The sequence below is a fragment of the Globicephala melas genome, chromosome X (assembly GCF_963455315.2).
Source record: "Globicephala melas chromosome X, mGloMel1.2, whole genome shotgun sequence".
Classification (NCBI taxonomy): Eukaryota; Metazoa; Chordata; class Mammalia; order Artiodactyla; family Delphinidae; genus Globicephala; species Globicephala melas.
The window spans coordinates 72,734,052-72,806,140 of NC_083335.1; the positions used below are offsets into that span (position 1 = coordinate 72,734,052).

Consider the following 72,089-nt stretch of genomic DNA (forward strand, 5'->3'; position numbering starts at 1 on the left):
GGTGCTGCTGCCAATGAGGTGGTCTGGTCATAGTGCTTAAAGAGGAGGAGAGAGATTTTACCAGACTACTAAGAAGGTCTCCCTTTGCCAGGGACTCATAATGCCCTGAGAGAGACATCAGTGGACAGTGGACTAAAAAAAAAATTGGTCTCTGCCTGTATTAGTTTTTTAGGGTTGCCATTATAAACAATTCAGACTGGGTGGCTTAAAAAACAAACAAAAAATATTTCCTTATAGTTCTGGAGGTTAGAACTTTAAGGTGTCAGCAGTTTTGGCTTCTCCTGAGGCCTCTCTTTTGTCTTGGAGGTGGCCACCTTCTCACTGTGTCCTCACATGGTCTTTCCTCCATGTGTACACATTCTTGGTGTCTCATTTTGTGTCCAAATTTCCTCTTCTTATAAGGATACCAGGCGGATTGGATTAGGGCCCATCCCAATGGCCACATTTTAACTTAATTACCTCATTAAAAGCCCTATATCCAAATACAATCACATTCTGAGGTAGTGGGGGTTCAACATATGAATTTTATAGGACACAACTCAGCTCATAATACTGTTCCTCAGAGTTTGGACTGAATCTAGTCCTCCTTTTAGTTTTAAATACATAAAGAATAGCTGCATAAAGAGACACATAAATAAGGTAGTTTTGAGAAGAAGGATGTGTGGTGAGAGGGGTCAAGATATTGATTACCATCTAGTATCTATACCTGTTCCGCCAGGTTCCAATTCCTTCACCCCTAGGACTAGAATTTCAGAGTTTCTTGGCAACCCCTTATTGTCTTCTTGCTACCAGAATCTTATTTTTCTTGCTGAACTGTCTCTTTTCTCCTGTTTGGCTAATATTTGATTCTTTGAGAAAGTTTGGTTTTCTGGAAACAAGTATACAAAATAAAATTTTGATCTATATTTATAGATCTTTGATCCAAAAATGGACATTCTATCTTTAGGCAGTGATAATCATAAATATGGTAGACATAGATTTCAGATTTCCCAGCATAACTTCAGGTCTAAAAGTTTGGTCTTATTGCTCCCATAATTACATACACATTTGTTAGACTGTTTGTTCGCATCTGGGTTCAGAAAATATACTTCAGGAAGTTACTAAATAAATTTTAGTATTCCCTTCAATAACTTTCCATTATTTGGGGGACAAATTCTAAACTCAGCATGACATTCTATGTTCTCAGTGATTTGGACCTGCACATCTATCCAGTTTCATCTCCTGCCACTCCTCAACATAAATTTTGTGATCAAACCACACAGAATTTTAGTCACCCAAAATTATCTGCTTCATCTACATTTCTGCACATGTGTTTTAGGATACTCTTCTAGAATGCCTATGATGCTCTTCTTCCCACCCCTACCCGTAAACTGCCTGCTATCATCTTATTTATCCTTCAAGTCTGATTTAAAAGTTTCTTCTCTGTGAAACTGCTCCTGCCCTCCCCAGGAAGTTAATCACTCCTGTTTTGCCACTGTAGTTTATACATACTATATTACATATTATATATACTATAATATAGCTTATACATATTGTATTACATATTACACTTGAATATATCATAGTGATTAGCACTTTGTACTAATTGAACAATTCTGTTTATTTGGCTATCTTCCCCACTAAACAGGGACCTGACTCAGAGTAAGTACTCATGTGTTTGTAAATTAATGAATAAAAAAATATGAAGAGGACATTGCCAAAGATGTGTGTCTTCCCCTTCTTACCCTCCAACATGATCAACATAATTCCTGTGATTAATGATATGGGAGTGAGGTAGAGATAAGAATAGCTAAACCTAGGCTTCTAACCTGTTTACCAATTATGGGATCTGATCTGATCTAAGCTGAATTACCAATGCTGGGCCCTAAGAAGACCAATCCAAGTTGTCAAATTAACCTAAACTCCAAAAGGTATAAGTAGTTCAGGGGAAGGCAGGATGGCCTGATAGACATGTTCCCAGACAGGCCAAGTGTCATGTTGAGGGTTTCAGAAAACCTGGCTTCTCCCACCTCCATCACCTGAGGTCCCCATCCCAGGGTCCCTGAGACTCTGAGAGACCAGAATATTGCCACAGAAGTGGGGAAATACCAGCTTGGAAATTACCACACATAGGCTTTGGGGAGGTAGTATGGGGGTAGGATGGAGGAAGAATGGTACAGAGGGACTGATGCAAAAGCCAACTGTCATTCTTGAGCAACTGAGGAGGTATGGGCTAGAAGTCCAGACTGTTGTTGCTGGGACTTCCCTTTCACAATGACTCTGCAGTGAGTAACCGCTGGGGAGGCGGTTACAGAGGCCACCTCAGGCCAAGCGTGGGCTAGGGGTGGTGGCAGATAAGCCACCCACTCATGAGTTCCCACACCATCCTACTTTCCTTCTTCACATCTGTTATTACATCAGATCTGACAACAGCCTTGTAGTGTAGGCAGGGCAAAGATTATGACCTTTGTTTTATATTTGAGGATGTTGAGGCCCAGAGCAGTGGTCCGTAAGGCAGCCTCTTTCCCTACTAAACTGCTCAACTACACTCAACTAATGGTCCCTCCATGCCCAGAGCTTGAGCTCTGCTCTTGGTGGAGCCTCATGTCCATCCAACTTAATAGCTGTTTGGCCTTTCCATGACTTCAACTTCTCCATTTCAGCCTAAGCATAACACTGACCCCAGTAATGTCAACTTCTCTCATCCTGACTTATGTTGGGTCAGAGGCAGCAGTCATTTACTCACTAAATATTATTTAATGTCTCCTACCATGTGCCAGGTACTGAGCACTAGCTAATATATCAATGAATAAAACACAGTTTCTGTTTTTCTCACAGAGCTCACAGTCACAAAATGCAGTGTCCAGAACCAGGGAGGTGACCAACAATAAACATGTAAATTGACTCAAAATTAAATTATTCCAAATGGTAGGAAGCAATATACTGTGAAAAAAATCAGTACGGTTTTTACTATGTGAGAGAAAAGGGATAGGAGAGCTACTCTTGGGTTGGAAGGGGGGCCATCCCATGAAAAGGATATTTTAACACCTGAAGGATGAGAAGGATTCAGCCATGGGTTGAAAGGAATTTCAAAGGTCAGGAGGTAAAAAAGAGCCAGAGATGTACATAGTCCACCTGACTAGGGTTAATAGCCATCTGGAGGCAGTGTAGTATGCAGGAACAGCACTGGATGCAACTTGAGGAATCCCTTTGCTTTTAGAGCCATTCCTGCTAAAAGTTCTTTAAATGGCACAGAAAGGAGCTGGCATTTAGTAAGTGTCTACTATGTGCCAGGCATAAATTAATCCCTTTCCCGCATGGATTTTTAAATTTTGTTCAGCCTCAGTATTCTCATCTGTATAACAAGGAAGTGGGGATATTTGTTCCCTAAGAGCTCTTATAGCTTGGAGACATTAACTAGTCCATGACCCCATCTTCCTGTTAGAAAGTTGAAGCCTGCAGAGATGAAGCGCTTTTGCCTCAGGTTGTCTGATGGATAAGAACATCACTCTTCAGCTCTAGGCCTGATCAACTAAGGTAGGACTGAGATAGTCTCATCTGAACTAAAAACTAAATGGGCACACCGGACTCTTGGCACTGCTCAGGAAGAAGTGTACGGGGGGGACTCCATCTTGGATGCAGAGGGAGGAAGTCATCTGTGAGCCCATTGACAGTATGGTTTTGCCTTTGGATGTCAGCAAAGCTTTTCTTAGCAGCAGATATTTCCAGGAAGAGCAGAAACTGCAACACAGTGTTTTGGGTAGATAAGCTTTATCCTGGTCGGGGCAGAGGCCTTGGAAGAGGGTTAGATATAAAGTCCAAAATCTTTGTGCTTTCATGGGAGGAGATCTGATGAAAGCTTCAAATCCATTTTCATTTGTTTTCTATAGCCCTCTTTTCTTCTACTTCTCCTCTGCCTCCTTCTCCTCCTCCCCTCCCCCTTCCCCCTCCACCTCTTCGCCCTCTTCCTCTTCCCCCTCCCTCTCCTCCTTCTCCCTCTTCTCCTCCCCTCCCCCTCCCCCTCTTCTCTCTGCAACTCAAAGTGCTACAGCCAGTTATAACCTCAGGCTCAGGTTTACCTTAGCACTTAGTCCTAATATCTATCCCATCTCCCAGCTTGAGGGAGAGAATAGAAGAAGATAAAGGAGAGAAGGAGAGGAAAATGGGAGAAGAAAGAAGGAAGAGAAGATGAGAGAGGAAGAAGTAGAAATAAAAAGGAAAGTAGAGGAGAGGAGTGCAGGGGAAAGAAGGAGAGGATAACTTCTCTTTGAACAGTATTCTCACCAATACTGCCTCACCATGAAAGCAATTTCAGCGAGGCCTAAGGCTTTTCCTATGAAATAGTATTTCACCTTGATAATAATGCAACACTTTGGTTACCAAACTTCTCAAATCAATAACCTCAACAGAAATAAAATGCATCTGCAAATCCCCTGAATCTTCCAGAGTCCCTTGAGCTCACTCCAATTTCTATCAGGGGAGAGAGCAGAGCTCTTTGTACATAGGAGTAGGGGCAAAGTGAGACCCTCTTCCTCCTTTCCCTCTACCCAAAGCAAAGGTTCCTCTGAGATTTTGCTCAGTAAAATCAGCATGTACTAGATTAGCCATCTGGAGAAGTCCTTAAGGGGATAGAAGCTCTCACTAATCAAAGTAGGAAAGAACAGAGCCTCACAGAAATCAAAAATCTAATTAAGGTGGAATTTCAAGAGGTCTGATAGGATATTAAAGAAGTTCTAGAAGGCTCATCAACAAGATTAGCTCATCTGCAGAAATAACACAGAAGGGTGGGTGGGGATTCTGTATGAACACTGGAAAAAAACAGGACCTAGAGCTGAAAGTGCTCATTGTATCCATGGTAGTGTCTCAGGGACAGAGAAAATAAATAGGTTACCCTGACCCTCCTTTTCACTCCATTTTAGTTGAGGCAGTTTGGGGAAAGGAAGAATTCATTAAGTTCATCTAATGTCCTTTGTCCGGTCTGTGTTTTCATCAAGCAATTTTGTGATTAATTTGGCTTCCAGAATGAATTTTTCTGAGCAAGAGAGAAATTGTTGTTCAGCTAACAACTCCTCAGCTGTTTGGGAATTATATTTGTTCTGGAATTAAAAATACAAAAAACAAACAAAAAACCCTTTGTTATTACATCCATTTCCTGTGATTTTGCCTTGTATGAGTCAGTTCATTGACTACGGTCAGGTCAACTCCAGGTATCTTCTCAGAAATGGAGTTTGGAGGTCATGTAAAACTGAACCCTGTACCCCAAGATGAGAGATCTCTGAGAAGTGTATGGTCAGGCCACTCAAGATGGCTGTTCTCTTGCTTTCTGTACATCCCTGAGTCGACCAGTGCCTGCTTTACCTACACCCTACTAACATGACTGACTTTCCTACATACTTGCCCCAGGCCCCAGCTAGTGACTGTTCTTATCAAAGGGGCTGTGTGGGGCGTTCCCCTCTGCTAGTTTCCCTGGTAACTGGTGAGTTAACCTGACGTCAATTCCCACTATAACTGGCAACCTCCCCTTTACCCCTAGGAGCGAGGCCTGCTGCCACGTCCTGCCCACCTTCCACCCCACACGGTGTGGTGCTGCTCCAGCACCTTGCTTCAGACATGTAAGATCCCCCATCCATTAAACCACTGATGTCTCTGTCGCTGACTCTGCACACTTTATTCAGTCTTGAAGCTGGGCAAGCACAGGGGCTTGTAAGCCCGTGGATTGCAGCCCAAGAAGTAAGCCCAAATCCTTAGAAGGCACTTCTATCTCATTCTGTAATGTCAAGTAGCCAATTTATTTATTTTGCAGATGGGGACAGTGAAGTGCAAGAGGGTAAGAAACTTGCCCAAGTGTGTCAATGGCAAAGCCAGGATCTAGGCCTAGGTCATAACCTTGTTCTACCTAGGCTCTTGTCCTATACCATTCTATGTCTGCATTTTGTAAACTCTCTCTTAGCCTCTAAATAAGGATCAGGAGTTCTGTGAACTCTCAGAAAAGTAGTCATTAAATCAATTGAACCTAGTTACTTTTCTAGTAACTTCCCAAGGGACAGAAGTCTATTTATAACTTTGCTCCTTTTGACTTTAGATGACAGATTTCCTCCCTCTACTGCCCCCACCCCCCATGCCTGGGTTTTCCCTTTTCTCTCATTTAATTTCCTTCTCTTCCTTACTTAAGGTGACAGGAATATAACCCTGATTGAAACTGTGTTCATTCCTTTTCAAATTTTCTATCAGTATGTCCATGGGAAGAAAGTAGAAGTTTAGAAGAAAACCCAATTGCTGTGCCATCCTATTTTCACCTCCAGCCAGAATCTGATTCTAGGTCTTTCACTAAGAGCCTACTCTGGGCTAGGTATGGAGCCTAAGAAAAGAGATAACCCTGTCATCTGAAGAGATTTGGACTGGAGCAAGACTGGAGTTGGAGACTGAACATGTATGGAAAGGATCTTTCAATAAGCATTTTAATCAGATTTAGCAAGAGTTTACAGAAAGTCTGCTTCATGCTGGAACTTACTCTAAAGGCTCTGGGAATCCTAAAACAAGTTAAGTTAAGGTCCCTGCCTGATAGATCTCTCCTTCTAGCCATGTAAACAGATAACATAAATGCAATGTTTTCAGGCCATAATTGGGGTATATACATAGTACAAGAGACTTCGTCTAGGGGAGCCAAGAGTGGTCCCAGAGATGATAATTGAGCTGAGCCTGAAGAACAAACACAAGGTCACCTGTCAGGATAGATGTGACGGGGCCAGGAAACCTTCCAGGTCCACAGAGAGGCATATAGAAAGGTCAGAGGTATACTACTAGCGTATAAGGGGTGTCGTAGTTGGAGCATAGGATGTGTGGATAAGGGTGAAGACATAGGTTGTAGACAGGTTGTGAAGGGTCCTGACTAATTGGCTGAGGAATTTTCAACTTTTAGCTTCAGGCAATGGGGAACCACTGATCCTTTTTAAGCAGTGAAGTAACACCATTAGAACAGTGTTGCTGAAAGACCGTCCTGGCAATAAATACCAAACCTTAAGGAGAAAGAAATCATCAACTGAAAATAAGCATTTTATATATATATATAAATTATATATATTCATTTTCATCTTAATCATTAAGAATAAGATTATCCTCTCCCTTAATACAGGTGCTCTGGGGGCTGACCTAATTACCACTCATTCATTCAGCTATCATTTCTTAAATGCTAACTTACTTTGTGCCCCAAACTGAGGATACAGAAATTAACCAAGAGACCCTTGCCCTTGAGGGAACTCCAGGCTATAATGAGAGGAAGGCAGGGGCATAAAATATCATGATACAAGGAAGTGTTATAATCAGAGTATTAATAAAAATATATAATGGTGGTCAAAGATGACTGATCTCTCTATCTTGGATTCCCTTCATGGAGATATGGATTCCCTTCAGGATGATGAGAAAGTTTGAGGTATAGGGTCAGGGACATGAGGACTTAGACATTCAGGGAGATATGCTCAATATTCAATTGAATCTACTAATGTAGATGTGAGGGAGATAGAGGGTGAGCAAGCTGCAGACACATGCACATACACACAGAGAAAGATACAGAACTCAGGGAAACACTAAAGTAATAAGGAGTAGGAAAAGAAAGAGGAATTCATGAAGAAAACAAAGGAAAGTAGTCAGGAAGATAAGCAAATCAGAGGAATATAGGCAAGCAAATTCAACTATTCTCACCGAACACTACTCTGGATCAGGTGCTGTGTTAGGGACTAGGGAAACAAATGAAGAAAACAGTCCCTGCCATAAGCTATGATCTTCTGGCAGAAAGTTGATCTTTACATCTCATCTGAACCATGCTTGTGTGACACTGATGACAAAATTCATTCTGAAGAGAGAGGATAACTTCTAAACCACAGGACTTTGAGAAAGAAGGAATGGCTGACAGAGTCATCTGTTGCAGAGACATTGAGGGAGATGAGAGCTAGTAAAGAGGCTTTTGGCTTTGTTGAGAAGGCGTTCATGGTAATTTGGTGACACCAGATAGCAGGGTCAGTGCAGAAAGGGGGATAGAAAACAAATAGGAAGCTAAGTTATGGTGAATTAGGAGGATAAACAACGAGTCAACATTTAGAAACTATTTTTGCAAGAACTTTGAGTGAACTGAAGAATGATGGAGTGGGCATTGGAAAGAGATTTTTTTTAAGTTGGTTGTGATCAACATATGAAGGACCAAACAGGATGACATCTGAGAAGAGGCCATTGAGTTGGATGAAGTTTCTGTGAGCAGAGCCAGTGGAGTAATGGAAGCAGGTGAAGTGAGAGTGGCCTTAATCTGAGTTCTGAAATGCCTTTGTTTGGATTAGGAGTCAAAGAGGGAGGTTCAAAAGGAGCACAAGAGGCTGGAGGCTTACAACTCAGGGGCGAATGTTTGGAGGAGAAGTAGGATAAGGGGAGAGGAAGTTGACTTAAACCACAACAGGCATGGTTCAGATGAGATGAGAGGATCAACTTCCTGCCAGAGGAAAATAGCTCATGGCAAGAGAAGTGAGAGAAACTCTATATTTGCAATCTCCCCAAATTTACAAACAATTCGCCCCCTGCTTTGCAATAAAAATTGGTACTGTCCACCCTGGAGGTAGTGGAAGTTACTAAAATGACTCTTCCAAGTGGCATGTGGTATAGAAGAAAGTGGGAAAGTTGGTTTGAACTTCAAACACTCAGCTGCTAACTGAGTGGCTTGAAATGAATCATTTGAGCACTCTGAACTTCATTTTTATCATTTGTGGAAAGGGAAGAACAACTGCTACCTCCTAGAATAGTTGTGAAGGTTACATGAGAGGATGTGCATAAAGCATCCAGCACAGTGCCTGGGACATAGTAGCCATTAGCCAACTGTTGGCACCCTTCCCCTACTTGCTGTATCCCTAGTCCTATCAACACAGTGTGCTGGAGTCTCCAGATGCCAACCCCCTTTCTTCTCCCTGTTTACACTTAATAGATAATGAGAATATGGGAAAACCTGTGGATGCTGGGAATCCATGCCACAATGTCCAAGAGCTGACCATCTCCTGGAAAAGGTCAAGTTGTCCAGAGGGGCCCACAAAGTAACCCTCATCCTACCTCCTTTATCAAGCATTGAGACAAGACAAGCTGCTTTCCAGGATATCTGATAGCATCAGTGAGTCAGAGAAGTGGGCCTAATATGTAGTTAGGGACACTCTCAGGCTCCAAAACAGGTCTTTGTTTGTCAGAGACAGATGGTATTTGCTTCACACTACTAAAGGAGCAGCAGATCCCCCTATGAGTCTCAGGTTCAGGTTCAGGTTCAGCCTCAAAGGGTCCTGGAGTAAAAGCCACCCACGAAGTTCCAAACAGGTCCAGAGAAATCCCCAGCCACATGAAAAACGTCATCCCTCACATTCATATTATCATTTTATAGTTTAGAAAACTTTTCTCACACATGTTAGGTTAGGATTTATATGTATATGTTTGTGTTTAACATAATATAAATATAGTTTATAATAAAATTATAAATTGTATAATAAATATTATATATAATAATAAAGAATATATAAACATGATATAATTAATATTAATTATATATATAATTAATATTTTATATATATATATATATATATATATATATATATAAAAGAACCAAGGCCCAGAAAACTTTACTTAGTCTGGATCATCATTCAGATGTCAGTTTTAGGCCGTTTGGAAGAAAGACTTACCTAAACTCTTATATAAGATTAGATTTACTATTATTTTCTCTCATAACACCCTATATTTATCTTACATAACCTTGTATTTTTACTGTGAGGTTGTTTGGTGAGTGCTTTTTTCTCATTAGACCATGAGTTCTGGGAGGGTAGGGTTCTAGTCAGTTGCATTATCTTTGGTATCTCTATCACCCAGACCATTTGAAAAATTCTTAAATGGGAGAAGGGGATTCTTAAAGACCATATAGTCCACCACATTTATAAAGAAGAGCAAAGAAGGAAATTTCCCAAGTTCATACTACAAGCCATGGCATAGCTGGGCCTGGAACTCAGTCTTCTGCCACTGTGTCTAGGGCTTTCTTTAATGAATCTCCAATCTCGATTAATTCTGGGTCCTAGGTCATTAGGCACCAGGGTCAAGGGATGGTCAAAGCTTTCAATATTTACATGTCACCTCATTTTCAGGCCTGTACATCAGGAATAATTATTTTTCATTAACAAATATTTATTGAACACCTACTAAAAGCAAGGCATTAGGAATATAGTTGTGAATAAGATAAAATCACTGCCCTCATGGAGCTTGGTAGAAGACACAGACAATAAACAAAAATATAAAATGCTAGAAGCAAAGTCAAAAGACGAATGATAAACTAGTGAAAATATTTGCAATTCTTATTACATACAAAGGGGGGAATCTCTCTAATATATAAAGAAGTCCCAAACACAAGAAAAATAAATTAACAACTTTATAGAAAACTGGATATAACAAACATGGTTCTTGACCTCATGGAACTTGTAATCTAGCGGGAGAACCTCCTTTTCTCCAAGGCTAGGGAGTGGCTGGACTGCATGGTTTTAGGACACCAAAGGAGATGGTGAGTCCTTGAGTAGCCCCTCTCATGTCTTCTTAGGTACACAGCTAATAAAAGTCCAAATATCAACTCTGTCACTTACTAAATATGTAACTTTGAGGGGAATTGCCTTTTTTTTGAGCTTCAGTGTCTTTATTTTGTGAACTGGGAATAATTCTAATTCTACAGGTTTGTTGAGAGGACTGTGATATAATAGATGTGAGAGTATGTGGTACGTAATAAACACTCAACAAAACTTTTTTTCCTTCCATTTCCCCCCTCTCATTCTGCCTAGAACTGAGAATAGAGGAGCAGTGCCTCTTCTTCTGTGAATATTTAGTTTTTTTTTTTTTTTTTTTTTGCTTCTTACCATGTAATGTCTGGCCTTGAGAGTTCTCAGTTATACCACTTTCCTGAAATCCCATGAGGTACCTATTTATTAGCTCAGTTTTGAGATGGGTAAATGGATAGTCAGAAATATTAGTAATTTACCCAAGGCCCCACAGCTGGAAAGTGGCAAACTGAAATTCAAGTCCAGGTCTTTGAACTTCAAGCTCAATGTTCTTGTCACTATAGCACAAGGCCTTGGGTGACAATCTGCAATGCCTGCCACCAATCAAGCGCCCACTTTTAACATCTTTGATATTTTTATTTCCCACTTAATCAAACTGTAACACTCTTTATGAGTAAGAGACATTAGACCCTCTACAGCATAGCATCTGCTTTGGGATTAGAAAAGTTCAGGTTATACATTGGAGATTCTGAACTACCTATTGCCATACACATTGTGATGGTTGACACTCTTTAGATGAGACAGTGGAAGCTAACATATGCAAATAAGGGACAGGAGCATTAAGGAAAGCTGTCTGTGGTGACTAACCCTAGAGAGAAGTATGTAAAAATTGACTACCTCCTAAATCAGTGCTAAACTAAGTTCTGGCACCCTAGTTCTAGAAGATGTTTAGCTGTGATGTAAGCACAAAGGCTTGGCCTAAATTCTCTTTTTGTCCCCACAAATGCACCATTCTTGCCCTTTGTTTAGTCAGAGGAAACTCTAAGAAGATGAAAATGGTCTGTGTGTCAAGTCAGTGAAACCAGGGGCACCCATCCCAGTCTGAATTAGAGACTATATATTTTAAAGAAATGCTGTTTTGTTCCTTCCAAATATATGCAATGGACTATCACAAGTTTTTCCTCCTTCCTTCCTTCCCTGTCCACAATTGTTGCCTAGGGGTTTTTACCTTTAGGTGGGCCATTGTGGAAAATAGATGAGTGGTTGGCTAGTTATTTCTTCTGTTATTTCTGTCATAGATGGAAGTTTCTGAAGGACTCTGATTGGGAGTAAGGTATAAGAAGTGAGGAGCACAATCAGTTTACTTTTCTAAGTCTTTAAACTCTCTGGAACTCCTATCTTATCTTATCTACCTTTTTTTTTTTTTTGGATCACACCGCATGGCTTGCAGGATCTTTGTTCCCTGACCAGGGATGGAACCTGCGCCCTCAGCAGTGAAAGCGCGGAGTCCTAAGCACTGGACCACCAGGGAATTCCCATTAATTAGTTTATTTTTTTCTTTCCAAGAAGCTAAGCAAGGGTCAGCTCAGCTCAACCCCTCTAATAGTCATAAACTGGAAATTAATTGAGTTTTTTCTGAATAAGACTGCCCTTGTAGACTGAGATGATAACTGACTTGAATTTGCTACTTCTTAACCAGAGCCATATTATATATTTTTGTAGATTGCTTCAAAATTCCTACCTTTCATAAATTGTTGCATAGCATTTGGGCAAGTGACATGACCTCCTTGAACCTCAGCTCCTCTTATGTCATATGGGGATAATTTTAGTATCTCCCTTATAAGGTTGTTATGAGGATATTACTAAACTAATACATGCAAAGGGCTTGAGACAGTGCCTGGCACTTACTAAATTCTCTTGGTAGGTCCAAGGTCTTTGCCTGGTTTCTCCCAGAACACATTTTGTGAGTTGGATAGGCTTTGGGGTGACTATTGTTCTAGTGCATCTATAGATATTCAAAAATATACTTAAGCTTATATTTACCCTGTTACATCAGTTGTCCCTCCATTCACACAAGCTCACCATGTTCTTTCCTACCTCTGCACTTTTACTTGTGTTCTTCTTTTTGTCTGGAATGCTCTTCTCTGACTATTGATCTTACTATCTTTCAAGGCTCTTTTTAAATGCTGCCTCTTCTGTGAAGTCTCTAGTCCACCCAGTTGGAATTAACTTTTTGTTCCATGGCCTAAACTCCAGAATTCCTTGTCTTGAAGATGGAAGAGTATTGCACCACTTGTACATTCTCTTGTTTCTCATGTCACATTGGATAAGTTTCAAACCCTCAACATAGTATACAAGGGCTTCCTCAGTTTGGCCTCCTGTTACGTCTCCCACTTTGCTTTGAGCTATTCTTTCCTTTGCTTGCTCTATTCCAGACCACATCAGCCTCCTTATCTTCTTGGAATATGCCACATATTTTCCCATCTCAGAGCTTTTACACATGCTGTTTCTTCTGCTTGGAATGGGTTTTCAACAATTATTCACTTGGCTCACCTGGTCATTTGTTCTTATTCTTCAGTCGCACTTCAAAGGTCACTTCCTTTGAGAGGTTTTCTTGACCTATCCAAGCCTTGTGGATTAGGTTCCCTGTGTTCTCCTAGCTTTCTGTGATTCCTCCTTTCTTTTCATATTTACCTGTAATTATTTGTTCAATAGCTATTTTCCACCACACTGCAAGTGCCAAGAAGGCAGGCATCTTATGTGTCTTGCTCTCCTCTGTATCCCAAGTGCCTCGCACCATGCTTGATACTTAGAAAACTCTCAATATATATTTGTTGAGTGAATGAATCTAGTCCAGCCTCATTGTAGATATGGCCCATAGAGGGAGAGGGTTTTACTCAAGGTCACACAGATAATCAGTGGCAGAGAATAGACTGTAGTCTGGGTCTCCTGACTTCAGGTGCACTGCTCTTTTCCATACATTCACCTCCACTATAGTATTTGTTCTTTGTACATGCTTATGTATTAATTTGGATCCTGGACTAGGCTGTAAATTCCTTGAGGGCAGGGACTACATTTTATACTTTTGTTGTCCCACATGGTAACTACTAGCTATGTGTGGCGATTGAACACTGGAAACATAGGTAGTCCATATTGTGGTGTACTGTAAATTTAAAACACACACCACATTTTAAAGAGTGTAAAATACCTCATTAAAACATTTTTACATTGTTTACTGGTTAAGATAACATCTTGGATGCATTGGGTTAAATAAAATATACTATCAAATTACTTTCACCTATTTATATTTCAAATTTTTAATGTCGCTATTAGAAAATTTGTGGCTCACATTGTATTTCTGTTAGATGTATAATACTGCTCTGCTGTGTATTTATTTTTCCCCTTGGTGCCAACCATAGAGCTTTGCAGCCAGTAAGTGCTCAACACACCCTTGTTGAATAAAGTTGACCTATAGTTGGTAGGTTAATTGCTGCCACATTTCTTGTCATTGTCACTGGGTTTGTGGGGAACCTCACAGTGAAACATCTATCCCCAAGCCCATGAGTACATGAAGTTCTTCAGTCTTGGCCTGGAGGTGCCCTGTACATTGCATCAGTCTTTGTATTTCCTTTCAGAGGAAGCCCCAGTGCAATCATACACATAGCAATCACCAGGGATGAGGTGGAGTGTGTGGACACTGGCTTCTTGCACAGGAAGTGGCCTCAGCTTTGCAGTTGTCCCTGGGGTATTTTCTTGACAGGCTTCCTATAGGAAGTGGGAGTAGGTGAGCACGAAGTTGAACTCAATGTTGAGAGGGGCTTCTCAGTTCCTTCATGAAGGTGAGGTAAGCTAAGGAATGTGAGGATCTTGGGCTCTTTCATTTGCTTATGCACTGATGCATTCACTTATTCACCTCACAGTTCTGGGGCAACTATTTCATCCTTGGACCTGTGAAGAAAGGTAGGGATCAGACACAGCCCTATTTTTGGCAGTTCTTGGTCTTTTTGGAGAGACAGACACATAAATGCAGTGTGGAGAGGTTTTTGAGACTAGAGGCAGGCAAAGCCAGGAGCCATTAATTTTGTCAGGAAAGGGGTGGTCAGAGAAAGCTTTCTAGAGACAGTGAGCATCATTATTTTATTTCCCCATCTTTTAGAATCTAGCTAAAATCCTACTTTTCTATGAACCTTTCTAATCACCACCACTTCCTCACTCTCTGCCCTGGAAGAATCATGTCTTTCTTACCCACTCTTCTGATTTCACTTTGTACCTTCATCAAATCACTTGTCTCACACTGTAGAGATATATATTTCCTTGGGTGCATGCCTGAATCCCTCTCCCCTCTAGCCTGACAATCCCTCAGTATGATGTAGTGACTGATGCTCAGACAGGCTGTGCATGATTTTTCAAGGGTGTATAGTTAATGTTACAGAGGTTGGTCTATAACCCAGGGTCTATAACACAGGATCCAAGACACAGGGACTCAGACTCAAAATTCAGTGTTTATTTTCATTCCAGCACTGAGTGAATAAATGCATGTATCTACAGTGTGGGACTCCCGCACTGTCTGCCTGCTCCCCCTATCCAACTCTCTTCTCCCTCATCCCGCCTCGTAAGCATGGTCAAGCCAAAGAGCATCCAAAATGGAAGAACTCTATGTCTTTTGGTTGGACAACAGACCTAAAGGAAAAGTCCCGTTTGTGCTGTTGCTGCAAATTGGCCCTTCCAAGCATGCTTTGTGTTTGTGAGGAGCTCTGAGGAGCTCTGAGGAGCTCTGAGGAGGAGCTCTGAGAGGAGCTCTGAGGAGCCCCATGCCATTTTCTCTAATTCAGACCTTTTGCATAGTAGGTATGATTTGTAGATCCTCCTGGCTCCTAATGCTTTTTTAATTCGGGTATAGTTGTTTTACAGTGTTGTGTTAGTTTCTACTGTACAGCGAAGTGAAGTAGAGTTCCCTGTGCTATAAAGCAGGTTCTTATTAGTTATCTATTTTATACATATTAGTGTATATATGTCAATCCCACCCTAATGTTTTTTTTTTTCATGGATCTACTATGAAGCTCAAGTTGGCCATCATTAATTACTACTTTAATTGAAGGCATTGTTTCCAGAGGGCCCCTGTTAAAAAGCTAGGAGAGTACCTTAACTGATAAGAGGAAAAAAACATGAGTGGGTAGCTGAACTTAATCTCTAGGATATGAGTAGGGAGGAAGGGTCCCTCCCTAGAAAAGTGCCCACAGGACAACCCTGACTCCACCACAAGCTTTAGTCAGAAACCAAAATAAAAAGGAATTGAATCTTTCTAGAAGCCAGATCTGGGGAAACTGGTTTCAAGGACTAAGCCAATAAATTATTCTGGTAGAAGGAAGTTTTCTGCAGAGTAGTGTGAGTGTAAGTGAATTCCTATCCCAGGTAGTCCCCTAGAGCCTCTAGGCTCTGCATACACAGGAAAGACCATAGTGAGAGAGGGGCAGGTATGGAAGGGGTTATAAAGGAACCAGGGAATGTTTGAGTTGGAGAGGCCACCAAGATCATCTAGTTCAGCCTCTGTTGGTTAAATGGGAAACTAAGACTAAGGGAGGGAACAGAGCTGACAGATCTGGGAGTAGGACACCAAACTCCTGGCTTCCAGGATGTGGTCTTTTCTCTTGAACCCGAATTTATATGACTGTATGTAGCTTAGATAGATTATTCACGGAGGCTTGAGTACTGTCAAGGGTCCTATTTCTTCTATGTAGACTAAGGACTGAGACTTGGGCACTGCAATCATTGAAGGTGATCCTGTAAGTATACCCTGAAAGCATTGCAAGAACTGCCTCTCCCGTCTGCCATATCATCAGGATTTATGATGTAGAGCACTGCATAATGGGAATCCAAAGTCTTCCTGGCTGTGAATGGGGACTGCCCAAGGATTGCAAGCATAAGGCTCTAGGAAGTCATTCACTTTCTTCTCATAACTGTCATGTCCCTCATGAAGCCTAAAGGTCACAGTTGAACTTAAGTGTCTGGCACTATCTTTTCCTTCTCAAGGTCAACCACTTTCTTCATAACCAACATAGGAGAGTAGAAAAAGCCTAACATTTTAAGTCAGAAAGACCTGAGTACAAATTCTGCCTTCTCCATTATTTCCTAGTTTTGTGTCCTTAGACAAGCCACTTTACTTCCATGTGTCTCAGTTTCCTCACCTATAAATAGGAATAATGATAATACCATATTAGATGGTTGTTGATTAAATGAGATAACACATGTAAAACACATAATAAATACTTTCATAGATGTGAATTTTCTTTTTTCTGTCTGTGAGCTCCCTGGATGCCAGAATGTGACCTGTGGGCAGAGCTGTGCTAGCAGGCCCAGCTTCATAGGCATGTGACCTGTAAATTTTCACAGGTCCTCATACTTAGAAAGACCCCAAACTTAGCTTAATGTTCTGCTGTTGCCATCTGGAATTTTTAATTTCTTTTTTACAAAGGGCCCTTCCTTTTCATTTTTCACTGGGCCTTGCTAATTATGTTTGTGTGCCAGGGGAGATAAAATGGGTGTTTCAGGACTAGGAGGCATTCTGACAGGGTGAGAGAACACATGATTTGGAGTTGACAGAAATGGATTCAAATTCTAGATATACCACTAATTTTCTTTTTGATATCAGGCATTTCCTTTTATCCCTCAGGGGGTCAGTTTCTCAATTTTGACAATGGGGATTTTTATTTGATAATGTCTCAGCTTTGACATTCCAGGACTCCTTCAGTAAATCTGGGGAAACCTCCCTGTCCATAGGTCGAGCCTAGGGCAGCCAGGGCTTTCTGCTCAGACTCTCTGCAGCTTGGGGAGTTAGTATCTGTTGGAGTTCAGCTGGCAGTGGGTGAGGACATGGCAGTGAGGACTGTTGCTTCAGTAGGAGACCCTTTCACAACGGCACTCTTTTGTCATTTTGCACCCAGATTTCCGTTGGCTAACCTCAGCCTTATCTTCCTCATTTCTGTTTCCTCTTGAAGACACCAAGGGCCCTTCAAAACATAGGACCTTCCTGCTCACAGCATAAAGCCCAGTTCCCTCTGGTCTCTGCAGTTTGACTCATCACCAGGGAACCTATGCCTCCTACAAGATGAAGGCACCACTCCAGTAACAGGTATAGTATCAACTTGTCCTCTCTGCTTGGATTCCCAAACTGGGGCAGTGTCCATGGCTACCAAATATGGCTTGGATCTGCTCATCCCATTCTCCTTGGACCCTTCTCAGGAATTCTGGATCAAGGGTGGGGGAGAAGAAGTGTCCCATTGGTACCCTTCTCTCCTGGAGCCTATAATGATGAGAAAGGAGGATGACATTTCCTCTCCAAACAGGCTGTTTAGGGGACAGCAAAATGGAAGTGGAATGTTCTCTGGAACCAGGATCAGGATATTTAAATAATGGTCCTGGTTTTGCCATTTACTCATTGTGTATCTTTGAACAAGTCCTTTCTCCATTCTAGGACTCATATTTTTGACCACTTCTGAAAAGAAGAGGAGGGGAAGGATTAGATGGACAGTGTCTAGAGACTCTTTTAGTTTTTATATCCCTTATTTTGATAGTTTTTAGCCCTCTGTTGAGAAAGGACTTGAGAGTGATGCTGAGTAAATATCTCTGGGTAGGGTTGAGCAGGGGGTTGAACTATGCCTGAAAAAAAGTCCATACTGCTCCCAGTATGAGGGGGCCCAACTGGGTCAGTTGCAGAGCAGGTCTTACTGCTTGGTGTGTTAGCCCTCCCAGGGTAGACAGGGAGCAAATGATATTTTATGTAGTATAACAGACCAAGAGAAAACTTTCAGAGACCCTCAGTATCACTCCACGTAGATATCCATCTTTTCTTCCTATGGGTCTGGCCAACCTTCCTCAGCTGAACCTGCTTTCCTTATATACACTCTGTTGGAGAGGCATGGACTAAAACATCCAATGTGGAAATAAAACCAATATAGTTTCAGCTCAGCCACTGCCTCTTTCCATTAATACTGGGGCAAAATGGTCTATAAGGCTCTTAAACTTCATGTACTAAGAAAGAATCTTTAACCTCCTCATACCTGTCTTCCTTTTTGATGAAGTCAGAAAGGGCATTCAGGAGGCTGTGGACATCTTCGGTTTATCCAGGTCTTCACACAGAAGCTGGTAGCCAGTAAGGGTAATGATAGAAGAAAGGCATCAGTCCAGTTCTCTCTCTCCCACTACCCTGAACTCAAACTCTATTAATCAGCTTCCTTGATTGGCTTCCACTCACAGCTCCAGGGACTGAGCCAAGGTGCCTGTGAGCTCCTATATGAGAGGCTCTGGAAAGCTCACCAAACACTTTCCTGACAACTTTGCCAGGTAAGTCTTCTTGTCCCCATTTCCAGAGAAGACAACTGAAGCTCAAAGGGCAACTGAAGCCTAAAGGAAAACTTTCCCAAAGCCATGATTGGCTAATTAGTGCCCCAAGCAGCATTAGAATCCAAGTTTGTCTGATTCTTTCCACTATGCCATATCTGGTGACCAAGATTGTTGCTTTGGCTGAAAAAGCCACACTTCTGGGTGGCTTGGAATGGCTTGGGTAAGTAGAGAGGGAAATGAGGGGATGGAAAATATCATTTAGAGCTTTAGGTTTGAAGTCACTCTCAGATATCAAATTGGAGGAGCATGTCATCTGCTTACCAACATACATTTACCTGAAAGGGTTAAGTGTTTTTTTTTTCAATGCACTATGATTTTTTGCTGAAAGACAAGTCCCTCTGCCTTGTCTTAGCTGGGATAAGGCTTTCTGGCCTCATAGGGTAGTTTTATGTTCCTCGGAATGTTTGCCTCTTTTCATGCCAGTATATAATATAAGCCAGCTACTTTCTCCCAGATCAACTACCACATCTGGAAAAGGGAGGAATTTAACACGGACTATCTGGAATTTTTAACAACAGTATCTGGGTATTGCCAAGTGAATTCTCTCGGAAGTTCCAGGCCTGATCATGCTCCTGGCAGCTTCTTTATTTCTCTGATGGCTGTGGGTTGAATGATCCCAGTACCTCACTGCCAAGTCCACTGCCTATATTTTGCCTTCCGTTTTGATGTGTCTCCCTTTTCCCAGAGAGATATACAGAGCATGGAGGTAAAAGGACCAGTGAAGAAAACTGGAGGGCATAATAGGGTGACATAGGGCACAGCCCCAAACTGTGTACAACTTGTATGATCTTTAGCAACTCTCATCCTCAGTGTGAGCCTTCATTTCCTCATTTATAACATGAGTAGGTGAAACTAGATGAAGGTCCTTTTATAGCTGCTATTCTTGAGTCCTGATTTGTTAAGTGCATCATGTTAGGTAAGTCTGAGACCATAAGAAATTCCTGTTTCATTGTCCTGACCCTGTTAAGTCAGTGGTCAATGGCCCTTGCTTTCCTTGTGGTAGTTCAACCACCTTTTGTTTTTCCTTTGGAGCATTTGTTATGTATCAAATACTGACCTAAGAGCTTTACATACATTATTTCATGTCATTCTCACAATAACTTATTAGGTAAGTACTATACTTACGCCCATTTTGTGGATGTGGAAAACTAGAGCTCAAAGAGATGAAATGATTTATCTAAGATTTCTCAGCTACTCAGTGGAAGAGCCAGAATTCATGCCCATGCTTAAACTCAAAGCCTATGTCCATAGTCATAACACTGTGAGAACATAAACTGAGAGAGTTGGGAAGGTGGGACATGGACATTGACTCTGGGACCTGGTCCTTTCCTGAGGTCAGGGAGGCAGGACAATGACCAAATTGTACATTCTCTGCTGCATAGAGAATCTCATTGGAGCTCCGGATCCCTAGAAATGCCATAGCTATAGGACTCAGGCCTGAGGACTTCCCCAGCTGAGCACTGGGGTTTCACCTGCAGTATCAAGTGGGCTTTTCTTACATACCCTAAGGATGCCTCTTCTGGTTAGAAGCCTTATTGCCTATTTTGTTCACTTCCTTATTCCGGTGCTTCAGCTAGTCCCTATAGCCTCTGCAGTTTCCCTGGTGCTCAGGGTGTGACTCCTTTCTCTTTCTTTCCCTCCAGGGCCATATCTCCCAGGAAGATCTTGCCTCCCCACTGAAGCCCCTGGCCCAGCCTCCTGCAGTGCCACGCTCCGTGTATTTGACAAGCTGAGTTAGACACTCCATGTAGTAGAGTGTCAGTTTGTCAAATACCCCAAGTGCGGCATATGCCTAGCAGCTCCAGGCCAGGACAGTTGAAATACATCTGATAGACTGACAGCTGGATGCAAGAACACACACCAAATACCAACTAAGCTCTCAGAAGTTATTTTCGGTGACTTTGAGGGAATTAAAGCATTGTACCTGAGGGTGTTGGGGGGCGGGGAAATGAAGCAGCTCTGCTTATACACAGTGGGAGCCCTAGGTGGATACAATAGTCTTGAAAAGGCATATGGGCCCCAGGGATGGCAGTACTCCTTTATTCATTACTTTCTTCCTTCACATTCCCCTCCCAGAGTCCCCTAAAAAGGACATCTGAATTCTCACACAAGCATCATCACAGGGCTTAGACACCCAGTTTCTGGACACTTAACCTTGGCTTCTAAACACACTTTGACCTTACCTATCTCTCTCCTTTTCTTCATGCTTTTTCTCCTCCTGGACACACCTGCTTCATTTCTCTCTTCTTATCCAATTCTTTCCCATACTTCTTGGCCAAGCCAATGTCCAGTCTCTCCAAGGACTTTTGAAAGTCAACCTATACTCTTTCCTTCTTCATTCTCAAAGCACTCCTTGCCTGGATGCTTGTATGTATCCTTTTATCTCCTACTGCCAAATGGTACACCTTGAATTGTTAGTGGACTTTTGCAGGGGATATTTTTGAATTCCCCACTAGATTGTGAGCTCCTAGAGAACAATACTCTTTCCTTAATTGCTGTCTCCCCATTCCATCCCTACTCCAGCCCCAGAACAGTACTCAGGTAACAGAAAATACTTAATAACTGTTTATTGGTTGATAGACTTTCCACTAGTCTATTAGTTTTGGGCCTTTGGGCCAAATGCTACCCAGGAATTTTGTAAGAAAACAATTAAACTTTGGTCGCTGCAGTGCTATAGGGTGTGTGAGGCAATTGCCAACATGGAGGGTTTTTCTTCCTGAGAAATAGGGTCAAGAGTCAGAGAAGGAAGGCAAAAATGTAGACTCAGAGGGCAAGTAAGTTTTGGAATTACTTGGTAACAAAAAGTTATACAGATGCTTTATTGCAGGATTTTTCAGAGACTTTAATATTGTAATGTTCCATTGGAAATCTCCAAGAGAGGGCCATAGAATGAAGCAGTTCCCATGCTTATCTGATCATGGAAATGTTTTTCTGTGGGCCATTTCCTGGATCGAGTGTTCCATGGAACAAAATTTGAGAAATTGCCTTAGAGGAACTTCATATCTTTCCTCTCTTCTGGAGATCTTGTCTTTTTACTCTTCTACTTTTCTCCACCCAGCTACCTGCCTAAGACAGGTCCTGTTTCATTATACCATTTTTGTTTAGCCTATCCTGCATATTTGGGCTAGCCTTATACTTAGGACTTTCTCACTGGCTTGTCTTGCATGAAAAAGATTATCAGGTTTTAGGCAGAGATGATCTCTAGAAGTTTCCTGCTGCAATAAATATGTGCTCCTAGGTCTGTAATTTTATCTTGTTATCTTGTGGCATTTAATAAACTTGCAGTATCAGTGTCAACCTGCATCATAGAAAGAGTTTAGAAGTTTACTTTCATTTTTTCCTACTCTGGAACAATTTATGTAGCAACAACAAAAGGCTTATGGGTCCCAGGGATGGATGTACTCCTTGATTCATTACTTTCGTTCCTTCCTGTAAAGCGAAGGACTCTTTGTTCACTTTTATGTATGATTTTGACTTCTGTAATCAATTCATAGGGGAGCAGCTGCTGGTTAAACCTGAGCTGACCTTGGAATTGCATTGTAACCAAAAGTGGCACATGTCAGCTTCCATAAAGGGTGAAGAAGTTGATTTGACATGCATTACCTGAGGGAAAGGAAACAGTGTTGAACTGACCCAGAACAGTTCCTCTCTGAGGACACTGATTTAAAGGTGTATTGTGTGTGCACATATACAGACAGATAAACACACACACACGCACACACACACTCACACTCCTAGTGCTTATTCCTGTTTGAGGAGAGAGACTTCCCTGCTCTGACCTCTACCCCACAGTGTAAGAAGGGGCCAAGAGATAAAGACGATCTATGAAGAGTACAACTACTCCAAAGATTTTAGGATTCTAAGAGGTGGAAATCCTTGAGGGTGATGCATTCATACTTTGGAGAAAGGGGGATCTCTTTATCTCTGCACCCACAGTCCGCTTTTTTAGGTTTCCAATTGACCTGGGAAGAGTCACCCAGGTGGAGCTGGCAGGATGATTAAAAAGGGAATAGAAGGCAGTTGAGTACTGTTTTACCAAATGTTCATTGTGTTCCAGTGAGCTCACTGCTGAAATGAGGTAAGGGTAGCATAGGTGGGAAGAAGGAAAAAACAAAAAAGCAAAGGTGCTATCCATACTCCCAGGGCCCCAACCATCTCAACTAGTCTCACTTTAATCACTCTTGGTAGGTCCTTGAGAGAGGACCAATATGACCAAAGTTGCTGTTATGTTTAGATATTTATTGAGCATCAGAAGAATACCAGAGCACTAGACTCACAGTACAGGAGCAGAACTGAACCCTGGCCTCTTACATGACAATCTCAATTAAAAGCTATCTGGCACTAGAGAAAAGGAAGTGATCCTAAACCTAACTGGTTCCCTGAGCTGCCAGAGCTGAGCCTCCCTCTGGTCATTCAGTGGTAAGAGGCCAAAGTTGACTGGTGTCTGGATGCATGATGACCAAGTCCTAGTGCTATAGGCACTTCCCTCTGGTGTTTGGAGTGAAGCAATGGAAACTCCAGGCAGGGAAACTAGAAGGGCCTAAGGCATGATCCAGCAGCAGGCTTGCTTGAGGTGCATATGGTAACTTCTTAGGCAAAGCCATTCACTCTTAGCAACCCCAGTGTTGGCAAGGAAGACACTTTGGACTATCCAGGAATAAAGATAGCAGGGAAAGGGGCCATGCAGAATGCCAGGGATGAATAGGCAATTATGTCAACAGACTTTGGCCCAGTAGGACATTTTTAGCAGCTGCTCTTGCCCTTGGTGACCAGAAGCTCATAATCTGGGGGAACCGTGTGCAGCAGGCGAGCATAGTCACCGTTGATCTGGGCGATGATCTGGTACTCCTGGCCCAGGCAAGGTTCATCAGAGTAGTCGTTGTCCAGTGTCTGGGAAGCTGGCTCTTCACTGGAGCAGCCACTTGTGAAGATGGCCACCCTCATGGTTTCACCAGAGTCACTGGCCTCCCCGGCATGCACCCTGTGTTCCAAGAGCCCACCATCCATGAGAAGAAACTTGAATCTGGTACCCTGGTTTCCCACTTTTCTGCCCCAATTCTTGCCAACTGACCCTCAGGCACTTGCCACCCAGGGATTCTGGGAATGGAGGGCTAGAGGACCTGAATTATTTTGTGTGTTCAATAGGCCAGGACAGTACCACAGAAGATGCTTCAGAGAGGGAAGAAAGTTGTGCCCTGACCCTGAAGGCCTCTGGGCTTAAGATTGGGCCTGTGCCAAACCCCCTTTCCTCTATGCCAGTGACGAACAAAATCGAGGGCAAGGAATGGGTCAGAAGATAAAAGAAGAGAGGTTATCTTACCTGACCACTTCACAGACATGCTCTGGAAAAAAAGGAAGAATCAAGTCAGAAGTCTCCATGGGGAGTGAGTAAGAGCCAAGCATGAGTACTTGTCAAAAGGTAAGGGAAGGGGAGACAGAAAGGGGGATCTCAATATGTCTCAGCCTTCCAACAAATAGGAGCTGTTGGGAAGGTGAGTTGAAATACAGGGATGCAGATTTATCAGGGAAATGAAAAGGAAGCACACTTTATCACTGTCATCTTTGACTGACTCTGGACATTGGGCTGGAGCATTTGCTTGGTATGGTGGGGGGAGGGACACTGGAACTGGATCCACTCTCCACCCAGGAATCTTGCCAAAGATCCCCAGGCAGTCCTTGTGAGAAACTTGGCAGCCATCCAGAGCCCAGGTAAAAGGGTCTGAATTAGTCTGATGTCTGGGACTTTGGTTTGAGCCATTCCCAAATTCACTTATCCCCACCCTGCACCCAGGAAAGATCTTGGAATAAGTCACCATTGCCCCCTAGTGTCAGTGGAGGAGAAGTATCTACATTCCATGCAGGCTTAAAGGCTCTAGCCTAGTACAAAGATAGATATCTCTTGGTACTGCCCTCCAGGAGCTTGTAATCTTTCGGAGATGCAACAGGGAATGCATACATTAAACCACAACAAAGCAAACACGGCATGCTGCAGCAATTTTGCTTTGTGATAGAGCCCTGTATTTCCATGTCTTACCTCCCCAGTTGGCCTGGCAGCTCCTATATTGTAGGGTCTTTTTCATTTTTATATGCCTAATGCATGGTACATAGTAGGCACTCAATAACTACATGTTAAATTGGATTGATGCCCTAAGGCTGTCTCCCTTATAGAGAGGTAGAAAGCAGGAATTCTGGGAAGGCAATCCAGGAAGGAAAAATTATAAAGGCATGAGGTGTGTGGCCAATTTGCCTGCTTGACTCCAGTGTCTGGAAATGAAAATAAGTATAAAGGCATGGTGGGGATTGACAAGATAGGCCAGAGCCACATTATAGAGGGCTTTGAATAGAATGCTACATTTTGACCTCTACCCCCTGAGTCATGAGGAACCCTGGACTGTTTTTGAAAGGAAAATAATCATATGATTACAGTTTATATCCAGTCTCATTGAGACTATAATGAATGTTTTCCTTTTAGTACTCCTGGGATTTGTGACCACTTGAGATATCTCCACATCCAAGTTTAGCCTCATGGGTCGTAGCCATGGCAGTTGGCCAAGACCAGAGCTTACACTTGAGACCCAGGAAAAGGAAACACTCAAGGCTCCCTTCTCCTTTTTGGTTGGAGAGACCCATGGTAGAAACCAGACTATTTGGGAGTAAGAGCTACTACAAACGAAGAGACACACAAATGCTAGTTAAAATAGCTAGTGCAACAGGAACTGAAGTGCAGTTAGGTTTTACTTATAAATCAACATTCAAATTCTTTTTCCTCCTCTGCTGGCAAATAGATGTTAAATGACCCTGACAACTACACTGTAATCATGTCACTCCTCGGCTTAAATATTTTTTAGTAATTTTTAATGCAAGGCTTAGAGAAGAAAGTCCAGATTCCTTAACCTGTCATTCAAGACCTTCTATAATCAGGAATAAGCTTTCCTTTTCCCCTGTATTTCTCTATTGCTTGGTTACATGAATTTTCTTTATTGATGACCCCACTCACATTCATATTTCACCATTTTACCCATTTATTCTTGTAGTTTCTCCTTCCTAGACTATTGCTCCCTTTCAAATGGTTTTCATCCTCCAAGGAATGGTCTAAGCCCCACCTCCTTCTGAAATCCCTTGCTAATTACTCTAGCCCTAACTGACTCCCCTGTCCTCTGGATACCTTTAGCACTGATTGTCTTCTCCAGGCTTTGAGTCCATAGCCTTTATAGCTATGTATTGTTATTGATAAACTCCACGCTTCTACCTTGATTCCATTAATCAAATTGTAAGCAACTTGAGGTCAAGGACTGTGACTTCTCCTTCTCTTGCATCCTCATTAGAAAACTCATTACATAGATACTGTACTCAGTTGGGTACCAAAGATTTGTGAATTAACTTTCATAAGTTGTATTGTCATTGTTGCCTTGCAGGTCTGTCTCTATGGACCCCCTACCCTCACTTTCAAACTAGGCTAGGAGCCCTTTGAAGTGCCTAACATAGTGCTTGATACTGAGTTTATGCTCAACTATACTGCTGAATGAATGAATAAATGAGCAAGAGCCACCCAATCATACTTATCACTCACCCTGTTGGGATGTCTTCCGGCAGACCATGATATAAGTCATTGTGGTGACCACAATACAGCAGAAGGAGATGATGAGAATTATGGCAAAGATAGGCAGACCATTTCCTAGGAGGTAAAACAAGACCAAGTGGTATCTGGTTGAAAATGAATCTAGCAACTCCAAGGATCAGTCCAGACCAGCTCACACTTCTTTCTTTTCCATCTTCTCCTAAATTTCTTAGCTAGCCAGAGAGACAAACAAAACCCTAGGCCCATGAGAAAGACTTGAGAGAAGCTAGAGACTCCACGTATAAACAAGTTATTTCAGACCCACTGGTTGATGGCTGATTGGCCTGGGCATTTGAATGACATAGAACATTGTATATAGTGGAAAATTTCAGTTACAAAGTTCACAGCCAAAAGGGAAAGCTAGAAGTCTTAACATTGCCCTTACCTGGCCCAGCACTTGTCTTTCCAACGTAGCCATCCACTTCAGTGATCCAGCCCTGGGATGAGTTCACTGTGGATGTTGCTATGATAACAAGTGTGTTAGGGTTAGAGGCCTCTCTTCCAGCAAGTAACTGTGAGGTGGAGGGTGGCTGCAAAGTCTGAAGTCCTTCTGTGGGTATCTGTGCTAAGCTTTCTGCAATTCCTGGCCATGTCACTGACCACTATTACCATAAAGTGAGGTATCTTAGTTTTTCACTGTTTATGATGGGAAGAACGCCAATAGAGGGGAGACAATATACCTAAAGTCCTATAGCAAGTCAGACTAGGAGCAAAGCAGAAGTCACAGTTTTTTCTTTTTTCACTTTTCCCATGGGATTATTCAAATTCTCTCCTTCCTTTTGCCTCAAACATTTTCACGAAGAAGAATATATATATTCATGATTCCACTTCATCATGACCCTTAAATCTTTCTTATTTCCATTTCTTTACTACTAATTTCTTTCCGGAGAACACAATGACCTCTTATTACCCATCTAATGGCATTGGGCCTCCTCTCTTGGCTTCTATGAAGCCATTTCAGACCTTTCCTACTCCCGCAGAACCCTAGTAAAACTCACCTTCGAAGGGGGATTGCATGGTTGGAGGTGCCTTAGTCTTGGTCTCGAGTGGCTTTGAGGAATCTGCAAGGAAAAGGGAGTCCATTCAAGGGCCCTGGCACCTTTGAGTGAACAGTTGAATGCCTTAGGGAAAATGGGAAGTAAGTTAGGGCCAGTCAGGTCCTTAATTAATCTGGATGGGAAAACATTTTGTTTTAACTAACTTCTGATTGAAATTTAGCTATTCATTCTCTTGAGAGGGTCTTAGAAGGATTACAAAGAAGGTGGGTGTGGTGATGTCAGTAAAAATGGTAGAGTAATGACCTCCAAATATTCACTTCTTCACAAAAGCAATGAAATAACTGAAAAAAATTCATAACTTTTTTCTTTCAGATTTGGGGAAATTAGCCAAAGATTTGCATCAACCCAAGTAGCATTTATGGAAGAAAAACACCCCAGTCGTGTTAAGAACAGGGAGCTCTGTGGCATTTTAACTTACCCCAACCCTATCACCCTGCCCCAGGCCAGTAGTAGCCTTGAAAATAAACCACATTCTAGGTGCTGGAGTGGACAGAGCAGATTTAATTCCCAAACAATTGTCATTATTTGACCTGTGTGGTGGTTCCCTGAAAGACCTGACTCAAAAGCCTTATATTTATTGGTCACCCAGTGCTAAAACTGTCCCCAGGGAAGGGATGTATTTATCACACAGCTGCCTGAGGCAAGAGATAATAGTTGAGGTAAACAAGAAACTAGCCAGAAAACTTAAAAGAAAAAAAAGTAATTAGATGTTCATAGAGACTTTGAAAATCTCTGACACATTCCTGGTAATCTAGAAGACCACAGACATGCCTAGGGTTTTGTGCATGCTCAGGAAAGACATGAGAACATCATAAGTTCTTTCCTCTGGCTAGCCTTGAGGCTCTGCATTAGCAGGAAGTGAAGGCTACAGCACAGTTATAAACTTCCTGGGTAAGTGTTGAAGACATAGTTCAAAAGGCAACAGAGCCCTGGGAGTTTTAGTGGTTCTAAGTATTTAAGGAGATATCTACCCAATCAGTAGCTGACCACTAAGCTACCAAGCAGAGACTTCAGTGGCAATCCATGACAAAGAATACAAGAGACTACTTAAAATTATCTTAGAAAAGTTACTGAACAAACAAACAGTAACTAGTACAATAAGCAGTGCCAAAAACAAGCCCTGGAGAGAGAAAGGGAGAGTCAGATTTCTAGATTTGCCATATTATATTATTTAAAAAGTCAAATTTTCAACAAAAATATAAGATATACAAAGAAACTAGAAAGTAGAGCCCATAAACATATAAAAAAGCAATGAATACAAACCATCCCTGAGGAAGCAGAGATACTGGACTTACTAGACAAAGATTTTAAATCAACTAAATTTGTTAAAAAAGAAATAAACCAAAGGAAAGATTGTGCAAAAATCTAAAAGAATGAGGACAATTCAAGCCAAATAACGAATATCAATAAAGAGACAGAATTTATAAAACAGGAACCAACTAGAAATACTAGAGTTGAAAAGTACAATAACTGAAAGGATAAAAATCAATAAAGAGAAGAAAAATTCACTAACGGAGATTAAAGCAGGCAGAAGAAGAATCAGTAAACTTGATAACAATTGAAATTAACCAATTAGAGAAACAGAAAGGAAAGTGAATGAAGAAAAATGAGTAGCACCTCAGAGGTCTGTGGGACACCTTCAAGTGTACCAACATACACATAATGGGAGTTGTAGAAGCAGAGGATAGAAAAGGGTAGACAAAATATTTTAAGATATAATGTCAAAAAACTTTCCAATTTGATGGAAAACAATCTACAAGTACAAGAAGCTCAATGAACTCCAAGTAGGGAAATATTTTTTAAATTCACACCTAGATACATACTCAAAAGCCAAAGCCAAAGAGAGAATTTTGAAAGCAGCAAGAAAGAAGCAACTCATCATGTACAAGAGATTCTCAGTAAGACTAATGGCTAAGACCATAAAATTCCTAGAAGAAAACATAAGCAGAATACTCTTTGACATAAATAATAGCAGTATTATTTTAGATCTGTCTCCTAAAGAAAAGAAAGCAAAAATAAACAAATGGGAACTAATTAAACTTAAAGGCTTTTGCAGCTAAGGAATCCATCAACAAAACAAAAAGACTGCCTACTGAATGGGAGAAAATATATGCATAATATGAATGATAAAGTGTTAATGCCAAAAATACATAGATAGCTCATGTAACTCAATATCAAAAAATAAAAACAAAAAACCCATTGGCTTAGTTTTGTTTTTATTTCCCTTTCTCTAGGAGGTGGGTCAAAAAGGATTTTGCTGTGATTTTTGTCACAGAGTGTTCTGCCTATGTTTTCCTCTAAGAGTTTGATGGTGTCTGTCCTTACATTTAGGTCTTTAATCCGTTTTGAGTTAATTTTTTTGTATGGTGTTAGGAAGTGTTCTAATTTCAGTCTTTTACATGTAGCTGTCCAGTTTTACCAGCACCACTTATTGAAGAGGCTGTCTTTTCTCTACTGCATATTCTTGCCTCCTTTATCAAAGATAAGGTGACCATATGTGTGTGGGTTTATCTCTGGGCTTTCTTTCCTGTTACATTGATCTATATTTCTGTTTCTGAGCCAGTACCATACTGTCTTGATTACTGTAGCTTTGTAGTATAGTCTGAATTCCGGGAGCCTGATTCCTCCAGACCTGTTTCTCTTTCCCAAGATTGCTTTGGCTATTCAGCGTCTTGTGTGTTTCCATGCAAGTTGTGAAGTTTTTTGTTCTAGTTCTGTGAAAAATGCCATTGGTAATTTGATAGGAATTGCACTGAATGTGTAGATTGCTTTGCGCAGTAGACTAATTTTCACAATGTTGATTCTTCCAATCCAAGAACATGGTATATCTCTCCATCTCCTTGTATCATCTTTAATTTCTTTCATCAGTGTTTTATAATTTTCTGCATACAGGTTTTTTGTTTCCTTTCGTAGGTTTGTTCCTAGATATTTTATTCTTTTTGTTACAATGGAAATAAAAACAAAAATAGACAAATGGGACCTAATGAAACTTCAAAGCTTTTGCACAGCAAAGGAAACCATAAACAAGACCAAAAGACAACCCTCAGAATGGGAGAAAATATTTGCAAATGAAGCAACTGACAAAGGATTAATCTCCAAAATTTACAAGCAGCTCATGCAGCTCAATATGAAAAAAATGAACAACCCAATCCAAAAATGGGTGGAAGACCTAAATAGACATTTCTCCAAAGAAAATATACAGATTGCCAACAGACACATGAAGGAATGCTCAACATCATTAATCATTAGAGAAATGCAAGTCAAAGCTACAATGAGATATCACCTCACACCAGTCAGAATAGCCATCATCAAAAAATCTACAAACAATAAATGCTGGAGAGGGTGTGGAGAAAAGTGTACCCTCTTGCACTGTTGGTGGGAATGTAATTTGATATAGCCACTATGGAGAACAGTATGGAGGTTCCTTAAAAACTACAAATAGAACTACCATACGACCCAGCAATCCCACTACTGGGCATGTACGCTGAGAAAACCATAATTCAAAAAGAGTCATGTACCAAAATGTTCATTGCAGCTCTATTCACAATAGCCAGGACATGGAAGCAACCTAAGTGTGCATCAACAGATGAATGGATAAAGAAGATGTGGCACATATATACAATGGAGTATTACTCAGCCATAAAAAGAAACAAAAATGAGTTATTTGTAGTGAGGTGCATGGATGTAGAGACTGTCATACAGAGTGAAGTAAGTCAGAAAGAAAAAGACAAATACCGTATGCTAGCACATATATATGGAATTTAAGAAAAAAATGTCATGAAGAACCTAGGGGCAAGACAGGAATAAAGACACAGACCTACTAGAGAATGGACTTGAGGATATGGGGAGGGGGAAGGGTGAACTGTGACAGGGCAAGAGAGAGGCATGGACATATATACGCTAACAAACGTAAGGTAGATAGCTAGTGGGAAGCAGCCGCATGGCACAGGGATATCAGCTTGGTGCTTTGTGACCGCCTGGAGGGGTGGGATAGGGAGGATGGGAGGGAGGGAGATGCAAGAGGGAAGAGACATGGGAACATATGTATATGTATAACTGATTCACTTTGTTATAAAGCAGAAACCAACACACCATTGTAAAGCAAATATACCCCAATAGAGATGTTAAAAAAGAAAGATACATGCACCCCCATGTTTACTGCAGCATCATTTACAATTGCCAAGACATGGAAAGAACCTAAATGCCCATCAACAGATAAATGGATTAAATAAGACGTGAGAAGAATGGAATGACATAGAAACAAAGTTTTTATATGCTATTGAAATTAAGTTGACATGAATTCCACCTAGATTGTAGTAAATTAAGAATTAATGGTAATCCCCATAGTAACCACCAAGAAAATAACCAAAAATATATATGGAAGAAACAACAGAGGAACTACATAGTACACTATATTATATTTATTTACTACCAAAGACAGAAGTAATGAAGGAATAAAGGAATGAGAAAAGACAATATATATAGCAAGCTGGCAGACATAAACCCTACCTTACCAGCATTTACATTAAATGTAAATAGCTTAAATTCTCAAATTTAGAGGCTGGCAGAATGGATAACAAAACACAATTCAACTATAAGCTATGTATATGTATGATTCAAAAGACACAAATAGTTTGTAAGTAAAAGAATGGAAAAAATATGCCATGCAAATAGTAACCAAAATAGAGCTGGAGTAGCTATACTAATATCAAACAAAATAGACTTAAAACCAAAAAGTGTTATTAGAGAAAGAGAATCACATTTTATAATTATAAAAGGATCAATCAATCATAAGACACTACAATTATAAATATATATGCTCTTAACAACAGAGCCCCAAAACACATGAATCAAACAGTGACTGAATTTTTAGGAGAAATAGACAATTAAACAATAATAGCTTGAGATTCGAATACTACACTTTGAAGTTTGGATAGAACAATTAGAAAAAAGATGAACAAGGACATCATAGAACTGAACAATACTGTTAACCAATGGACCTAACAGACAGATACAGAACACTCTACAAAGCAACGGAATACACTTACTTTTCAAGTACGTATGGAACATTATCCAGAATAGACCATATGTTAGGCCATAAAATAAGTCTCAATAAACTTGAAACAATTGTAATAATGCATCACAATAAAATAAAATTAGAAACAAATAACAGAAGGAAATTAGGGAGATTAAAAAATATGTGGAGATTAAATAACATACTTCTAAATAACCAGTGGGTTAAATAAGAAGTCATTAGGAAATTAGAAAATACTTTCAGATGATTGAAGATAAAAACACAGCATACCAAAACTTATTGGATGCAGTGAAAACAGTACTCAGGGTTCAGATGTAAATACCTACATCAGAGAATAAAAAAGGTTTCTGATAATAATTTAATCTTCCACCTTAAAAATAAAATTAAAAATAGAAGAGAAAACTAAACAGAAAACAAAGCAGATGGAAGAAAATAAATATTTAGCAGAGATAAATTAAATAGAAAATAGAAATTGATAGAGAAAATCAACAAAACCAAAATCTCGTTGTTGAAAAAGATCAATGCAATTGGCAAGCCTTTAGCAAGACCAACCTACAAAAGAAAGAGAGAGAGAGAGAGAGAGAGAGAGAGAGAGAGAGAAAGAAAGAAAGAAAGAAAGAAAGAAAGAAAGAAAGAAAGAAAGAAAGAAAGAAAGAAAGAAAGAAAGAAGAAAAAAGAAAAAAAGCAGGCTCAAATTATTAAAATCTTTGATGAAAATGGGGACATATCTACTAACTTTGTAGAAGTAAACAGAATGACAAGGGAATACTATGAACAACCATATGACAGTGGATTAACTAAGATATAAACAACAAATTCCTAGAAATGCACAATCTACTGAAAGTGACTAAAGAAGAAATAGAAAATCAGAATAGGCAGAACTTTAACAAGTAAAAAGGTTGGATTGCTAATCAAACAACTTCAGATAAAGCAAAGGCTAGGCCCAGGTGGCTTCTCTGGTGATTTCTATAAAGGTGTTTTTTTTTTTTTTAATGGCAACTCTTCACTAATTCTTTCAAAAAGTAGGTGTGGTAACACCTTCAAACTCAGTATATGAGACCAGTATTATCATGATACAAAAGCATAGAATGACATCAAAACAAAAGAAAACTAAGAACCAATATCCCTTATGAATATAGATGCAAAACTCCATAACAAAATACTAGCAAACCAAATCCAGCAGCATATTAAAAGGATTGTGCACCATGATTAATTTATCCCAGGAATGCAAGATTGGCTCAATATTTGAAAATGAGTCAAGGTAATGCAGTCTCTTAATAGAATAAGGACTAAAAGAAACACAAAATCATCTCAATAGACACAGAAAATGAACTTGACACAATCCAATTAACTTTTCATTATAAAAACACTCAACAAGCTAGGAAAAAAAGAAGTGGTCTCAAACCAATAAAGGGCATCTACGAAAATAAAGGCATCTATCATCATAATGGTGAAAGAAAGAATATTTTCCTGTAATATCAGAAACAAGTCAATTATTTCCATTCTTTCCATGCTTATTCACCATTGTACTGTAGATACTGGCCAGGAAAATTATGCCAGAATAAGAAATAAAAGGCATCCAAATTGGAAAGAAAGGAATAAAATTATTCCTATTTTCAGATGACAAAATCATATATAGAAAAGCCACAAGAATCCACAAAACAGGAGGGAAGATGGCGGAAGAGTAAGTCGCAGAGATCACCTTCCTCCCCTACAGATACAGCAGAAATACATCTATACGTGGAACAACTTCTACAGAACACCTACTGAATGCTGGCAGAAGACCTCAGACCTCCCAAAAGGGAAGAAAGTCCCCACGTACATGGGTAGGGTAAAAGAAAAAACAGAGACAAAAGGACAGGGATGGGACCTGCACCAGTGGGAGGGAGCCGTGAAGGAGGAAAGGTTTCCACACACTAGAAGCCCCTTCACGGGCGGAGACTGTGTGTGGCGGAGGGGGGAAGCTTCGGAGCTGTGGAGGAGAGCACAGCAACAGGGGTGCGGAGGGCAAAGCGGAGAGATTCCCGCACAGAGGATCGGTGCCGACCGGCACTCACCAGCCCGAGAGGCTGGTCTGCTCACCCACCGGGATGGGTGGGGCTGGGAGCTGAGGCTTGGGCTTCGGTCAGAGCGCAGGGAGAGGACTGGGGTTGGCAGCGTGAACACAGCCTGCAGGGGGTTAGTGCACCATGGCTAGCCACGAGGGAGTCCGGGGAAAAGTCTGGACCTGCCGAAGAGGCAAGAGATTTTTTCTTCTCTCTTTGTTTCCTGGTGTTCGCGGAGAGTGGATTAAGAGCACTGCTTAAAGGAGCTCCAGAGACGGGTGTGAGTCACGGATAAAAGTGCGGACCCCAGAGACGGGCATGAGATACTAAGGATGCTGCTGCCGCCACCAAGAAGCCTGTGGGCGAGCACAGGTCACTATCCACACCCCCTTCCGGGGAGCCTGTGCAGCCCACCACTGCCGGGGTCCCGGGATCCAGGGACAAATTCCCAGGGGAAGCACACAGCACGCCTCGGACTGGTGCAGCGTTACGCCGGCCTCTGCCACCGCAGGCTCTCCCTGCACTCCATGACCATCACCCGCCCTGGCCTGAGTGAGCCAGAGCCCCTGAAGCAGCTGCTCCTTTAACCCCGTCCTGTCTGAGTGAAGAACAGACGCCCTCCGGCGACCTACACGCAGAGGAGGGGCCAAATCCAAAGCTGAGCCCCAGGGAGCTGTGAGAACAAAGAAGATAAAGGGAAATCTCTCCCAGAAGCCTCAGAAGCCGTGGATTAAAGCTCCACAATCAACTTGATGTACCCTGCATCTGTGGAATTCATGAATAGACAACGAATAATCCCAAATTGAGGAGGTGGACTTTGAGAGCAAGAATTATGATTTTTTCGCCTTTTCCTTTTTCTGTGAGTGTGCATGTGTATGCTTCTGTGTGAGATTTTGTCTGTATAGCTTTGCTTCCACCATTTGTCCCAGGGTTCTATGCATCCGTGTTTTTTTTCAAAAATAATTATTTTTTATTTTAATAACTTTATTTTATTTTACTTTATCTTCTTTCTTTCTTCCTTTCTGTCTTTCTATCTTTCCTTCTTACCCTCCTTTAGACAACAAATCATCCCAAACTGAGGAGGTGGACTTTGAGAGCAAGTTTTATGATATTTTCCCCTTTTCCTCTTTTTGTGAGTGTGTATGTGTATGCTTCTGTGTGAGATTTTGTCTGTATAGCTTTGCTTCCACCATTTGTCCTACGGTTCTATCTGTCCGTTTTTTAAAAAATTATTTTTCTTAATAATTATTTTGTATTTTAATAACTTTATTATATTTTATCTTGTTTTATTTGATTTTACTTTATTTTCTTTCTTTATTTCTTTTTTTATCCTTCCCTCCTTCCTTTCTTCCTCCCTCCCTCCCTCCCTCCTTTCTTTCTCTCTTTCCTCCTTTCTTTCTACTTCTACTAATTAGTTTTTTCTACTTTTTCTCCCTTTTATTCTGAGCTGCGTGGATGAAAGGCTCTTGGTGCTGCAACCTGGAGTCAGTGCTGTGCCTCTGAGGTGGGAGAGCCAACTTCAGGACACTAGTCCACAAGAGACCACCCAGCTCCACATAATATCAAACAGCGAAAATCTCCCAGACATCCCCATCTCAACACCAGCACACAGCTTCACTCAACAACCAGCAAACTACAGTGCTGGACACCCTATGCCAAACAACTAGCAAGACAGGAACACAATCCCACCCATTAGCAGAGAGGCTGCCTAACATCACAATAAGTGCACAGACACCCCAAAGCACCCCACCAGACGTGGACCTACCCAGCAAAAAGAAAAGATCCAGCTTCATCCACCAGAACACAGGCACTAGTCCCCTCCACCAGGAAGCCTACTCAACCCACTGAACCAACCTTAGCCACTGGAGAGAGACACCAATAACAGCAGGAACTATGAACCTGCAGCCTGCAAAGAGGAGACCCCAAACACAGTAAGATAAGCAAAATGAGAAGACAGAGGAAAACACAGCAGATGAAGGAGCAAGATAAAAACCCACCAGAGCTAACAAATAAAGAGGAAATGGGCGGTCTACCTGAAAAACAATTCAGAATAATGATAGTAAAGATGATCCAAAATCTTGGAAATAGAATAGACAAAATGCAAGAAACATTTAATAAGGACCTAGAAGAACTAAAGATGAAACAAACAATGATGAACAACACAATAAACGAAATAAAAAATACTCTAGATGGGATCAATAGCAGAATAACTGAGGCAGAAGAATGGATAAGTGACATGGAAGACAAAATAGTGGGAAAAAAATTGTGCAGAGCAGAATAAAGAAAACAGAATGAAAAGACCTAAGGACAGTCTCAGAGACTTCTGGGACAATATTAAACGTACCAACATTCGAATTATATGGGTTCCAGAAGAAGAAGAGGAAAAGAAAGGGACTGAGAAAATATTTGAAGAGATTGTAGTTGAAAACTTCCCTAATATGGGAAAGGAAATAGTTAATCAAGTCCAGGAAGCACAGAGAGTCCCATAAAGGATAAATCCAAGGAGAAATATGTCAAGACACATTTAATCAAACTGTCAAAATTTAAATACAAAGAAAACATATTAAAAGCAGCAAAGGAAAAATAACACAAAAGGGAATCCCCATAAGGTTAACTGCTGATCTTTTAGCAGAAGCTCTGCAAGCCAGAAGGGAGTGGCAGGACATATTTAAAGTGATGAAGGAGAAAAACCTGCAACCAAGATTACTCTACACAGCAAGGATCTCATTCAGTTTTGATGGAGAAACGAAAACCTGTACAGACAAGCAAAAGCTGAGAGAGGTCAGCACCACCAAACCAGCTTTAAACCAAATGCTAAAGGAACTTCTCTAGGCAGGAAACATAAGAGAAGGAAAAGACCTATAATAACAAACCCAAAACAATTAATAAAATGGGAATAGGAACATACATATCTATAATTACCTTAAATATAAAAGGACTAAATGATCCCACCAAAAGACACAGAATGGCTGAATGGATACAGAAACAAGACCCATATATTTGCTGTCTACAAGAGACCCACTTCAGACCTACAGACACATACAGCCTGAAAGTTAGGGGATGGAAAAAGTTATTCCATGCAAATGGAAACCACAAGAAGGCTAGAGTAGCAATTCTCATATAAGACAAAATAGACTTTAAAATAAAGACTATTAGAAGAGAGAAAGAAGGACACTACATACTGATCAAAGGATCGATCCAAGAAGAAGATATAACAATTGTAAATATTTATACACCCAACATAGGAGCACTTCAATACATCAGGCAAATACTAACAGCCATAAAAGGAGAAATTGACAGTAACACATTCATAGGAAGGGATTTTAACACCCCACTTTCACCAATGGACAGATCATCCAAAATGAAAACAAATAAGGAAACACAAGCTTTAAATGATACTTTAAGCAAGATGGACTTAATTGATATTTGTAGGACAGTCCATCCAAAAACAACAGAATACACATTTTTCTCAAGTGCTCATGGACCATTCTCCTGGGTAGATCATATCTTGGGTCACAAATCAAGCCTTGGTATATTTAAGAAAATTGAAATTTTATCAAGTATCTTTTCCAACCACAATGCTATGAGACTAGATATCAATTACAGGAAAAGATCTGTAAAGAATACAAACACATAGAGGCTTAACAATACACTACTTAATAACGAAGTGATCACTGAAGAAATCAAAGAGGAAATCAAAAAAATACCTAGAAACAAATGACAATGGAGACACGATGACCCAAAACCTACGGGTTGCAGCAAAAGCAGTTCTAAGAGGGAAGTTTATAGCACTACAATCCTACCTTAAGAAACAGGAAACATCTCGAATAAGCAGCCTAACCTTGCACCTAAACCAGTTAGAGAAAGAAGAACAAAAGAACCCCAAAGTTACCAGAAAGAAAGAAAGCATAAAACCAGATCAGAAATAAATGAAAAAGAAATGAAGGAAATGATAGCAAAGATCAATAAAACTAAAAGCTGGTTCTTTGAGAAGATAAACAAAATTGATAAACCATTAGCCAGACTCATCATGAAAAAAAGGGAGAAGACTCAAATCAATACAATTAGAAATGAAAAAGGGCAAGTAACAACGGACACTTCACAAATACAAAAGATCATGAGAGATTACTACAAACAACTCTATGCCAATAAAATGGACAACCTGGAAGAAATGGACAAATTCTTAGAAATGCACGACCTGCCAAGACTGAATCAGGAAGAAATAGAAAATATGAACAGACCAATCACAAGCACTGAAGTTGAAACTGTGATTAAAAATCTTCCAACAAACAAAAGCCCTGGACCAGATGGCTTCACAGGCGAATCCCATCAAACATTTAGAGAAGAGCTAAGACCTATCCTTCTGAAACTCTTCCAAAATATAGCAGAGGGAGGAACACTCCCAAACTCATTCTACGAGGCCACTGTCACCTTGATAACGAAACCAGAAAAGGATGTCACAAAGAAAGAGAACTAGAGGCCAATATCACTGATGAACATCGATGCACAAATCCTCTACAAAATACTATCAAAGAGAATCCAACAGCACATTGAAAGGATCATACACCATGATCAAGTGGGGTTTATTCCAGGAATGCAAGGATTCTTCAATATACGCAAATCAATCAATACACAAACAATATGGTGTATGTGATACACCACATTAACAAACTGAAGGAAAAAAACCATATGATCATCTCAAGAGATGCAGAGAAAGCTTTTGACAAAATTCAACACCCATTTATGATAAAAACCCTGCAAAATGTAGGCATAGAGTGAACTTTCCTCAACATAATAAAGGCCATATATGACAAACCCACAGCCAACATCGTCCTCGATGGTGAAAACCTGAAAGAATTTCCACTAAGATCAGTAACAAGACAAGGTGGCCCACTCTCACCACTCATATTCAATAAAATTTTGGAAGTTTTAGCCACTGCAATCAGAGAAGAAAAAGAAATAAAAGGAATCCACATTGGAAAAGAAGAAGTAAAGCTGTCACTGTTTGTAGATGACATGATACTATACATAGAGAATCCTAAAGATGCTACCAGAAAACTACTAGAGCTAATCAATGAATTTGGTAAAGTAGCAGGATACCAAATTAATGCACAGAAATCGCTGGCATTCCTATGCCAGGAATAGGATGAAAAATGATTTTTCATCACTAATGATGAAAAATCTGAAAGTGAAATCAAGAAAGCACTCCCATTTATCATTGCAACAAAAAGAATAAAATATCTAGGAATAAACCTACCTGAGGAGACAAAAGACCTGTATGTAGAAAAGTATAAGACACTGATGAAAGAAATTAAAGATGATACAAATAGATGGAGAGATATACCATGTTCTTGGATTGGAAGAATCAACATTGTGAAAATGACTCTACTACCCAAAGCAATCTACAGATACAATGCAATCCCTATCAAACTACCACTGGCATTTTTCACAGAACTAGAACAAAAAAATTCACAATTTGTATGGAAACACAAAAAACTCCGAATAGCCTAAGCAATCTTGAGAACGAAAAATGGATCTGGAGGAATCCGGCTCCCTGACTTTAGACTATACTAGAAAGCTACAGTAATCAAGACAGTATGGTACTGGCACAAAAACAGAAAGATAGTTCAGTGGAACAGGATAGAAAGCCCAGAGATAAACCCACACACATATGGTCACCTTATCTTTGATAAAGGAGGCAGGAATGTACAGTGGAGAAAGGACAGCCTCTTCAATAAGTGGTTCCGGGAAAACTGAACAGGTACATGTAAAAGTATTAGATTAGATCACTCCCTAACACCATACACAAATATAAACTCAAAATGGATTAAAGAACTAAATGTAAGGCCAGAAACTATCAAACTCTTAGAGGAAAACATAGGCAGAACACTGTATGACATAAATCACAGCAAGATCCATTTTGACCCACCTCCTAGAGAAATGGAAACAAAAACAAAAATAAACAAATGGGACCTAATGAAACTTCAAAGCTTTTGCACAGCAAAGGAAACCTTAAACAAGACCAAAAGACAACCCTCAAAATGGGAGAAAATATTTGCTAATGAAGTAACTGACAAAGGATTAATTTCCAAAATTTATAAGCAGCTCATACAGCTCAATAACAAAAAAACAAGCAACCCAATCCCAAAATGGGCAGAAGACCTAAATAGACATTTCTCCAAAGAAGATATACAGACTGTCAACAAAAACATGAATGAATGGTCAACATCATTAATCATTAGAGGAATGCAAATCAAAACTACAATGAAATATCATGTCACACAAGTCAGAATGGCCATCATCAAAATATCTAGAAACAATAAATTCTGGAGAGGGTGTGGAGGAAAGGGAACACTCTTGCACTACTGGTGGGAATGTGAATTGTTATAGCCACTATGGAGAACAGTATGGATGTTCCTTAAAAAACTACAAATAGAACTACCATATGACCCAGCAATCCCACTACTGGGCATATACCCTGAGAAAACCATAATTCAAAAAGAGTCATGTACCAAAATGTTCATTGCAGCTCTATTTACAATAGCCCAGAGATGGAAACAACCTAAGTGCCCATCATCGGATGAATGGATAAAAAAGATGTGGCACATATATACAATGGAATATTACTCAGCCATAAAAAGAAACGAAATTGAGCTATTTGTAATGAGGTGGATAGACCTAGAGTCTGTCATACAGAGTGAAGTAAGTCAGAAAGAAAAAGACAAATACCGTATGCTAACACATATATATGGAATTTAAGAAAAAAATGTCATGAAGAACCTAGGGGTAAAGCAGGAATAAAGACGCAGACCTCTTAGAGAACGGACTTGAGGTTATGGGGAGGGGGAAGGGTGAGCTGTGACAGGGCGAGAGAGAGTCATGGGCATATACACACTAACAAACACAGTAAGGTAGATAGCTAGTGGGAAGCAGCCGCATGGCACAGGGATATTGGCTCGGTGCTTTGTGACAGCCTGGAGGGGTGGGATGGGGAGGGTGGGAGGGAGGGAGACGCAACAGGGAAGACATATGGGAACATATGTTTATGTATGACTGATTCACTTTGTTGTAAAGCAGAAGCTAGCACACCATTGTAAAGCAATTATACCCCAATAAAGATGTTAAAAAAAATAATAAAACAAAACAAAACAAAACAAAAAAACAAAAAGAGTCATGTACCAAAATGTTCATTGCAGCTCTATTTACAATAGTCAGGAGATGGAAGCAACCTAAGGGTCCATCATCGGATGAATGGATAAAGAAAATGTGGCACATATATACAATGGAATATTACTCAGCCATAAAATGAAACGAAATTGAGCTATTTGTCATGAGGTGGCTAGACCTAGAGTCTGTCATACAGAGTGAAGTAAGTCCGAACGAGAAAGACAAGTACCATATGCTAACACATATATATGGAATTTAAGAAAAAATAATATCATGAAGAACCTTGGGGTAAGACAGGAATAAAGACACAGACCTACTAGAGAATGGACTTGAGGATATGGGGAGGGGGAAGGGTAAGCTGTGACAAAGCGAGAGAGAGGCATGGACATATATACACTACCAAACGTAAGGTAGATAACTAGTGGGAAGCAGCCGCATATCACAGGGAGATCAACTCGGTGCTTTGTGACCGCCTGGAGAGGTGGGATAGGGAGGGTGGGAGGGAGGGAGATGCAAGAGATATGGGAACGTATGTATATGTATAACTGATTCACTTTGTTATAAAGCAGAAACCAACACACCATTGTAAAGCAATTATACTCCAAGAAAGATGTAATATGTATAAATAAATATATAAATAAATAAATAAGTATATATATATATATATATATATATGTATGTAAAGAAATTATGCCTCCTATAAACAAGAAACCAAAGTGGTTATCTAGGGGTCTGGTTTTCAATGTTTTATATAAAAAAAATGAATCCGCAAAACAATGATTAGAGCTAATAAATGAGTTTAGCAAGATTGCAGGATATAAGTTCAATATACAAATATCTGTTGTATTTCTGTATGCTAGCAATGAACAATCCAAAATTAAATTTAAGAAAATAATTTTAGAATAAAAGCCTCCCAAATTGGAATGGAAGAAGTAAAATTTTCACTATTTGAAGATAGACGTGATACTATATAAAGACAAACCTAAAGACCACCAAAAGTCTTTTAAAACTAATAAATGAATTCAGTAAAATAACAGGACACAAAATCAATATACAGAAATTTGTGGCATTTCTACATACTAATAATGAACTATCAGAAAAACAAATGAAGAAAATAATCCAATTTATAGTTGTATCAAAAATGTAAAATACTTAGGAAAAAATTTAACCAAGATGGTGAAAGACCTGTACACTGAAAACTGTAAGACACTGATGAAAGAAATTGAAGACATAAATAATTGGAGAGATATCCCATTTTTATTGATTGGAAGAAGTAGTATTGCTAAAATGTCTATACTATCCAAAACAATCTACAGATTTGATGCAATCCTTGTCCCAATTCCAATGGCATATTTCCCAGAACTAAAACAAATAATTCTAAAATTTGTGTGGAACCACAAAAAATGCAGAATAACCTAAAACAATCTTGAGGAAGAACAAAGCTGGAGGCATCACAGTCCCTGATTCCAAACTATACTACAAAGCTGTAGTAATCAAAAGAGTATGTTGCTGGCACAAAGACAGACACACAGATCAATGGAACAAAATTGAGAGCCCATAAATAAACTCACACTTATATGGACAATTAATTTATGACAAAGGAGCAAAGATGTGAATAAAGATATCTTGGGTTTTGGAGATTTGGAAGTGATGACTCCAGTTTACAAAGTTATGTTGTGCTAAATAGGGAGAGACAGCCAGTGAAAACTACCGTTTTTAGTAGGTTGGTAGTGGCCATAGGAGAGAGGTGGTGTGGCAGATGAAGAAAACGTTTATTTTTTATTATTTTTAATTTTTTTGCGGAACGCGGGCCTCTCACTGTTGTGGCCTCTCCCATTGCGGAGCACAGGCTCCGGAAGCGCAGGCTCAGCAGCCATGGCTCACAGGCCCAGCCACTCCGCAGCATGTGGGATCTTCCCGGACCGGGGCACGAACCCGTGTCCCCTGCATCGTCAGGCAGACTCTCAACCACTGTGCCACCAGGGAAGCCCGAAAACATTTTTTAAAATAACATATATATGTATGTTATTTACATATATATGTATATTAGCCTTACATTATACATATATTATACATACATACATACACACACACGTACATACATACATTTTAGGCTTATGTAGAGGATAATGGGTGAAGCAGGGAGTTGGAGTAGTTGAGGTAAAGAGCTGAGGTAGAAGGTTTACTGTGGAGAGAAGAAAGACACATCTTACTCTGAGCCAAGAGAGAATAGGCAGGGAAATGTCAAAGTAGAGAGGGTGGTTGATAGAATTCACATCTGAGGGCAGGGGTCTGGGTCTTCTCAAAGAAGGAGAAGGTGACCTCATCTTCTGGGAGCAGGGCTGGGGACATGAGATAAGGCAGAAAGTATTCTGAATAGCTGTTATAAGGAATGGAACATAGATGAGCAAATTGATTGGCATACAGCATGGGGACAGGCAGTTGATGTCACAGAGCATGAAACTAAAGTGGCATCAATGCATCTCTGCTTTTTCCAGAATTAAGGAACATCACAGAGGGTGAGGGGATGGATGAGGAGCTGAGAGCTATGTAGGACAGAGATGAAACAAGTGACCAGACTCATGGGACCAGGTTGAGGTGCAAAAGAGGCAGGTAGAGGAAGCCAAGAGATAGTAGCTTGGCTTAGAGAACAGGGAAGGGTGTAACTTCTCTGAGCCTCAATTTCCTTATCTGTCAGAGAGCTCAATTGTGAGTACTGCCTAACAGCTCTGTGACCTGTGAACATGGACTAGATAAGGAATAGACAGGCTGATTAGTTGTGAGCAAGATCCTCCCCAGATGGACTAGAAACAAACTCAGAAAGGTGAGAATGTTCAACTTGTCCCTTTATGAAGTACACATTCTTGAACTTTCTGGCCATGTCTTGCTCTCTCTGCTTGACCAGATTATCGACTCTCAGAGAACTGGGCCAGTGTCCATATAATTCTCTCAGAATGAGACTGCCCTTATTCCCACCTAAACTAACAGACCAAATCCTACAGCACACACATCCTCATTACAATTCAATTTTGGGAAACAAATCCTTGCAGGCGAAACAGGAGTCTCAAACCAACATCAGTCTCCTAACCCAAGTGGAAGGAGACAGTTTGTTCACTTTTGTTATACAGAGTTGGCCTCAGAGGATAATAATTTTCAGGTGGCTCTGAGGATAATCTCCTAAAGGCAGTTAGTACTCAACATGTTTTTGGAAATAGAAACCTTATTGAAATAAGTATCTTTCCTTCCAAGGAGATTTCTTGAAAGGTAACAAGACTCATTTGGACATATCACTGCTGAGCTGATCACTTAAATCCCAGCCTACAATCTTTATGTAAACAGTTTGTAGTATTCCCAAATAATTCTTTAATAAATAATCTGACCTTGATTAAGCATAGTCAATCTTCATCGAGACTTCAACCAGAACTTGCATTTGGCTTTAGGAAAAAAGAGGGGGGGGATTTAAAGAAACTATGCAGAGATCTGGGCTTTATTTCATAAAGCAAAACCAAACAAAATCAACCAAAAAAATAACAACAAAAAACACACCAAACAAAGCACAACAAAAAGAAACAAACAAAAAGTATCCCGAAGGGTGCCCAGGAGCTGGTATAGGTTCCACCATGAGAGGCAATCAGACATAGTGGAAAGAGCATGAAATCTGAGTACAAATACCGCCTTGAACTTCCAAGCTCTGAGCCCCTGGACAAGTAGGTTTCCCTTCCTGACTTTTAGTTTCCTCTTCTGTAAAATAAGGGTATCTCATGAGATATTTGTGGGATTCAATGAGAAGACATGTGCCGACTTCTTGTGCATTGTATCTGGCAAATAAATGTACCAATAAATGTCACTTTTCCCTTTACCATTTTCATCTACTTAACCTACAACATGACAGGCATTGTCTCCACCCCTATTGTCCCCAGTGCAGAATTTTTTCTTTGTGATTGAACAACCCAGGACTCCCTTCCCACCCTGCCCCAACTTCTCTTCTCTGGAATAAAGACATATACTGACGTATCTCTGGAACAAGGTAGTCCATTGAAATGCTCACCAGGAAAGAGAATTGCTCACCTTTGACCACAAACTTCACAGTGTCACTGTGCTGCTCAGAGCCTAACCGGCCCTTGGCAGTACAGAAATAGGAGCCTGAGTCTGTCACCACTGCAGGCTTGAAGAGTAAGGTACTCAAGACTCCTACTTTGATGGGTTCTTGGTTGTTAGTCTGTTCCTTGTACCAAACATAACTGATGGGAGGAGAACCCCGAGCCTGGCATTGAAGGCTAATTCTCATTCCCTGGGGTACCATGAAGCCATAGCCACTGCCAGTCGTCACTGTGGGCTTGGAAACAGAAACTGCAAAGGGAAGACAAGAGAGGAGGCTCTGAGAAGTTACAAGGGTATGGGAACACAAGGCTGAGTCATCCCTGCTGAGTCTAGGGGTATGAATATATCTGCAAAGGGAACTAAAAGGGACTCCTGACATGGGGAGGAAAAAGGGAATAGGACAACTTAAATAAAAAGAACTTCTTTTTGGAAGATTAGGTACCATTTTGGATTATCTGGGGATTTGGGTTATCTGGAGTTAAAACAATCAACTGACTAAAAACAACAACAACAACAAACAGGCTTTGTTGTTGTTGTTTTGCTCAAGTAGAGTTTTTGGATTATATGCAGTTTGGGATTACCAGGGGTCAGAACTCTGTAAAATTGTCAAGCCAGTTAAGCTTATCTTGACTAATCCATGCATTCCTTTTCCCAGAGTTTCTCTGCCAGCATCTATCCACTCTCCAATATCCTGATCAGATATACTCATTTTTATGGATTTTAAGACTCAGAGTCCAAGGAAGCAATCAGGCTATCGATGCAGGAATTTCTGGGACACTTGAAGGGGTAGAGATTTGAAGGCCAGAAAGCCTTCCTAACATTTATTAAATTCTGCCACGAGAGTGATATCACTGAGGATGCTCTGCCTGTCCACTTCCTCTGATTAGCACATATAACTGAAGAGAGACTATGTAAATGTAAACAGAGGTCTCTGGGTTTCTCAGGGTTTTCTAGGATTACAGTCCTTTCTCAGGTTTTTGCTTACCAGTACTTTCCTAACACCCACAGTGACTCACGTTTCTGGACACGGAGTTCAATGATCTTATCTCTCACGACTTGCTTGCCATTAGGGGTCTGCCAAGTGACTTCACATGTGTAGTGGCTCCGGTCATCCATCTCCAGGGTATTCAGTTGGAGGGACACATCTCCTGGAACCTTGTCGTTTACATGCAGGCGGCCCCGGTACTTTGCTTGCTGGATATGGTCTCCAGAAGCGTCACGTAAAAAGATGGTGACTGGGTCTGAGCCACGTTCTACCAGCCACTTTACCAAGACTTGTGTATAGCCTTGCAGAGGACCATAGGTGCAGGGAATATTTACATCCCCTTTCCAAGGCCCTGTCACACTCTCAGGCACTTTCAGGATGGGATGGCCTGAAGAGGGGGAACAGAAGAAGGAAGCAGACACAGATGGCACACCCACCTGGGTGCTAAGATGGCAATGGCAGAGAGGCTTTTGAGAAACACAGCCTTAACTCATAGTTTCAGATTTCCCATGCCCTTTTGTTCTCTGCCAGCCCTCCCATCAATCAGAACCAGTCCTCAGAAGGAAAGCCCTTAAGGTTGTTTAGCTCTTGTGAGTTTCAAGTCCTTTCCCTGTCACTGCCTTGCTGTGAGGTGACCCTGGGTAAGTCACCTTTCACCATGGAGGACCCATTTTCTTTGTATATAATGTAGAGAATCTGAATGGAATGATCTCTAACGATTCTACAAACTCTAACATTCTGTAAATCCATGAAAGATACGTCTTTCAACATTTTGCAAAAGAAGTGTGGAAACAAATGCTGAGCAGTTGGGTCTGGGCTATTTTACTGTATGTAATTATGTACCTGGAGAAATGTGGTGGCTTCAAGGCTCAGAAAGAAAGGGCTATCTGCCCCACTAATTCCCCATTGCTCCTTCAGAAAGGCTCAGATTGGGTCCTTAGACTAAAGCTCTTTTCTGGAAGGGAGGAAAGAGGCAGACAAAGGACAATTTTGAGGGTGGAAACTTGTGTGAGATGCATTCCTGTTTAACAAAATCTTTAGTTATTGTTAAGTGTTAAACCTGTAATTTGTAAGCTTGACTTTTTTCTTCTGATTTCTATCCTTTCTTTATTTCCCTATTGGTTTCTCTGAGTTCTCAGCAAAGGTACATTGGAAAATTTCATCCTGAGGAGGAATGGAGATGAAAAGGTCTGGAGGGGAAAAAGTTCTGAGTATAATCCTAGAACTGGCTGTGGTAGGAATGATGGTAGGACCAAAGGGTGATTAATTCTTGGCTTGCTGGGAAAGGAAACTAAGGGGGGAAATTTGTGGGTGTTGAGAGAGCCACCACCTTCCATCAGCAGTTTCCATCCATAAGCTAATATCTTGAGGATTTTGTGTTTTATTTAACTGGGGTCAGGAGTGAGAGATTGTATTTAGATATGTCTTTATATCTCTCTCAGGAGAGGTTGTTTCAAAGTGTAAGCTATTGCTGAATAAAAACTTTTTATATAGCCTAGTATTCCCAGGCTTCAGTCAAGCAGATGGAAGTTGGGGTGGGGGCTAGCTCCCATAATGTATTGCCAAGTACCAGGGCTTCTATCAATGAGGTTACTAAAGTTTAGCCTTTGGCCTGTGCCCTCACCTGGGACTCTAGTACATAACCAGCATATTTTGGCCAAGATAAAAGCCTTGAATAAACAATAATAAATAAACATGGGTCCATGTTGCTAGGTCCACCACATTCTCTCTGGAGAGTTTCAAACTGGGCAGAGAGAAAAACTCAGATCCACAAATGGGAGCACAATACAGGCAGATTTTGGTTTTCCCTAAAAATGAATTTTGTAATTAATCAGAGCTGTCCATGATGGACTAAGCTGTCTAGGGCAAGTTCTGAGCTTTGTTTAGGTCTTGAACAGAATTATTCTTTAAGGCCTCTTCCAATCTTAGATGGTTCAGTGCTAATAGACTTAATGAAAGCATAAATTAAATAATTACATGTTCTAGCTGGTGGTGAGCTTTCACCAGGTAGTGGGTTTCACTGTGCTATTGACAGTTCCTGCCTCCATATGCATGCAGATACAGCTTATCATCGTCATGAGCACACATGCCCATGTATATTTTTGCTCACCTGTAAGCACAAGCATACCAGCCTTAAGCCCCTTGAAAACCATTTGACCCTTTCAGTTTAATCTTTCTCCAGCCCTCCCAAATATCCTTCTCCAACTCTGAAAAGTATTCTCATACTTCCCTTCCTTCTAGGGCAACAAAACAGCATTTTGCTGTGAGGACAGCTGGAGCAGCCAAAAATGCCTGTCTGTGAATATATATGTTTTCCCTTTGACATAGGGGGGCTGCAAGGCCTGTCATGCATTACTCTCTCTGGAAACTTGCTGGAGATTCTCACATAGCTCACTCTGGTCTGTCAAAAATATGGGCAGTCAGTCCCAATTTCCCAGTCTCACTTCTAGAAGTGGGTCAGGCTTCACTTCTCCATCCCAGAATAGGAGAGTGGGGCGTAGTTAGTAACAAGACATCCAAGAATGGCATATTTTCCCCCTTTTACTCTTTTTCTTCCCTTTTCCTTTATTCCTTTCACCCATTATTCCATCTTGCTCCTATTACTCCTCCTTTTTCTTCTTGTTCTGCTCTCCTCTTATTCTTCCTGTTTCATCAGTAGCATGAAGAGACAGTGTATGGTAGGCACAGGGTATCACAAGAAAGAGGACAATATACCATTCCTCATGTACCCTGACCTCCAAAATGAAGGTAACTTCAATAGCATAGGTTTTTACTTTCCAACTCTTCCTCTGGTGCACAAAGAGCCTAGAGAAACACTGAGTAGGAGCACTGCACCTAGTGAGATCAGGAGGACAGTGAAGGACTGCATGATGTAGTAAGAAGAGTAACACCAATCTAAGTTTAAGGTCTGCCTTACCATATATCTCTCTGTGTGACCTTGGGTAAATTGCTAAGCCTGACTGAGTTTTAGGTCATTATCAGCAAAATAGAGGTAATAGTAAACCTTCCATGGAGTGTTATTATGATGATAAAATGAGCTCATAAGTGTGAAAGCACCTAGCATAGTGGCTGGCATTCAGTAGGTGTGGGATAAATGCTAGTCCTGTCCCATGCCTCAAGAGAAACTTCACATATTTGTATTGATTCTTCTTATCCTAGAAATCCTCAATACGTCTTACCCACGGTGGACAGATTCATTAGATTGGATCATTGTCTGCTTTAATAATGACCTGAAGGAGAAGTTAATACATGAGAAAGTAAGGAGTCTGCCTTTCCATTCTGCTGGGACCTACCAAGTTATGGGTAGGTAATAGGTCATCCCTGGGTTATAAGGAAACCAGAGAGGACACTTTAGCGACAGGACTGGCTTGGCAGCCAATGTGAAATGTTGGCCAAATTAAACAATACTCCTGACTTTCCTGGAAGATTGGGTAGAGGAAAATCTATTTCAGGAAAGTCCCAACTCTTAGGGGGATGCTCTGCCCATTATGGATCTATGCAGACCACCAAATGGTGAGGTACTTTGTACAACAGGGTTTGAAGTACCAGGCAGGAGAGAATTTGGAGACTTCCAGTATGGCATAGCTCAAAGGGCTTTTAGAAACCACTTAGTCACACTCTCTCACGGTACATGTGGACAAGCTGAGGCCCAGAGAGAGAAAGTTGCTTACTCAAAGTCACACAGAGAGCAGGAGCAAAGCTTGGCCTGGAGGCCTAGAATGAAGTCTTTCAGCTCCTACACTGCCTTTTTACTTTTTTAACTGATTAATCCACCAGCCACAACAGAAACCAGCAACCCCTTATCTGGGCCTATTTGACATGGTTTAATGGGTGTTATCCTAGGGCTAGATAATATCCTCCTGACTTCCTGAAAAGTAATTCCCCCATCTGCCAGCTGCTTCCTGAGAAACCTTTCCCAGAACTTCAGAGCTTAGCTCTCCTCCCTCATGGAAGGATTGAATTTCCTGCAAATATTGCATCCCCTCAGAAGAAAGAAAAGGGCTGAGCATGGACTCAAAGGGCTTTGTTGAAAAAAGTTTTGACTTGAGAAAGGACGCATATTACTGAGGCCCACTCTGGTCCTGGGACCTGGACTTTGAAAATCAAAGTTCTGTGGTCTGTGTGATGATACTAAATCAAGAAAAGGCCTAGTTTGGGGTATGTGGCCCCTTTTATGAGATCCATTATGGGTCCCATCTTGAATTTTCCTTCTCCCATCATTAAACAAAGATGGTGAGATCTTCCAATGACCCTGCACCTCTGTGTTTGGCCTCTCTCTCCCTCTTGGGATGCTTCCTCAAAAGAGGATTAGCTAAGATAATAGGTATTTATAAAATGTTTATAGTTTTTATAAAATGCAAATATTAGGACTTATTTTTATTGTGATTATTTCAACATGTCTTAGATCTTAGGCTTTTTAGAAGTTAAGCCACAGTCTTACAGATCTGTCCAGCTGACAGGATCTTCTAAGGCCAGCCAAGCTGATCTAACTATATAGATGGGTTGGGGATACTGAGATGAAGGGAGACAGAAAGCATTATTGGCCATTGAGTTTGTCCACAGTCTCAGGTCTGTGGTGTAAGACCCTCCATGCAAATGGAAGACCTGCTTCCAGGTCTAAAGGACGCTCACAGGCTGTGGAGGGAACATGCACACACACACATACACAAGTGATTTAAATTTAACATTTACAAAATGTTCCTCTGAGCTCCAGTCCTGCCTCTTTAATTCCCAGCTCAAATCAACAGATTTGGAGAAGGTAGAGTGGTGCACTCTAAAACATGTTAGATAGTGAAAATATTGTAGTTGTAGAAAGAACGGTAATTTTTAGGAACATTAACTCTGCTGCTAATGCTCTGTGCCCTGGAGCAAATTATTTTCCTTCTTGGGTGACTTAACTCAGTGTCTCTTTTCTAACTTTGAGGTTCTAGAATTTAATGGGTCACAGAGCCCCAGGACAAGGTGGTTTAATCTGAGTCAGTTATGGAAAGTTGGGTTCTTTCTAACCACACAAAGCGCACCAAGTTAACACTCATCTAGTCTCTCCCTCTAAGGATATGGAATAAACAGGGGTGCATCAAAGAATCTTTTACCCTATCCTGGATTTCACTTAGCTATTATCAGGCTCAGTTTCCTAAAAAGGCTATTTCAATTTTCAGGGGTATAAATGAGGATGGAGTAAGACCCCACAAAATAATGCTACTATGGGATAGTCAATCCTCCTTTGGGGTATGTGTCCAGCATTAAGCCCCCACAAATAGCCCAGACAAACTGGGCTATGTCCACAGGGAAGTGAGATAACCCAGGAAGTGGTAAGAAACCAAGTTCTGTGAAGAACAGTTGAAGGAGCTAAGGCTGTTTAGCTTGGAGAAGAGATGAATCAAAGGGACATGGTTTCTGTCCTCAGGACTCTAAAGAGCTGTCACAGCATAGAGGGAGAAGATATATTATCTGTGTCTCCAAGAAACAGGGCTGGGGTTTTTGGATGGAAGCCACAGGGAATTTGATTTAGTTCAACACAAGGAAGAACTTTCTAACAGTTGAAGCTGCCTTTTTAGATGGTCTGGACAAGTAGTGAATTCTCAGTCACTGCAAGAATGTGAACAAATATTCTGAACACCTGTTCATAACAGTGAAATGTGGATCTAGGTTACTTCTAAGGTCTCATCTAGCTCCTGACAACATTACTTCTTTTGGGGGTTGTATACCTTAACAAGGATCAAAACCTGGTAGCATAGGGGTAAAGGTATAGTGGTAGAATTTAAGATGAAGGGCAACAGATTGGGGAGGGATTTGGGTGGCATTGGGCACATTTTTAATGCCCCTGAGATATGACAGGTACTAGAAAATCATGTGGATGTTTTCCGAGAGAGAATCCTTTCCAATTTCTACCCAAAATTATCTCCTAGCTTCTTCAATAGACTTCAACCTCCTCCCTTCCTTCTGCCAAAAGCTGAGAAAGCCGGGAGCATTGGCTGAGAACACTCACCTAGTCAGCAGGAGTAGGCTTTCCTCAGTAGGCGTTCAATCCCGCCTCTCCCCAACCCCCAGCTTTTTGCCTGTGCCAGCAGTGGCAGCCAGGCCCCCTTTTGCTACCTTACCATAGGTGACCACCAGTAGGTGGCGCAGGAGCAGTAGGCCCAGTAAGAGCTCCATCACAGCCAGAACCACTTCTGTCCTTTCTTCCAGCCTCCTGCTGTCAAAAAGACTTGAACTCCTGATGGCTGCCAGTGTCTGTGCCTGCTCACTTCCTTTTCTTCCCTATATCTCTCGCTCGGACTCCCAGTCCCATCTCAAATTCCCCTTCCTTCCCTATTTCAGCACAAGTCACATGAGCACACCCTTCCCTCCCTTGCCTGGGGTTGGAGGTTTAAGTGTGAGTGAAGCAATTCCTCCCCCTGCTAGACTATTGACTTGACTTTCCCTGGAGCCAATAGGGGTTTCTGGTCTTTGATCTCTCAAGCTGTGTTTACTTGTGTTTCCTCAACAAGATGAGGTTGAGGAATGACTTTTGGGATGAGTCTGCTCCCTTCAGTATGGGAGTGTTTTCCTTTCTGGTGGGCCCAAGTAGAAAAGATCAACTTTGCTGGCCTATGCAATATTCAGCAGTCATAGAGTTAACCCCGTCTGTTCAGCGTATGCAAATAAAGAGTGTTGGAGGTGGGTGCCTATGGGCCTCAGAATACAGAAATTAAGTTCATGAAAGACATTTTTATACACCAATGCTTAAATAATTTGTAAGCCCATGAGTAAGATGGTTATGAGGGAATATACCCCCATATCTCATATAGGGAAAGCTCTTTGAATTACTTTCTCCAATAGCTCTGCCTCTTTGGTGGTAAGGGTACACATTAGTTCCCATTACTGCTCACAAGGAATCTATTATTTATTTATTTTGTGGGAAAGTTAAGTCTAGCATCCAATATACTTGCCAATTGACCTGAGTGGTACGCTCTATTAGGTTGATGTTTTCAGTGGCTTTCAATTGGTACATACCCCTGATCTGTGAGAGAGTGATATTAAGCCTTATGGGAAGCTTAATTACTTCTTTTCACAGGCCCAAGAGTGACTGTAAGTCCACCAGAAGTCTACCTCCAAGTTTGGCACTGACAATAATCCACTAATATTTGAAAATATAAACACTTCCAAAAGAAAAATACATCCAACAAATTCATACTGAAGTGTGGGTAACATCTGAATTTAGCTTTCTTTTTGATTAGAGGGATAGAGAGAACTTGGTTGGGGAGGCATGAGCTTTAAAGAGAGGGGGAGTGGGACTCCGAAGAGAGACATTATCTCCTCCACATGCTTGTCAAAGCATGTTTACATACAGATGATTTGGAGCTGTTCAAGGGCTAAGAGGAGACTTCAGATTTTCAGGCCCTGCCATTATCACAAGGAATTCTGTCAAGCCCCTCTGCCTCCCAGTTTCAATCCCACTTGTCTGGTTGTCCCTTGATTTTTGGTTACTTCATTCAGTCTACCTCACTGGAACTTCTAGTCATTCATTCCCATAGGGTCCTCACTCAGGGAACTCTGAACTTTGGAGAACTCTCCTATTGTATTTTCCAACCAACACCCTACCACACTACCACCATTCACATACAAACACACTCACACACACACACACACACACACACACTCCTCTTCACCTATACAGTCTTTCCTGATGAAGAGCTGGAAGCCCATGCCCTCTTGGACTGGTGTCAATTTCTGTCTGGCCTGGTGATTGTATTTTTTAACTGCCTCTTGCCTCTTGTTAGGATCTCCTAGATCTGAAGATAAAGAAATATCCTCGAGAGCATGCACAGCATTTCTCTGGGGAAGACTTCCAGTCCTGCAGTGGGCTCAGTAACTGTTGAGCAAGAAGAACATTGAAGGTGAAATTAGGAAGCCCAGAGACAGACCGGGCTCTGCATCTATTTCATTCTGAGACTTTAGACAAGTTAAATCTCTCTGCGCCTCAGCTTCCCCAATTGTAACATGAGCACTGTTAGCCTTGATATTTGTATCTTTCCTGATCTTTAAAAATCAAACTATAATATACATACAATAACAAGTATAACAATGACAGCTACTATTTCTTAATCATTTGCTCTTCCAGGCACTGTACTAAGCACTTAGTGCAGATTATTTCATTTGGCATTTACAGTCACTCAGGTAGGTATTGATATTATTGTATTATTGTACTTACTCTTGTGTCTCTTTTATCACTCTATTCCCTCTTATGCTGTTATTCTTTTTCTTTGTAGAAATCACTTGGCATGTTGCATTTTTATTGGTTTATTTGTTTGTTGTCTGTCTTCCACTCTAGAATGTAAACACTATGAAGTCATGTTCACTGCTATATATCCAGTGCCTAGAACAGCGACTAACATATAATAGATACTCAGTAAATACTTTTTGATGAAGGAATTGAATAAATCACCATTTTACAAATGAGACTGAGGCCCAGAATAGTGAAATCACTTACCTGTATAGAGCTACCTAGACAAGATCCAAATTGTTAAGCACAGTGTGAATGTACACCTTGGGTTTGGCTGAGCTGGAAGGAAGCAGTGGTGCAAAAAGGAAATCCACACAAATCCTGCTCAAGAACATGCATACACACAAACCCATAAACCCACAAATATCATATATAAACATAGATACATATGGACACATAGTTATACATATGTGTATATAATGACCATAGGCATAAAATATTAGCACATTGACACACAATACATGAAATGTACATGCAGAGATACACAGACACACAAAACAGTCATACAGACATGCAAATATACACAGACATGCACATGGACACAAAAACAAGGATTGAAACACAGATCCATTTATCCAAGCAGAACACAAGCAGACAGTACATGCATATAAGCATGTAAACACACAGATACACACATACAAACATTAACCCAAGGAAACATTTAGAAAGAGGGAGATGTATTTAAAAGTAAACTAACAATAACAGGCCTCACATACTAAGAGATAAGGGAATGACAGAAACTTATTTGTACAATGGGAATACAGAGGTGGTAACAAATCCCATGAACTTCATTGGTCTAAGAAAACTTCTGAGAGGAGCTGGAATGTGGGCTGGGACCTGAGATTTGGTTAACACTGTCTAGGCAAAGAGAATGGGGAAGGAATTCCAGATAAGATGGGTAATGAACAAATGCATATTATTTACCTTTAACATTCCTGACACTGTTCTAGGTACTGGGGATATAGTACTGAACTAAACAGACATGGAGCTTATTTTTCTAGTGGAAAGTATCTATTAAACAAACAACCAAACAAATAAATATGGAAATGAAACGTTATATATGATATGGCTCAGCCACGAAGTCTCAGCATCATAAACACTGAATCTTACTCTTACCAATAAAATTATATTTGAATGCATTGAGATAATGGGAAGACAGGAAATATGCATGAGTTTATGTGTGCAGGACTGGAGTGAATGGATACAGGGGAACAAATGAGAGCTAGATTCTCATCTTCTATATAAGATAGAAGAAGGAGTAGCAATATAAGCATGTTATTTAGAGTTATGGAGTCAAAGCTCCCCCAAATCAGTTAAAAGCGTTGATAATATTTGTCTCTGAGGACGGAAAAATGTTTTAACAAGCATCATAGAACTATTTGATTGTTTTGATTACATGCATGTTTAACTAAAACATACGTGTGTTGTATATACTGCATCAGGCGGTGATGAGTACCATAAAGTTAAAATGAAGCAGTGCTGTGGGACAGTGAGTATGGTAGGAAGAATACTGGACCCCGAAAAATGTCTATATGCTAATTCCAAAATTTTGTAAATATGTTAATTTACATGGCAAAGGAGGATTAAATTTGCAGATGGAATTAAGGTTGCTAGTTAACTGACTTTAACAGAGAGAATATTTTGGATTATCCAGGTGATGTCAGTGTAATCACAAGGGTCCTTAAAAGTGGAAGAGAGGGAGGCAGAAGAGTCAGAGTTATAGGAAAATGTTACTATGAAAAAAAGGTGCAGATAGGTGCAACATTGCTGGCTTTGAAGATGGAGGAGGAGAGCCATAAGCCAATGAATGTGGGTGGCCTCTAGAAGCTAAGAAGGACAAAGAAATGGATTATTCCCTTTCAAAGCCTTCAAAAAGGAATGCAGCTCTGCTCACATCTTGATTTTAGTTCAGGAATATCCCTGGCAGACTTCTGACCACTAGAACTGTGAGGTAGTAAATTTGTGGTGTTTTAAGCTACTAAAATCATGATAATTTGTTATGGCAATGATAGAAAATTAAACAGAGAGTAATAAGGTGGCATGTACTCTTGGAGGAAGTAACATTTGAATAGAGGCTTGAATGAAGTTAAACAGCAGGTTTGGCCAATATCTGGGAAAGATAATTCCAGGAAAGGAGGACTGCAAGTGGAAAGATCCTGAGGAGGGAGTATGCCTGGCATTTTCAAGTATGTGTGGTTGGAGTACAGTGAGTGAAGGGGAGAATTGTTAGAGGATGTAATGGGAAAGGGGATGGTTGAGGGGGAGTATATCATGCAGGGTTTTGAGGGTCATTTAAAGAATTTTAGCTTTTACTCTGAGATAAGGAATGATTGGTTGTATCTGAACATGGGAATGATGTGATCTGGATTGTGTTTTAAAATCATTTCCATGACTTCTCTATGGTAGACACTAGAGGGGCAAGGGTAGAAGCAGGGAGACCAATCTGGATGCTTTTGCCACAAATGAGTAAATGTACAATGGTGGCACTTTAATCAGAGTAGAAACAGTAGATGCCAGAGACTGAGGAAAGAAGAGTGGCTAGGACTTGACAATGTGTCAGAGTGAATCATGGCTAAGTGTAAGGTGCAGATATTGTTCATGTGGTAGATCTGGATGGCGTGGGCAACAACAAGGCCACAAGTAAAACTCAACGAATTCTGGACGGGAAGTGGTGGTTTTTATGAGAAAACAGTTTGGAATCAGCTTTATGGGAATAGAAGTGATGGGACTTCTGCACTGAGATGTCCTCGTAGGGAGAATATGAGAGGACTGGAAGTCATAAGAGAGGTCATGGCTAGAGGGAGAACTTTGAAAATCATTTAGAAAGAGATGATGGTGAAGACATGGGAGTTTGCCAAACCGCTGAGGAGAGTAGAGAAAAGGAGCAGAGAGTCAAGGATGGAGAACCAAGAGTTCCTAGAGGACACCCAGCTCCCTCCTTTACCACTAATTCCAGACCCATACTTAGAATCATTAAAGGTCAGAGCCTAGAGAACCTTTGAGGTCACCATGGATCTTACATTGTCTCAATTGTACAGGTGGGAAAAACTGAAGCCTAGAGAGAGAATGGAATTTGTTCAAGTCTACAGAGTGAAGGTCAGTGTTAGAGGAAGGACTGGAACTCAGAATACTTTTATTTACTTATTTACTTATTTTTTTCACATCTTTATTGGAATATATTTGCTTAACAATGGTGTCTTAGTTTCTGCTCTATAACAAAGTGAATCACTATACATATACATTTACCCCCATTTCTCCTCCCTCTTGTGTCTCCCTCCCACCCTCCATATCCCACCCTTCTAGATGGACACAAAGCACAGAGCTGATCTCCCTGTGCTATGCGGCTGCTTCCCACTAGCTATCTATTTTACGTTTGGTAGAGTGTATATGTCCATGCCACTCTCTCACTTTGTCACAGCTTACACTTCCCACTCCCCATGTCCTCAAGTCCATTCTCTACATCTTCGTCTTTATTCCTGTCCTGCCGCTAGGTTCTTCAGAACCTTTTTTGTTTTTTAGATGCCATATATATGTGTTAGCATACAGTAATTGTTTCTCTCTTTCTGACTTACTTCACTCTGTATGACAGACTCTAGGTCCATCCACCTCACTGCAAATAACTCAATTTCATTTCTTTTATGGTTAATATTCCACTGCATATATGTGCCACATCTTCTTTATCCATTCATCTGTTAATGGACACTTAGGTTGCTTCCATGTACTGGCTATTGTATATAGAGCTGCAATGAATATTTTGGTACATAACTCTTTTTAAATTATGGTTTTCTCAGGGTATATGCCCAGTAGTGGGATTGCTGTGTCGTATAGTAGTTCTATTTGTAGTTTTTTAAGGAACCTCCATATTGTTCTCCATAGTGGCTGTATCAATTTACATTCCCACCAACAGTGCAAGAGTGTACCCTTTTCTCCACACCCTCTCCAGCATTTATTGTTTGTAGATTTTTTGATGATGGCAATTCTGACCAGTGTGAGGAGATATTTCATTGTAGTTTTGATTTGCATTTCTCTAATGATTAGTGATGCTGAGCATTCTTTCATGTGTTTTTTGGCAATCTGTATATCTTCTTTGTAGAAATGTGTATTTAGGTCTTCTGTCCATTTTTGGATTGGGTTGTTTGTTTTTATAATACTGAGCTTCATAAGCTGCTTGTATACTGTGGATATTAATCCTTTGTCAGTTGTTTCATTTGCAAATATTTTCTTCCATTCTGAGGGTTGTCTTTGAAGCTTGTTTATGGTTTCCTTTGCTGTGTAAAAGCTTTTAAGTTTCAGTAGGTCCCAGTTGTTTATTTTTGTTTTTATTTCCATTTCTCTAGGAGGTGGGTCAAAAAGGATCTTGCTATGATTTATGTCATTAAGTGTTCTGCCTATGTTTTCCTCTAAGAGTTTTATAGTGCCTGGCCTTACATTTATGTCTTTAATCCATCTTGAGTTTATTTCTGTGTATGGTGTTAGGGAGTGTTGTAAATTCATTCTTTTACATGTAGCTGTCTAGTTTTCCAGCACCACTTATTGAAGAGACTGTCTTTTCTCCGTTGTATATTCTTGCCTCCTTTATCAAAGGTAAGGTGACCCTATGTGTATGGATATATCTCTGGGTTTCTATACAGTTCCATTGATCTATATTTCTGTTTTTGTGCCTATACTATACTGTCTTGATTACTGTAGCTTTGTTGGATAGTCTGAAGTCAGGGAGCCTGATTCCTCCAGCTCCATTTCTCTTTCTCAAGATTGCTTTGGATATTCAGGGTCGCATGTGTTTCCATACAAATTGTGAAATTTTTTGTTCTAGTTCTGTGAAAAATGCCATTGGTAGTTTGATAGCGATTGCATTTAATCTGTAGATTGCTTTGGATAGTATAGTCATTTTCACAATATTGATTCTCCCAATCCAGGAACATATTATATCTCTCCATCTGTTTGTATCATCTTTCATTACTTTCGTCAGTATCTTATAGTGTTCTGCCTACAGGTCTTTTCTCTCCTTTGGTAGGTTAACTCCTAGGTATTTTATTATTTTTGTTGCAGTGGTAAATGGGAGTATTTTCTTAATTTCTCTTTCAGATTTTTCATCATTAGTGTATAGGAATGCAAGAGATTTCTGTGCATTAATTTTGTATCCTGCTACTTTACCAAATTCATTGATTAGCTCTAGTAGTTTTCTGGTAGCGTGCTTAGGATTCTCTATGTATAGTATCATGTCATCTGCAAACAGTGAGAGTTTTAATTCTTCTTTTCCTATTTGGATTCATTTATTTCTTTTTCTTCTCTGACTGCTGTAGCTATGACTTCCAAAACTGTGTTGAATAATTGTGGTGAGATTGGGCAACCTTGTCTTGTTCCTGATCTTAGTGTAAATGCTTTCAGTTTTTCACCTTTGAGAACAATGCTGACTGTGGGTTTGTCATATATGGCCTTTATTATGTTGAGGTCAGTTCCCTGTATGCCTACTTTCGGGAGGGTTTTTTATCATAAATGGGTATTGAATTTTGTCAAAAGCTTTTTCTGCATCTTTTGAGATGATCATATATATTTTGTTGACAATACAAGAATTTAGGAACTTTATTGGAAATATGTGTGATATACAGTGGGAGCACAGGAGACCAGGACGAAACCTGTAAGTCAGGAAGATAAACCCAATTTTATCTAAGGGAACCTGTCCTAAGCTTTTAAATTAGTAAATTTCCAGGCCCACAAGGCTCTTCCATTTCTTCCAGATCCCCCGTCCCAGTCTGGATGGCAGGTCTCCTCTACACCCTAGAATATGCACTGTGTACCATAGCCTGGCAGGTTATGCAGTGCTTCTCATCTGGGGCAATTTGCCCCCCAAGGACATTTGGCAGTGTCTGGAGCATTGTGGTTGTCACAATGTGGGAGGTGGGTAATGGGGAGAGGACATTGGCATCTAGTGGGTAGAAGCCAGGGGTGCTGCTAAACATCCTATAATGCACAGGACAGCATCCACAACAAAAAAACTATCTGGTCCAACATGTCAACAATGTCAAGGTTAAGGAACCCTGGACAATGGTGATGTCTTCATATTTTATTCTGAGTCAGATGCAAACACAAGCACCTTCACCATTTCTGCCTTAATTCAGAACCACCTTCCTTCATCCATCCATCATATCTAATTACAATGTGTGACCAACCCTTCCAAAGGATAATCTTGCTGCCTATTCTACCGTTTACATTGTCACCTTGGCCTTTGGGGTTTGATGTTGGGTACCATTTTCTAAGACAGGACCCTGGCTATTTCCAGTTCAACCCCCAAGTCCTCTAAACTTGGGGCTGCACTCCTGAAACATGTTCCCACTGGGCTCATCCCATTTCCACAAATATGCCTCCCGACTACCTCTGCTCCCAAACTTGGTCTCCTGCCCCCACCCTATATTCAGCTAAAACTGTGGACACATCACTAAAACTACCACTCCCCAAGTCTCTAACTAGAATCCCTCCCTCCCAAAGGTCACATCCTTCAGCACTACATCTCACTTGGGCACAAACACAGGTGGTCCTAGCACACAGAAAAAGGTTGGGTGAATGGGTGTCACCCACATTTGCCAGCACCTGGCTGGCTCAGGGTATTGACCCAAGGATATGCTTGCACCCAAAAGTTTTGAGTCATTTCCAGTGTCTTAATTTATTTTTATTTTTTATGATTGTGTAGCACAGGGAAGTATATTCAATACCTTGTAATAAAGCATAACAGAAAAGAATATGAAAAAGAATATATATATATAAAACAATCATTTTGCTGTACACCAGAAACTAACACAACATTGTAAATAAACTATATTTCAATTAATATATATATTATATATATGCATATAGTTCACTGATTTTTGACAATGGGGCAAAAACAATACAATGGAGCAAAGGTAGACCCCTCAACAAATGCTGCTGAAACAACTAGACATCCACGTGCAAAAACGTGAATCCAGATACAGACTTTACACCCATCACACACAAAAAATCTCAAAATGGATCACAGACCCAAATGTAAAACACAAAACTATAAAACTCCTAGAAGATAACATAGGAGAAAATCTAAATGACTATTGACTTGGCAATGACTTTTTCTTTTTTGGGGGGGGTCTAGGGGAATTATTTTTGGTTTTGAATTTTATTTTATATATATTTTTTATACAGCAGGTTCTTATTAGTCATCAATTTTATACACAGCAGTGTATATATGTCAATACCAATCATCCAGTTCACCACACCCCGCACCCCCCTGCCGCTTTCCGCCCTTGGTGTACAAACTTTTGTTCTCTACATCTGTGTCTCAATTTCTGCCCTGAAAACAGGTACATCTGTACCATTTCTCTAGATTCCACGTATATGCATTAATATACGATATTTGTTTTTCTTATTCTGACTTACTTCACTCTGTGTGACAGTCTCTAGATCCATCCACGTTTCAACAAATGACCCAATTTTGTTCCTTTATATGGCTGAGTAATATTTCTTTGCAAATATGTACCACATCTTCTTTATTCATTCATCTGTCAATGGGCATTTAGGTTGCTTCCATGACCTGCCTATCGTAAATAGTGCTGCAATGAACATTGGGGCGCAGGTGTCTTTTTGAATTATGATTTTCTCTAGGTATATGTCCAGTAGTGGGAGTGCTGGATTATATGGTAATTCTATTTTTAGTTTTTTAAGGAACCTCCATACTGTTATCCATAGTGGTTGTATCAATTTACATTCCCACCAACAGTGCAAGAGGGTTCCCGTTTCCCCACACCCTCTCCAGCATTTGTTATTTGTAGATTTTCTGATGATGCTCATTCTAACTGGTATGAGGTGATACCTCATTGTAGTTTTGATTTGCATTTCTCTAATAATTAGTGATGTTGAACAGGTTTTCATGTGCTTCTTGGCCATCTGTATGTCTCCTTTGGAGAAATTTCTGTTTAGGTCTTCTGTCCATTTTTGGATTGGGTTGTTTGTCTTTTTTAATACTGAGCTGCATGAGCTGTTTACATATTTTGGAGATTAAGCCTTTGTCCATTGATTCCTTGGCAAATATTTTCTCCCATTCTAAGGGTTGTCTTCTTGTCTTGGTTAAGGTTTCCTTTGCTGTGCAAAAGCTTTGAAGTTTCTTTAGGTCCATTTGTTTATTTTTGGTTTTATTTCCATTACTCTAGGAGGTGGATCAAAAAGATCTTACTGTGATTTATGTCAGTGAGTGTTCCTCCTATGTTTTCCTCTAAGAGTTGTATAGTGTCCAGTCTTACATTTAGGTCTCTAATCCCTCTTGAGTCCATTTTTCTGTATGGTGTTAGGGAGTGTTCTAATATCAGTCTTTCACATGTAGTTGTCCAGTTCTCTGAGCACCACCTATTGAAGAGACTGTCATTTCTCCATTGTATGTCCTTGCCTCCTCTGTCATCGATTAGTTGACCATAGGTGCCTGGGTTTATCTCTGGGCTTTCTATCTTGTTCCATTGATCTATGTTTCTGTTTTTGTGACAGTACCAAATTGTCTTGATTACTGTAGCATTGTAGTATAGTCTGAAGTCAGGGAATCTGATTCCTCCAGCTATGCTTTTTCCCCTCAAGACTGCTTTGGCTACTCGGGGTCTTCTGTGTCTCCAAACAAATTATAAGATATTTTTTTCTAGTTCTGAAAAAATGCCATTGGTAATTTGATATGGATTACAATAAATCTGTAGATTGCTTTGGGTAGTATAGACATTTTCACAATATTGACTCTTCCAATCCAAGAACATGGTATATCTCTCCATCTGTTGGTATCACCTTTAATTTCTTTCATCAGTGTCATAGTTTTCTTCATACAGGTCTTTTGTCTCCCTAGGTAGGTTTACTCGTCAGTATTTTATTCTTTTTGTTGCAGTGGTAAATGGGAGTGTTTATTTAATTTCGCTTTCAGATTCTTCATCATTAGTGTATAGAAATGAAAGAGATTTCTGTGCATTAATTTTATATCTTGCAACTTTACCAAATCCATTTATTAGTGCTAGTAGTTGTCTCGTGGCATCTTTAGGATTCTCTATGTAGAGTATCATGTCATCTGCAAAGAGTGACAGTGTTACTTCTGTTACAATTTGTATTCCTTTAATTTCTTTTACTTCTCTGATTGCTGTGGCAAGGACTTCCAAAACTCTTGAATAATAGGTATGAGAATAGGACATCATTTTCTTTTTCTTGATCCTACAGGAAATGCTTTCACTTTTTCACCATTGAGAATGATGTTTGCTGTGGGTTTGTCCTATATGGTCTTTATTATGCTGAGGTAGGTCCCCTCTATGCCCACTCTCTGGCGAATTGTTATCATAAATGGGTGTTGAATTTTGTCAAAAGCTTTTCCTGCATCTATTGAGATGATCATATGGTTTTTATTCCTCAATTTGTTAATATGGTGTATCACATTGATTGATTTGCATTTATTGAAGAATCCTTGCATCTCTGAGATACATCCCACATGATTATGGTGTATGATCCTTTTAATGTATTGTTGGATTCTGTTTCCTAGTATTTTGTTGAGGATTTTTGCATCTATATTCAACAGTGATATTGGTCTGTAATTTCTTTTCTTTGTAGTATCTTTTTCTGGTTTTGGTATCAGTGTGATGGTGGTCTTATAGAATGAGTTTGGGAGTGTTCCTTCTTCCGCAATTTTTTGGAAGATTTTGAGAAGGATAGGTGTTACCTCTTCTCTAAATGTTTTATAGAATTTGCCTGTGAAGCCATCTGGTCCTGGATTATTGTTTGTTGGAAGATTTTAAATCACAGTTTCAATTTCATTACTTGTGATTGGTTTGTTCATATTTTCTATTTCTTCCTGGTTCAGACTTGGAAGGTCTCCCCTTCATCGGCACGCAGACTCTCTACCACTTTGCCACCAGGGAAGCCCTCTAGGTATTTTTTGATTTCCTCTTTGATTTTTTCAGTGATCTCTTGGTTATTTAGTTACGTATTGTTTAGCCTCCATGTGTTTGTGTTTTTTAAGTTTTTTTCCCTTTAATTCATTCCTAATCTCATAGCGTTGTGGTACAAAAAGATGTTTTATATTATTTCAATTTTCTTAAGTTTACTGAGGATTGGTTTGTGACCCAAGGTGTGATCTATCATGGAGAATGTTCCATGCGCACTTGAGAAGAAAGTGTAATCTGCTGTTTTTGGTTGGAATGTCCTATAAATATCAATTAAACGTGAGTTCTCTACTGTGTCATTTAAAGCTTCTCTTTCCTTATTTATTTTCATTTTGGATGATCTGTTCACTGGTGTAAGTGAGGTGTTAAAATCCCCCAATATTATTGTGTTACTGTTGATTTCCTCTTTTATAGCTGTTAGCAGTTACCTTATGTATTGAGGTGCTCCTATATTGGGTGCATATATATTTATAATTGTGATATCTTCTTCTTGGATCAATCCCTTGATCATTATGTAGTGTCCTTACTTGTCTCTTGTAACATTCTTTATTTTAAAGTCTATTTTATCTGATATGAGTATTGCTACTCCAGCTTTGGTTTGATTTTCATTTGCATGGAATATCTTTTGTCATTCACTAACTTTCAGTCTGTATGTGTCCCTAGGGCTGAAGTGGGTCTCTTGTAGACAGCTCTTGTTTTTGTATGCATTCAGCAAGCCTGTGTCTTTTGCTTGAACCATTTAATCAATTCACGTTTAAGGTAATTAATGATATGTATGTTCCTATTACCATTTTCTTAATTGTTTTGGGTTTGTTTGTGTGTCCTTTTCTTGTCTTGTGTTTCCCACTTAGCACAGTTCCTTTAGCATTTGTTGTAGAGCTGGTTGGTGCCGCTGAAGTCTCTTAGCTTTTGCTTGTCTGTAAAGCTTTTGATTTCTCCATGGAATCTGAATGAGATACTTGCCGTGTAGAGTAATCTTGGTTGTAGGTTCTTCTCTTTCAGCACTTTTGTCCCACTCCCTTCTGGCTTGTAGAGTTTCTGTTGAGAAATCAGCTGTTAACCTTATGGGAGTTCCATTGTATGTTATATGTCATTTTTCCCTTGCTGCTTTCAATAATTTTTCTTTGTTTTCACTATTTGCCAATTTGATTATTATGTGTCTCGGTGTGTTTCTCCTTGGGTTTATCCTGTATGGGACTCTCTGCCCTTCCTGGACTTGGGTAGCTATTTCCTTTCCCATCTAGGGAAGTTTTCAACTCTAATCTCTTCAAATATTTTCTCGTGTTCTTTCTCTCTTCTCTTCCTGGGACCCCTATAATGCAAATGTTGTTGTTTTTAATGATGTCCCAGAAGTCTCTTAGGCTGTCTTCATTTCTTTTCATTCTTTTTTCTCTTCCACAGCAGTGAATTCCACCATTCTGTCTTCCAAGTCACTTATCCGCTCTTCTGCCTCATTTATTCTGCTACTGATTCCTTCTACTGTAGTTTTCATTTCAGTTATTGTATTGTTCATCTCTGTTTGTTCTTTAATTCTTCTAGGTCTTTATTAAACATTTGTTGATTCTTCTCGATCTTTGCCTCCATCCTTTTTTCGAGGTCCTGGATCATCTTCATTATCATTATTCTGATTTCTTTTTCTGGAATGTTGTCTATCTCCACTTCATTTAGTTGTTTTTCTGGGATTTTATCTTGTTCCTTCATCTGGTACATAGCCCTCTGCCTTTTCATCTTGTCTATCTTTCTGTGAATGTGGTTTTTCTTCCACAGGCTGCAGGATTGTAGTTCTTCTTGCTCCTGCAGTCTTCCATCTGGTGGATGAGGCTATCTAAGGGACTTGAGCAAGTTTCCTCCTGGGAGGGACTGGTGGTGGGTGGAGCTGGGTGTTGCTCTGGTGGGCAGAGCTCAGTAAAACTTTAATCTGCTTGTCTGCTGATGGGTTGGGCTGGGTTCCCTCCCTGTTGGTTGTTTGGCCTGAGGTAACCCAACACTGGAGCCTACCCAGGCTCTTTGTTGGGGATAATGGTGGACTCTGGGAGGGCTCACACCAAGGAGTACTTACCATAACTTCTACTGCCAGTGTCCTTGTCCACATGGTGAGCTACAGCCACTCCCACCTCTGCAGGAGACCCTCCAACACTAGCAGGTAGGTCTGGTTCATTCTCCCGTGGGGTCACTGCTCCTTCCCCTGGCTCCTGGTGTACACTATACTTTGTGTGTGTCCTCCAAGAGTGGAGTCTCTGTTTCTCCCAGTCCTCTCAGAGTTCTGCAATCAAATCACACTAGCCTTCAACATCTGATTCTCTAGGAATTCCTCCTCCTGTTGCTGGACCCCAGGTTGGAAAGCCTGACGTGCGGATCAGAACCTTCACTCCAGTGGGTGAACTTCTGTGGTATAAGTGTCCTCCAGCTTGTGAGTCACACACCCAGCAGTTATGGGATTTGATTTTATTGTAATTGTGCCCCTCCTACCATCTCATTGTGGCTTCTCCTTTGTCTTTGAATGTGGTATATATTTTTTGGTGAATTCCAGTATCTTCCTGTCAATGATTGTTCAGCAGTTAGTTGTGTTTCTGGTGTTCATACAAGAGCAAGTGAGAGCACGTCCTCCTCTGCCATCTTGGTTCACTTTGATCATATGGTTTGATCATATGGTTTGATCATATGGTTTGATCATATGGTTTATATCCTTCAGTTTGTTAATATGGTGTATCAAATTGATTGATTTGCATATATTGAAGAATCCTTGCATTCCTGGGATAAACCCCATTTGATCATGGTGTACGATACCCTTAATGTGCTGTTGGATCCTGTTTCCTAGTATTTTGTTGAGGATTTTTGCATCTATGTTCATCAGTGATATTGGCCTGTAATTTTCTTTTTTTGTGGCATCTTTGTCTGGTTTTGGCATCAGAGTGATGGTGGCCTTGTAGAATGATTTGGGTAGTGTTCCTCCCTCTGCTATATTTTGGAGGAGTGTGAGAAGGATGGGCATTATCTCTTCTCTAAATGTTTGATAGAATGCACCTGTGGTAGCATTTGGTCCAGGAATTTTGTTTGTTGGAATTTTTAAAATCACAGTTTCAATTTCAGTGCTTGTGATTGGCCTGTTTATATTTTCTATTTGTTCCTGATTCAGTCTCAGAGGTTGTGCTTTTCTAAGAATTTCTCCATTTCTTCCAGGTTTTCCATTTTTTTGGTATATAGTTCCTTGCAGTAATCTGTCATGATCCTTTGTATTTCTGCAGTGTCAGTTTTTACTTCTCCTCTTTCATTTATAATTCTATTGATTTGAGTCTTCTCTCTTTTCTTCTTGATGGGTCTGGCTAATGGTTTATCAATTTTGCTTATCTTCTCAAAGAAGCAGGTTTTAGTTTTATTGACCTTTGCTATCATTTCCTTCATTTCTTTTTCATTTATTTCTGATCTGATCTTTATGATGTCTTTCCTTCTGGTATGTTGGGGTTTTTTTTGTTCTTCTTTCTCTAATTGCTTTTGTTGTAAAGTTAGGTTGTTTATTTGAGATGTTTCTTGTTTCTTGAGTTACGATTGTCTTGGTATAAACTTCCCTCTTAGAACTGCTTTTGTTGCATCCCATAGGTTTTGGGGCATCGTGTTTTCATTGTCATTTGTTTCCAGGTATTTTTTGATTACCTCTTTGATTTCTTCAGTGACCTCTTGCTTATTCTGTAGTGCATTGTTTAGCCTCCATTTGTTTGTATTTTTTTACAGATTTTTTCCTCTAATTGATATCTAGTGTCGTAGTGTTGTGTTTGGAAAAGGTACTGGATACGATTTCAATTTCTTTCAATTCCCAAGGCTTTATTTGTAACCCAAGATATGATCTATCCTGGAGAAAGTTCCATAAGCACTTGAGAAGAAAGTGTATTCTGTTGCTTTTGAATGGAATGTCCTAAAAATATCAGTTAAGTCCATCTTGTTTAATATGTCATTTAAGCTTGTGTTGTGCTATTTATTTTCATTTTGGATGACCTGTCCATAAGGGAAAGTGGGCTGTTAAAGTGTCCTACCATATTTGTGTTACTACTGATTTCCCCCTTTATGGTTGTTAGCATTTGCCTTATATTTTGAGGTGCTCCTATGTTGAGTGCATATATATTTACTATTGTTATAACTTTTTCTTGGATTTTTCCCTTGAACATTATGTAGTGTCCTTCTTTGTCTCTTGTAATAGTCTTTAATTTAAAATCCATTTTGTCTGATATTACAATTGCTACACCAAGTTTCTTTTGATTTCCACTTTCATGGAATATCTTGTTCCATCCCCTCACTTTCAGTCTGTATGTGTCCCTAGGTCTGCAGTTGGTCTCTTGTAGACAGCATATACATGGGTCTTACTTTTGTATCCATTCAGCCAGTCTGTGTCTTTTGGTTGCAGCATTTAACCCGTTTACATTTAAGGTAGTTTTTGATATAGGAACCCTGTTCCTATTACCATTTTCTTAATTATTTGGGGTTTGTTATTGTAGGTCTTTTCCTTCTCTTGTGTTTCCTGCCTAGAGAAGTTCCTTTATCATTTGTTGTAAATCTAGTTTTGCGGTGCTGAATTCTCTTAGCTTTCGCTGTCTGTAATGGTTTTAATTTTTCCGTCAAATCTGAATGAGATCCTTGCTGGGTAGAGGAATCTTGGCTGTAGTTTTTCCCTTTCATTGCTTTAAATATGTCCTGCCCCTCCCTTCTTGCTTTCAGAGTTTCTGCTGAAAGATCAGGTGTTAACTTTACGGGGATTCCCTTGTATGTTATTTGTTGTTTTTCCCTTGTTGCTTTTAATATTTTTCCTTTGTACTTAATTTTTTATTGTTTGATTAATATGTGTCTTGACATGTTTCTCCTTGGATTTATCCTGTTTTGGACTCTCTTTGCTTCCCGGACTTGATTGATTATTTCCATTCCCATATTAAGGAAATTTTCAACTATAATCTGTTCAAATATTTTCTCAGTCCCTTTCTTTTTCTCTTCTTCTTCTGGGGGCCCTATAATTCAAATGTTGGTGCATTTAATGTTGTCACAGAGACCAGAGGTCTCTGAGACTGTCCTCAATTCTTTTCATTCTTTTTTTCTTTATTTTGGTCTGCAGTAGTTATTTCCACTATTTTATCTAACAGGTCACTTATCCATTCTTCTGCCTAAGTTATTCTGCTATTGATTCATACTAGAGAATATTTAATTTCATTTATTGTGTGGTTCATCATTGTTTCATTGCTCTTTAGTTCTTTTAGGTCCTTTTTAAACATTTCTTGTATTTTCTCCATTCTGTTTCCAAGGTTTTGGATCATCTTTACTATCATTCCTCTGAATTCTTTTTCAGGTAGGCTACCTATTTGCCCTTCATTTGTGTTTTGGGTCTCCTTTTCTCAGGCTGCAGATTCGTAGCTCCCATTGTTTTTGGTGTCTGCCCCCAGTGAGTTATGTTGGCTCAGTGGGTTTTGTAGGCTTCCTGCTGTAGGGAATTGGTTCTGGTGTGCTGGTGGATGAGACTGAATCTTGTCTTTCTGGTGGGTAGGACTGCATCCAGTGATGTTTTTGGGTGTCTTGAATTTATTTTGGTGCCTTGAATTTGAATTTATTATGATTTTAAGCAGCCTCTTCTAATGGATGGTGTTGTGTTCCTGTCTTTCTTGTTGTTTGGTATAGGGTGTCCAGCACTGTAGCTTGGTGGTTGTTAAGTGCATCTAGGTCTTAGTGTTGAGATGAAGATCTCTGTGAGATTTTTCACATTTTGATATTACATGAGACTGGGAGGTGTCTGGTGGAGCCATATCCTGTACTCATGTCTCCCACCTCAGAGGCTCAGGCCTGACACCTGGCCAGAGCACCACGATCCTGTCAGCCAGGCAGCTTAGAAGAAATGTGACATATTAACAAACTGAAAGAGAAAATCCATATGATCATCTCAATAGATGCAAAGAAAGCTTTTGACAAAATTCAACACCCATTTATATAAAAACCTGGCAGAAAGTAGGCATTTCCTCAACATAATAAAGGCCATATATGACAAGCCAACAGCCAACATCATCATCAATGGTGAAAAACTGAAAGCATTTCCACTAAGATCAGTAACAAGACAAGGTGGCCCACTCTCACCACTCTTATTCAACATAGTTTTGGAAGTTTTAGCCACAGCAATCAGAGAAGAAAAGGAAATAAAAGGAATCCAAATCGGAAAAGAAGAAGTAAAGTTGTCACTGTTTGCAGATGACATGATACTATACATAGAGAATCCTAAATATGCTACCAGAAAACTACTAGAGCTAATCAATGAATTTTGTAAAGTTGCAGGATACAAAATTAATGCACAGAAATCTCTGGCATTCCTATACACTAATGATGAAAAATCTGAAAGTGAAATCAAGAAAACACTCCCATTTACCATTGCAACAAAAAGAATGAAATATCTAGGAATAAACCTACCTAAGGAGACAAAAGACCTATATGTAGAAAATTATAAGACACTGATGAAAGAAATTAAAGATGATACAAATAGATGGAGAGATATACCATGTTCTTGGATTGGAAGAATCAACATTGTGAAAATGACTCTACTACCCAAAGCAATCTGCAGATTCAATGCAATCCCTATCAAACTACCACTGGTATTTTTCACAGAACTAGAACAAAAAGTTTCACAATTTGTATGGAAACACAAAAGACCCTGAATAGCCAAAGCAATCTTGAGAATGAAAAACGGAGCTGGAGGAATCAGGCTCCCTGACTTCAGACTATACTAGAAAGCTACAGTCATCAAGACAGTATGGTACTGACACAAAAACAGAAAGATCAATGGAACAGGATAGAAAGCTCAGAGAAAAACCAACGTACGTATGGTCACCTTATATTTGATAAAGGAGGCAGGAATTACAGTGGCGAAAGGACACCCTCTTCAATAAGTGGTGCTGGGAAAACTGGACAGGTACATGTAAAAGTATGAGATTAGATCACTCCCT

At 40.2% G+C, this 72,089-nt stretch overlaps 1 protein-coding gene and 1 long non-coding RNA gene across 3 annotated transcripts; one reads left to right on the plus strand and one right to left on the minus strand.

Moving 5' to 3' along the window:
- Nucleotides 1–14,307: 14,307 nt before the first annotated feature.
- Nucleotides 14,308–22,243, plus strand: LOC138842515 (uncharacterized). 2 transcript variants are annotated; one of them, XR_011377166.1, is made up of 4 exons: nt 14,308–14,373; nt 17,525–17,658; nt 18,783–18,869; nt 20,573–22,243. It is a non-coding gene; the product is annotated as an uncharacterized lncRNA (long non-coding RNA). The 2 variants fall into 2 exon arrangements; XR_011377167.1 differs by having other exon boundaries at nt 14,321–14,368.
- Nucleotides 22,244–23,563: 1,320 nt separating this feature from the next.
- On the minus strand, nt 23,564–53,152 carry VSIG4 (V-set and immunoglobulin domain containing 4). Its single transcript, XM_030851530.3, has 8 exons — nt 53,040–53,152; nt 46,970–47,326; nt 45,921–46,202; nt 27,546–27,608; nt 26,933–27,010; nt 26,500–26,604; nt 24,250–24,271; nt 23,564–23,910 (listed from the first exon to the last, which is right to left on the minus strand). Exons 1-8 carry the CDS (start codon nt 53,092–53,094, stop codon nt 23,673–23,675), a joined length of 1,200 nt encoding a protein of 399 aa, XP_030707390.1. The 5' UTR covers nt 53,095–53,152; the 3' UTR covers nt 23,564–23,672.
- Nucleotides 53,153–72,089: the final 18,937 nt, after the last annotated feature.

Coding starts and splice junctions, on each gene's coding strand:
- VSIG4 (XM_030851530.3), bottom strand. CDS start 53,094: ATGGAGCTCTTACTGGGCCTACTGCTCCTGCGCCACCTACTGGTGGTC. Junction 27,011..27,545: donor CATGCAATCCCCCTTCGAAG/GTGAGTTTTACT, acceptor TTGTTATCATAG/CAACATCCACAGTGAACTCA. Junction 26,605..26,932: donor AAAGACAAGTGCTGGGCCAG/GTAAGGGCAATG, acceptor TTTACCTCCTAG/GAAATGGTCTGCCTATCTTT.